Source organism: Poromitra crassiceps (assembly GCF_964638095.1).
Source record: "Poromitra crassiceps genome assembly, chromosome: 11".
NCBI lineage: Eukaryota > Metazoa > Chordata > Actinopteri > Beryciformes > Melamphaidae > Poromitra > Poromitra crassiceps.
Window position 1 is genome coordinate 14,867,881 of NC_139643.1, and position 72,089 is coordinate 14,939,969.

Consider the following 72,089-nt stretch of genomic DNA (forward strand, 5'->3'; position numbering starts at 1 on the left):
AATATGAAGATTACAGTGACACAAAGATAAGATGTAGAATACAGTGACACAAAGATAAGATGTAGAATACAGTGACACAAAGTTAAGATGTAGAATACAGTGACACAAAGATATGAAGATTACAGTGACACAAAGATAAGATGTAGAATACAGTGACACAAAGACATGAAGATTACAGTGACACAAAGATAAGATGTAGAATACAGTGACATAAGATTACAGTGACGCAAAGATAAGATGTAGAATACAGTGACATAAGATTACAGTGACGCAAAGATAAGATGTAGAATACAGTGACACAAAGATATGAAGATTACAGTGACACAAAGATAAGATGTAGAATACAGTGACATAAGATTACAGTGACGCAAAGATAAGATGTAGAATACAGTGACACAAAAATATGAAGATTACAGTGACACAAAGATAAGATGTAGAATACAGTGACACAAAGATAAGATGTAGAATACAGTGACACAAAGATATGAAGATTACAGTGACACAAAGATAAGATGTAGAATACAGTGACACAAAGTTAAGATGTAGAATACAGTGACACAAAGATATGAAGATTACAGTGACACAAAGATAAGATGTAGAATACAGTGACACAAAGACATGAAGATTACAGTGACACAAAGATAAGATGTAGAATACAGTGACATAAGATTACAGTGACGCAAAGATAAGATGTAGAATACAGTGACATAAGATTACAGTGACGCAAAGATAAGATGTAGAATACAGTGACACAAAGATATGAAGATTACAGTGACACAAAGATAAGATGTAGAATACAGTGACACAAAGATATGAAGATTACAGTGACACAAAGATAAGATGTAGAATACAGTGACACAAAGATATGAAGATTACAGTGACACAAAGATATGAAGATTACAGTGACACAAAGATAAGATGTAGAATACAGTGACACAAAAATATGAAGATTACAGTGACACAAAGATAAGATGTAGAATACAGTGACACAAATATAAGAGGAAGGATAGTGACATAAAGATAAGAGGAAGGATACACATTCATAAAGAGAATGAGAGGATGAGCCAAAGCCAAAGATAAAGATAAAAGGTAAACATTTTTAACAGTATATTTTGTTTGTTTTTGTGTCTCCACAATTTACCTCTTATTGTCTTGTGTGTCACTTTAGTAACACAAGATAAAAGACATGACCATGCTCAATTCAACTATCAGATAACCTGGTAAATGATGACAACCAATAATCTTCCACATGAATGGACAATAATGTCCAATCTTACCCTATACAGAGATCATATTGTTTATGAAATTAAGATTTCACAGTGGGTGCATTTGTTGAACTGATATGTTTTGTTGTGTTGTTTTTACAGATGTTATTCCAGATATCTGGACAGGACATCATTGGTGTGGTGAAGACTGTACTGGTGAAGAGAGGAGAAGAAGTAGTTACAGGTAGGTCTTTCTTAGATAAATAAAGATTTAAAAAGGATGGATGCAGAGGGTCATGCCCATTGAATCTGAGGGGACATGTCACTTCAAACAGCCTCTATGGCTAAAATACGTCCAAAAAAGGCACACAAAAAATCGGGGCGCCACCGGGTCTCTACTGATGAGGGCCCCCTCCCTGGGTTTGCCTTAGGATCCCAAATGCCTAGATCCACCACTGGTTTTATGCATCCTAATAGAACCAGACAGCTGCAGCTGTAGCTGGTGCCTGTGTGGTGCTTCACAACATGGCCATGATGTGGAAGGTACCACTGGTGGAAGGAATGGAGATGATGGGGGTGATGACATTCCCTTTGCCAATGAGGACCACATACCAGCTGAGGCTGCCACTGTCCGGGCCTACCTTACTGCCTCCTTCAAAAGCCTCACGAATAGGCACAAAATTGTAATACGTTTATTAAGGCCTACTGTAAATACAACCCAACAGCACAGTGCTTCATGAACAAGCATTGGTAACAACAATATTAGTAAACAGTATAATAACAGTATTTAATAGTATACATAGTAGTAGTAGCTAGTAGTATAAGTATAATAGTATAAGTATTAGTAATAAATACATAGTAATATTATACTATATATAATATAGTAGTTAGTATTAGTAATAAATAAATAAAATATTTAAAAAAAGTGGTATTAGTAAATAACATTGGGGCCTATAGTAACAGTCAGCCGAATAAGATTTAGCTCTTACATTTTTTTTACTGTCTAGAAATACTAGACAGTAAAAAAACGGCTCATGTTCAAGTGTGATGGTGTATCCCTGTGTTTTTAGTTCTTCTTAAATATTTACATGTTCAATTTCATCTTTTCTAGCTAAATTTTTTCTTTTTCTGCTTTAATTTTTTCTGTTTCCTCGATGACTTTCTCTATTTCAGCTCTAAAGAGTTGACATCTTAGTGTGTTCAAATCTAAATCTGTGCTGCTCGCAGCAGAAGGCCTTATGTTGTGTTTAGCACGCTTGGCTGGTGGCTGCTGGACATATCCTGGGGGGGCTGTGTAGGCTGACTATCATCAACATCCAGTCCGTTGGGCTCTGGAGGTTGGAGGGATGTTGGTGCAGGCACACATGTTTCTGCAGGTGGGGGAAGAGGTTGTTCAGGTGTAGTGATGGGTGCAGCTGCTTTTGGTGGCAGGGCTGGTGTTGCTGGTGGGAGACATGATGGTGACACCTCTTCTGCTGCTGCTCCACTCTCAATCCCACATGGAATGCCAATCACTGAGGGGGCCCTCTCCAACTAAACAAGTGAGGAGTATGGCCCCATGTCTGGCTTTGGTCCACCTCCTGTTGGGACACTTCGTGGAAAGTCCTCAACGGCCTGCATTTTCAGGTCATTCCACTTCTTCCTCACATCTTTAATCTCCCTGTGCTGTGCTCCACTCCTTCTGCATTTATGGCTTCTGTGATGTTCTCCCATACTTGTTGTTTCAGTTTATTGGTGATAAAGTTGTTGAATTTAGTTCCTAATGCTTCTTTGTTTTCTATATATTTTGAGAGCAGGATGATAATTAGAGATGCACCGATTGCCATTTTCTTGGCCAGTTCCGATTTCCGATCTTTGAATAGTCTGACTTGCCAATACTGATTTTGGCCGATTCCGATTTTCTTTCTAAGAACAATAATTGACGGGTTATTTTTTGCAGTTATTATTATTATTATTATTATTATTTTACTTTGCTTTAATAGAAAATTAAGATTCATGTCACATTTCTTATCATTTGCATGAGGTAGGACGATCTCACACAAAAACATCTCAAAATAAAAGTGTTCCAGGTTACTGGACAGAGCTTTTCTTTTTTGTGTAAATACAATGAATATAAAACAATTAATTCCAGTATATCCCACAGCTATCATGCATTTACTTTTCCAAAAGAAAAAAGGTGCAACAGAACAGGGGCTCCAGATGGAAAGTAGCCTATGGCTAAATCTGTTACAAAGCATCTCTTCCCCTATGGGGTTTAATGTTTTTTTTGTATATGTCCCTGCCAAATAAACTAATAAAATAAAATAAATAAAGATCAAAATGTTATCCATGGACAAGGAGTTTATAGCCTATAGGTCTGGAGCCCAGACCTTCAAAGCCATGCCCTCTACAGTTGTGGATTTGGCTGTTCTTGAGTAGATGAGGAAATGAGTTTGAGTTGACTCAGTTTTTTTTTATCCGCCATCCGGAAAAAAAATCATCACCCACAGAAAACCTTGCACACTGGCCCAATGCGTTTTATTATTATGTTCGTCGTTCTATTCGCAATACGAAACAAATAGTCCTCTCCTGTATCCACGTTACGTGACTGACAGATAGCAGCAGCAGCTGATCTGCAGCAGGCAGTGGTGATGTGGACTGTAGCTGGTCGGGGAATGTAACCATATACTGGACACAGGCCTCTATAGTAGCCTTACTAGCCTACCTTCACTTCGCCAAGCCGGCTGTGTTGCGCTGTGGCCGGGGAGAGAGAGGGGCTGGTGAGGGGAAATGAGCCGCTCAGACTGGAGTGGACTCCACCCGACCGGGACTCGGCAACGTACCCTGCCCCTCCGCGGCTTATTTTCAACATGACAAACTGTAAAATTACCACAATGAGGAGGACATGCTGGCGTGTTTCATTTTGGCTGCACGCACGTCACGTGAATGCGTGCATCGTGCAGCTGCAGGTAATTGACCAAACAAAAAAAGGGGAAAGCCGACCGGCGCACAGAATCGGCTATGTGGACTGACCGGCGCCGCTCACCGGTCGAGGCCGATCAGCTGAAAATCGGCCATTTCCGGTCACGTGCCGATCGATCGGTGCATCCCTAATATTGATAATTTCATCATGCGTAAAGTTTTTCTTCCTTTGTCTACGGTCAGCCATAGCCAAAACAGTACACAAAGTGACATCAACTTAGCATTACACTATGTGATGTAGGGCTAGCTAAACTGGCAATGACTCAAATTGTGAAATTGTGGTCACTTTCTTGTTAGGCTACTTGACATATTAGACACTGTTATAGTGGCAAGCATACTGTATGCTATAGGGTAGATAACGTTCTAATTAACAACTACCAATTTATAACAGTTTGCCAGTGTAGGTCATCTTATTGAGTTTGTGTGGTTAACATGTGTGTTTGTTAGAACCACTGCAGTGGCTAGCACAGGCTTTGTTTTATTTAGACTAGAATCGATTAAGTAGGCTATACACTCATAATTGTAGTTGACAGTTTCACCGCTCGATGTCACTGGAACGTTATTTTTTTAGACTAGCTGTAATGTAGGATAATAATAATAATGCTTTGTCCTACCTTTTGTTGGCTATTTTAGCAGTTGATTTAAGCCGTAGCAGCCCCTACTGTTGCGTAGTAAAGTGGTCAAAGACGAGCGCGAGACATGTTATTGTTATTGTAGCTCACACGCGTCAACCTACTGTACAATGTAGGCTACAAAATAGTTGCATTAAAAACGACAAGATTGACAGCACACGCAGAAGTAAAGTAAAGTTTATTTGTATAGCACCCTTCACAGATAGTACAGAATCACACAGTGCTTACAAAAATAAAATAAATAAAAACTAATTAATTAACAAGACATGGGGTTACAATACAATGCTGATGAAGTGCTCATGACAGACGTTACAGCTTATGAACCTAACAAATAGCAATAACGTTATTGTTGATGCAATATGAAATCAGTCAGCGAGTTTTCATACTGCTTAATTTGGTATTAAACATCTATTTCACCATGCTTTTCTCTGATTGGTCACAGGTAGTGTACACGTCATATTCTGCGACACTATTTTGGCTAGTGTGGGGTTTAAGGGCTACTAGTTAAGATGTACCTTACGTCTAAGTGGTTCAACTAAACAAACGCAACTTTAGTGTCAAACTAACTAGTTTGAACGTAGCAGTTAGTCTGAACTTTACACCCTAACTTAAGATAGAACTTACGTTCAGCTTGAGTTTTGGTCTAAAGCTGTAGATTTGTAAATATCTCATTCAGTGTGTCCTCCAAACCCCCCCCCCCCCTTATCCCATTCCCCTCTCCCTATTCTCATCCAATTTTGGTAATCTGTTTTTTTACACTCTACAGGTAACCAGGGATGTTTGGGAACCAACATTATATTGTCTTATTAGTGGCCGGGCCAGCGAAGCGGCAGGGCCACTTATTTTTTATGTATTTTTCTATTAAACTGTATTTCTATATGATTGATTTTCTATTTGACAATTTGTGGTTGTTTGATGCTTATACTTGATTGTGTACACACCCACCTGGTTAACTCCACCTGTGTCGATCATTCAACTACAACTCTGATTGGCTGTAGTAGACACCAGCCACAGTATTTTTGTGAATGAGATTCACTTTGTTCTTGATGCCCTGATGAAGACTACGTGTCAAAATGCGTAGGCGTGAAGCCACTTAATTTAAGGCTTTTTAAAAATTCTGCAAATAGAGAGCCGCAGGAATGAGTCCGGAAATCATCGATGCTAACACTCCTGGTTCTTCACTGTTTTCGCCTATGGGAGTTTTGAATGGGTTTTTGGCGCGATGCTTCTAATAATCTCTCTGGGCAATGCTGGCTTAATCAAACGCGAACCAGTGTTTAGTAATATCATCTTCACACACGAGGACCACTTTTATGAGTTTTGAAGCTTTTACGTGCCGTTAAAAGGACAACTAGCTAGCAAACTGCTAAATGAGACTACACTGTTGAGTCGATGGGGATATATACGTCAATAACGTCATCACTTCAAAGGACGAACACGGAAATTCTCTTTCCCTCACCTGGTTCAGCCCGTTCAGCCCGGGGTAATCAGTGCACACATACAACAACAGTCCAGGTTGAGCGCTGACGTGACGGGGAAGCCTGTGTGTAGTTCTGGATTAGCTTAGTTTTACTTCTAGGGCTTGCATTTACGCTACAAAACTCATGGAAGTGGTCCCCTCATGTGTGAAGATTATCCGACTGAACTCTGGTTCGCGTTTGATCAAGCCAGCGTTGCCCAGAGAGATTATTAGAAGCATCGCGGCAAAAACCCATTCAAAAATCCCATAGACAGAAACAGTGAAGAACCAGGAAGTCCGGGACTTCCGCGTTCTGACTACAAAAATACGCCATCCCTGCAGCTCTCTATAGTGTGCCTTGGTAGTTTTTTGGTTCTGACTCTTCACCAACTTGAATTTACTATTAAGTCAACCATCTTTGTTTCTACAATGTTAATTTGACCTTAAATTGTTGGAAACATGAGAGATGTTTAGTTTGGTGTGACATTAATAAAATTCAAACAAAACAAAGAACCTGTCAATCATATGTCAGCAGCTGTCTTTGGTCATCAGTGTGAGTGTTTCTCTCTCCCTCCTCTATCTGACAAGAGACACTGAGTCACCAAACCCACCCCAGAACCTGAACCCAGGGTAGAGTGTTTCAGTGAATGTGGAGTGGAAGGTGTAGATGTGGATCAGTGTGTCAGAGGAAACTCTGTAGAAGGACAGAGAGCCAGCAGGCCAGTCCAGATACACTGCTACTCTGTCAGAGTCAGAGGAGGAGATTCCTGTGGATACTGATGTGTTATTGTGATGGGCAGAGTAACGACCATGAGAGCACCTCAGACTCCAGGACTTTTCATTCCCTCCAAGCGTGCAGTCAACACCCAGTCCTCTCCTACTGATTCCTCTGTAAGTCAGTCCTATATCAACCCCTCCTTCTTCACTCGTCTCAACCTCCCAGTAACAGCGACCAGTCAGACCATTTCTACACAGCAGCTGAGGCTGGAGATCAAATCTCTCTGTGTGATCAGGATATGGCTGCTTCTCTCTCACATATGTCACCTTTCTGTTGTCTTTAGACAGGAGGAGGACTCTGTGTGCTGTGTTTGGGTCCAGTGAGAGTTCACAGGCATCTGATGGAGAGAACAAGACACAATACAGAACTCTTTTTATTCTAATAGAGCTGTTTATTATTTGTTGATTTATTAACACTTTGACCTTTATTTTCTTAACAGTTTCATGTTGACACGTCACCATGTAAATTAAGCACTATATAACTTATATAAGATGCACATCCTAGAATCAAATTGCCGAGGTGGACGTGCGGGGATTTGTGTCACGTTTTGTGTCACCAAAGTGACATCGGGCCGCACTTTCGTGACGGCGATACCACGACAACCCCCCCTCCACACACACACACACACACAGATACTCGGTATAGCGCCACCTACTGGCAAACACATGAAGTGGTTTATCTCAAGAACCATTCCTCAGATCGACTTCAAACTTGGGAATGCACTTACAGGGACCTGATGGAGTGCAGTGCCGAATTCTGCGCAATTCGGCTTAGCGCCACCTACTGGCAAACACATGAAGTGGTTTATCTCAAGAACCATTTGTCGGATCGACTTCAAACTTGGAGAATGCGCTCAGGGGGACCTGTGTCTATTTCTCTGTGAAACCAACCAATGGACACTCGGGAAATTGCTAAAGGACCTTCCCACCAGCTCTGCTCAGAGCAATCTAGTAACAGAGTGGGAGGAAGGGGGCTCGCACTGCGTTTGAATGCATAAAATGTGTGTGTGTGTGTGTGTGTGTGTGTGTGTGTGTGTGTGTGTGTGTGTGAAGGAGAGGGATTTTAATCTCAATATAAAACAGAGCATTGTTTTTACTGCAGTGTAGAGCAGTGAGACACAAATCCAATCTCATTCAAGTGTTTTGTGTGTGTGTGTGTGTGTGTGTGTGTGTGTGTGTTCGTCGGCGTTACAAATTCAGCTATTTCTTCAGCCCGTGGGACCCGGCGGGTTCTTGGTGACCCGCGCATCACTACTGTCTACTGTATACTACCTAATCTCTGCCTACGGTATACTACCTCATCTCTGTCTACTGTATACTACCTCATCTCTGTCTACTGTATACTACCTCATCTCTGTCTACTGTATACTACCTCGGCACAACATCCAGCCCCCAGTCACCACCAGGGCCAGTGAAAGGACACAATTTCATGGAAGTGCATCTGCCTCCAGCTGGACAGAAACAGTTTTGCAGCTTGGCATGACAATAGGCTCTTTCACACTGGCCTTGAAAGCCGAAAAATGCACGGAAAATAGGATCCGCTCCTCCGATGTGAAAGTCATGAACACGCGTTGGTGGTAAATTGTTATACGCCTTTTGTCCCGGGAGCAAAGCTTGTCACAGCGCCGGTTTAGCAGACAACCCGCCTCCACTTGAAAGCGTCGGAGCAGCAAGGCGGAACAGTGCGAATGCTTCATAAAAAAATTACAGGGGAAATCACCTCATGCAGCAAGAAGGACAGTGAAAGTAAAAAAAGTAGCCTATACAATCATGAGCCAGGAGGAATGCTCCGTGCCTGCTATATAACCTACTACAGGTTATATAGCTGTCTGTGGCGAGTTGGTCTGACGATATTCCCTCTGGAAAACAGCTCCAGAACTGCAATCTGTCTAGCCAAGCCACTTGTGCATTCCCTACAAAAACTACTAACGTTAAGTAGTCATGTGCATTTATAGCATACTATTCCCCCGACGAACGTTATGCAGACTGCAGCTGTTATATTGCGGGTGTCGTCTTTCAGAACGGAGTAGGCTACGGATGCTAATTAGGCTACTTAATGGGAATAATTTGCTTTACACAAAATGGAACCAAAAGATAATAATTAGCCTTGTACCTAATAGGCTACATGATGGTGCATGATGCATCCATAAAGTCGATCAGATTAATATTGAAAGCCTGGTTACCATGCTGCATGTGGACAACACTTTCGTGTTATCTGCACCTGCACAGCTGCACCTTGTTGGCTGGCATACATCAGCGATGTTTGGTTGTTGAATGAATTACACAAGGTGACACCATATCGATCTGCTTAGTAGGTGAATTTACTTCTATGACATGTGTTGTGTAAATAAAGTTGGCTTTCCTTGAATGCAATTCATGCAACACTTCGCTGCCAGAAAGTCGGCAGATGCACTCCGCGGCGGAGCCCGTTTTGGCGAGTCCGCCCACCATGCGAGTGCACCTATCCTCCCTGCTCAGCGGACTAGGAGAAGGAGGGAAGTCTTGTTGTTGAATGTATTTGTTCATCATACAGTAGCCTAGGCTACACTAACCTATGAAAATATTCATTTGGGCTAGGAGGAGCTGGAAATCCCTCCGCTCGCCTTTCAATCCGGGAGCAGGGGATTTCACCTGAAAGTACACCGCAGCACGGGAATGTGGCCGTGCTGCTTGGCTCTGTGTGAAAGCAATTTCTGTGGCGAGGCTGCGGGCTTTGCGGGACTCCCGAATTGCAATTTTGCGTGATCTGTGTGTGAAAGAGCCTAATAACTGGCATGACATGACAGAACGTGAAAACATTATGCAAAGATTGTAAATAGTGTGTTCTGCATGTGTTTATTTTTAAATAAACAATAAATAATTGGTTAGGATTTTTGTGTCTAAAGCCAGTTTTAATTTGCACACATCCCATGAAGCTCGATGTAGTCATTATTCAGTCCCATTCATCTCAATCTCACATTTCTTGAAAGTATAGTGACAGAAAACAACCAAAACAATATGATCAAATTTAATTTTATATACGGGCATTTATCTACTATTTTATTCTTTTATTACACTAATGTTTGTGACCCTAAGACGTTGGTAAACCCATTTCAAGCACCAAAACAAGCATTTCGAAAGGCGGATTTCAACTTTTCAGCATTAGTGCCACATTATCTCTTTGCACAGTGCTCTAGTCAGTGGTTCTCAAATGGGGGTCCGCGGACCCCCAGAGGTCCGTGGCACTTTGCCAGGGGGTCCGCGAAAAGTTTTCAAGTAATTTTTTTTTTTTTTTTTTTTTTTTTTTTTATAATTAAAAAGAAAATGCTACATGTTACTTATTCCTTCTCAAACTACTTCCTACATGGTGCTAGTCTATCAAAATATCTTGGCTGTCATTTATTGTGTTGCATAGTGGTTTTCTGGACTGTTGACAAATTGTGATATTGTAAGTCGCTTTGGACAAAACAAAAGCGTCTGCTAAATGACGTAATGTAAATAATGTAATAAAAAAAAAAATTTTTTTTTTTTTTGCAAAATCTTCATAGTTCAACGAAAATAGTTTATGCTTTAAATCTAAAATGGTTCATGGATTACATTCTAATAACAAACCTATCAAATTAAAAGTCAAGCACGTTACCGTGGAAACAATTAAGCTTAGCCCAAAATCACAAATCAGAATGAGGGGGTCCGCGGTATATTTTCTATCTTGTAAGGGGTCCTTGGCTGAAAAACATTTGAGAACCTCTGCTCTAGGTATTGTCAATGGCTAATGTTTTTGCAAGTGTTGATGTAAAACACATGTGTAGAAAATGCTCCATAATGGCCCACCATCAGGCCTGTTCTTGGGGCAATTGAGGCCCACCAACCAAGGAGCCCACAAGGCAATGATGATGTCACCGCCGTGACATCATCGATGATGATGTCAGAGTTCACCTCGTGAGGTCATCGGTGATGTCAGAGTTTCCCCTGTGAGGTCATCAGCGATGTCAGACGGTCTAGGCTGACTGTGATGGCAGACGTGACTTTGTGAGGTCATCGATGATGTCATACCTCCCCGGACGTTGTGACATCACCAACGATGTCATACCTCGAATGTGGGGGGTTATAAAGGTGTTGTTCTGTATTGATATGTATGTTCCCCTTTCTGCAACCTGTATGCCACTCTGTATACTGCTTCTGCCTGATATTCCAAATAAATTAGCCTGAAAGACATCTCTGTGGTTCTAATCGATCACTGCCCGTGAGCCCTTACCTAAGATCCAGCAACTTCACACAAGGCAAGCACACAAACTTCCTTACAAACTGATCCTTCGAGCCGGATCCGAGGACTTACAACGCTCCGAGATGGAACAGGAGTCAGGTGAGCTCGCTCTGGATCCGGCACCCCACCAACCAGAGGAGCAATCTCTTCCCCAGCAGTCCGAAACGTCTGGATACAAGAGTCAGGGGCCGGGTCCCCAAGACTCCCGGGCGCTCCGACCAGGGGAGAAGGAGTTCACCCGCAGCCACCAGGAAAACCGACTCCCTGCTCAGGTAGCCCAGGCAAGGGCCGATTTAGCCCAGACAAGGGCTGAGTTCGACCATAAGATCGCGCGCCAAAGGGACACCAACCGGGACATTATTGAGTACTGCGAGGAATCCCAACGCACTGGTAGGTCCCATCAAGCTTGCCACCAGTCAAGTCTGGACAGCGACGCCTATGTATCCTGCAGCCCCAGCGAGCGCAGGAGTCATCATCACTCTCAGCACCATAGCGCTAGCCACCGGAGTCACCATAGCGCATCGCGACACTCTAGCGACAGGTCACAGTCAACCGTACGTTTAAACGCCTCCGCCCACTCTCCCTCCTCAGCCCGAGTGGCAGAGTAGGAGGAGGTGGCGCTATGGGCGACCGAGAGCCTTCACCACCAAATCGCGGAGGAGGAGGAAGCTGAACAACCGGCTGAACGAGCAAACCAGAGTGGCACAACGGGCCCAAGCTGAGGCTCAGCGGGCCCAAGAACGTGCCCGCGCTGAGACCCAGCGGGCCCAAGAACAGGCCCACGCTGAGGCCCAGCGGGCCCAAGAACAGGCCCAAGAGGAAGCCCAGCAGATCCAGGCGGAGGCCCTCCAAGCTAGAGAGCGGATCACCCGCCGCCTGGATAGAAGCCGACGCCTGCGGCAAGCTGGATGTTGTACACGCTGTTCTCCGTGTCCTCCACTTGTTGCTGACGGTGGTAATAGAGGAGCATTATATTTTGCTGCAAGATCCCCAACAGGCTCAGTAGCTGCTGTAGCACGAACGCTACTGCCATGATTGTTATTGTTGCTGGTGGAGAGAGGTGGGGCTATGCTATGGCGTCATCGGTTCAGGAAAGATGCGTATGGGTTGTAAACACGGAAATGCAAGGGTGGCGTCTTCAGATTTAATCACTCTGGGACCCGGTTTGAAAAATTACCGTATACTCCCAGAACGTCTCGTCCCAGAACGCGGTTCCATCTGGACGAAACGTCTATATGACAAAAAACTTTAGCGGATACACCTAAACTCGTCTCCGTGTGGACATGGCCTCAGTCTCTCTCGTGTGTGTGTGTCACTGATGACATCACCAGTGATGTCACAATGCCTATGTATGACATCACTGATGACATCATCACTGATTACATCATCAGTCAGTGATGTCATCAGTGACATCATCACTGAACTATAGCCTTGTGTGTGAGTGAATTTATGACATCACTGATGATGTCACCAGTGGAATTTATTACATCACTGATGGTGTCATCAGTGACATCATCACTGAACTATAGCCTTGTGTGTGAGTGAATTTATGACTGGCCGTGCAGCTCGCATTTGCAGCTCGGCCGCTGTGCGGCTTTCCTCTGTCTCTGGATCTTGCCTCTGTCACTGGTGCATCCCAGTGGGGCGGTGCTTATAGTCAAAATGTAGTCTAAAAGTATTAATATTGTCACACTCACATGTCCAATTTGCACTATTCATCACTGCTTTCTCAGGGTCCCAGAAACACACTCGCCAAGTTTGAAGTCGATCAGATAAATGGGTCTTGAGATATGTGATAAACATAGTATACTGTAGCCTACAAACAGACGGTCCTCCATGTATTATGGAGATACACACTTACACTTCCTCAGACCTGGTTTCAACCACTGGACTCCACCATGGTCCACACTGTGGGGGAAACAAAGTCAGAACAGAATATTCTGAATATTCTATTTGATGACAGAAACAAAACGAACAAAACGTTATCCATGAAGAGTTTTCCATACATCACTCATCTCCACCATTAAACATGTTTCGATACTGCTCAGCTTCTCAGTTTGACAGAGAAAATATTTGTGACACTCAGCATTCTAGCAGACGTTGTCACTCCATACCTGAGAGAGTCCAGTCTCCAGTGTGGATCCTCCAGTCCAGCAGAGAGCAGGTTCACTCCTGAGGCTCCTGGATGATTGTAGCTCAGGTCCAGCTCTCTCAGATGGGAGGGGTTCGAGCTCAGAGCTGAGGCCAGAGAAGCACAGCCTTCCTCTGTGAGCAGACAGCCTGACAGTCTGCACGCACACACAGACACACACAAACCAAGCCACGTCCGATTGTATTAGAAACCTACTGTGAAATTAGTCAAGTTGTAGCAGAACAGGTAAGTGCCTCATACAGTTGGCTGGTCAGCTTTGTGGTTTCATGTGCTCTAGTTTGAGAGTTCTCCACTCACTTTGTGACAGAATATTATAAGTCCTTTCTGGTATTTTGAACAACTGAGGCAGCACAGAGAGGAAAGAATGAAAGAAATGTCCTCATGGAAAGTAATTCACAGAGGTTACGAAGTGCTACATGTTGGTATCACAACTGGTTTTAAAAGTACATACACAGAGAAAATCATCCACAGGTGTGAAATGGTTGTCTGTTGAACAGGCTGGGGGATACTGACCTGAGAGTCTCCAGTCTACAATGTGGACTCTCCAGTCCAGCAGAGAGCAGCTTCACTCCCGAATCGTGCAGTTCGTTGTTACTCAGGTCCAGCTCTCTCAGACTAGAGGACTGGGAGCTGAGAATTGAGGCCAGAGCTTCACAGCTTCTCTTTGACAGCTTACAGCTACTCAGCCTAAGGAAGAATTAGTGATGAATAAGAAGTTTGAGAATTCCTGTATAAATATTACATTTCATATTGAAAACATCTAAGAATGATGTCTTAACTTATTATGGGAAAACTGATGACCTCTTGAGCGATGTATGTTTACCTTTAGGTGCTATTATGTGTGCTGATATCAATTGTAATGATGTCACACTGTAAAGACATCTGTGCCATGTATGATTACCTACTCTAAGACACTAAGGGGCGGTTTCGCAGACAAGGCTTAAGGCTAGTCCCAGACTAAAATGCTGTTTGAGCTGTCTTAACTCTAAGTCACTTGCACAGCCTTATCTTAAAATAGTCGTAGATTTAGCCTGTTCTGGATTAAACAAAGCCGATTGCAAGAGGGTGGATCAAAGCTACTCTGGGACTAAATTGAAGCTCAAATTAATCCTCCAAAGCGGCAGGTTTAACTTCTGCTTAGTACTGTTTGTGAAAGGGACCATGGACTGTTTGGGAGCATGGATTATTTGGAATATCTAAATGAAGACCAATATGCACTGCAGGGGCCAGCCAGACGAGTACTTGTGGATAGGAGTAATACATTGAATCAGTTTGATGAAATAACTTTCCGAGACCGCTTTCATATGTACAAAGAAAATGCATTGGAGATCATTACTTTGCTTGAGCCTAGACTTTCCTCTCTGTCTCAAAGAGGAAGGCCTGTACCCAGTTCTCTCTAAGTTGTGATCACTTTGAGGCATTGAATTCACTGCAAATTGCAGCCCAAGCTCTCTTTTTCTTTTGCTCAGTAGCAGCAGTATGGTTCTTACTTTCTATAGGACGAATCAGCGTGACGTCACTTGCCACCCAGAAATGCAGAACCCAGTGGCAGTTAATAGTATGAGTTGTGCCAAACAAACGTTAATATCTCAAAAACTATACATCACATCACTTATATTTTGACATTCTCAGTGAGAGCAGAATTAGCTCAAGAGTTTGGTGTATAATATATATGCACGTCATGTTAAAGTTGTGTGAACTGTCGCAGTTTTTAAAATGTAAACAGAGTTAGTCGCTTAGAGTCAGACACTCAAGCCTCATGCCTCTTGGGCTCCATAGGGTTCCATTGCCGTTGCCACCCAGTGACGCGGTTTGTTTACCAAAATGCTGCTCGGCTGATCCCTCGTATAACTGGATGGTTTGCCACAATTTGTTTTAGTATTTTTTTCATACTCACTATAGTTTTTTGAGCTAAGTTATTTTTGCTTCTGCCATTGTTTGGACTCAAGATTCACTCCAGTAATGGTGTTTTCAATTATATTCCGGGTTTTGTTGAGCACCAGTAGACTAACAGCCTTTGCTCCTACTTAACCTAATGAGGGTTGACCCAGGTGTTCTCATTTAGGCTTACTCCAGGACTCCATAGTCTCTGCATAACTAATCAGATTTAAGCCACGTTCATGCAAGCCACTTAAATCCTAGTTTAACTAGTCCAAATTAGGCCTACGCTAAACCTGGTCTGCGAAACCGCCCCTAAGACTACTCTACAAAGCAGGTAACGTAGGGAGCCTGGATAACTATAGGCCGATTGCTCTGGCCAGTGTGTTATCCAAAGTACTGGAAAGGATTAAATAGATTGCTTAATTTGTTTTATTTCTACCACAGACAGTTTGGTTTCAAGGCAAAGCACAGTACCAATTTGTGTATCTATGCCTTGAAAGAGGTGGTTGAAACATATAGAAGGCAGAACTCTTCTGTTTAAATTGGTTTTATTGATGCCTCCAAGGCTTTTGATTGTGTTAACCATCAGAAACTGTTTTTAAAATTGAGTCAAAGAGGTGTGCCTGGCAGCATAAGTATCCTGTCATACTGGTAACAAGAACATGCAGGTGAAATGGGGCAATAGAGTCTCCACCCCCTTTGGTGTTGGTAATGGGGTGAAGCAGGGGGGTTACTCTCCCCAGCTCTTTTTAATCTGTACATGGATGATCTATCTGACCAGCTAAGACACTGTAGGACTAATTGTATGATTGGTAACACCTTGGTAAACCATCTTATGTATGCTGACGATTTTGCAATTTTCCCCCTAGCAGTGCTGGGTTTCAACAATTTGTTCCATCTACGGTGTCACATTTGATGTTAAATACAATGCTAAAAAGAGTGTTGTTATGATTTGTAGAACTAAAGGGGACAGGGACCTCATTGTTCCTGTTTTCTATTTGTCAGAAAATGTTCTATCTGTCTGTGATAAAACAAAATATCTGGGTCACTTTATTACAGATCAAATGTCTGATGATGATGACATGTACAGACTAACTAGGCTAACATGTTGGTAAGGAAATTCCACTTTTGTTCTGATGTTGTAAAGATTAATCTCTTTAGGACCTACTGTACCCCTAGTTACACTGCCCCCACGGCTCCCCCTCCCCCCCCCCTCTTGATGGCCCTCTTGATGGCTCACAGGATGTCTCCCCCCTCCCCCCCATCCCCCAGGCAACACCCCGTCACCCAGAGACGAGGCTACACCCCCCTCCCCCCCCAAGGGGCTTCAAGATTGACGATGCCCCCCCCCCCCCACGATGACCATCACAGCGGCCCAGGTGAGGAATCAGCTACTGAGGATACACACAAGGAAAGCAGCTGGCCCTGATGGCGTCAGCCCCATGGTGCTCAAAGCTTGCGGCCCCCAGCTGTGTGATGTGCTCCAGCTGATCTTCAATAAGAGCCTGAGTCTCCAAAAGGTCCCTGTGATGTGGAAAACGTCCTGTATCGTCCCTGTGCCTAAAAAGCCACGACCCAGTGGCTCCAACGACTACAGGCCGGTAGCTTTGACGTCCCACATCATGAAGACCCTGGAGAAACTCGTCCTGGAGAAGCTCCGGCCTATCGTCAAACCATCCCTTGACCCCCTCCAGTTCGCCTACCAGCCCCGACTGGGTGTGGAGGACGCTGTCATCTACCTGACCAACCACGCCTACCTTGACAGCCCGGCTAGCACTGTGAGTCATGTTCTTCGACTTCTCCAGTGCTTTCAACACCATCAGGCCGGCTCTACTGGGTGAGAAGCTGACACCGATGCGGGTGGATGCCCCCCTGGTGTCCTGGATTGTGGACTACCTGTCTGGCAGACCACAGTATGTGCGCTTGCAAGACTGTGTGTCAGACAGAGTGGTCAGCAATACGGGAGCACCACAGGGGACGGTCTTCTCTCCCTTCTTCTTCACCATCTACACCACAGACTTCACCTACCACGCAGAGTCTTGCCACCTTCAGAAATTCTCTGACGACTGCGATAGTTGGATGTATCAAAGATGGCGATGAAGAAGAGTATCGGGCTGTGGTGGCTAACTTTGTCACATGGTGTGAGCAAAACCACCTGCAGCTCAACGTGTCAAAGACAAAGGAGCTGGTGGTGGACCTGAGGAGGGTCAAGGCACCGGTGACCCCTGTTTCAATCCACGGGGTCAGTGTGGACATAGTGGAGGATTACAAGTACCTTGGAGTGTACATTGACAATAAACTGGACTGGGCTAAGAACTCTGATGCACTCTACAAGAAGGGGCAAAGCCATCTCTACTTCCTGAGATGGCTGAGGTCTTTCAACGTCTGCCGGACCATGCTGAGGATGTTCTATGAGTCGGTGGTGGCCAGTGCCTTCCTGTATGCTATAGTGTGCTGGGGCAGCAGGCTGAAGGCAGCGGATGCCAACAGACTCAACAAACTGATCCATAAGGCCAGGGACATTGTGGGGCTGGAGCTGGGCTCTCTGCCAGCGGTGTCGGAGAAGAGAACGCTGACCAGGTTACACTCCATCATGAACAATGACTCTCACCCACTCCACGGCATGCTGGTCAAACACAGGAGCACGTTCAGTGAGAGGCTGATCCCACCCAGATGCAACACAGAGAGGCACAGGAAATCATTCCTGCCTGTGGCCATTGGACTCTTTAACGCCTCACTAAGAAGAGCACCTTGGAGACACTCAGTCTCACTGAGACTGAGTCAGCCGATAGGTTAACTGTGCCTTAGCTAAGCCACATGTAATGTGCAAGTCGACTTAATATAATTCCAGTGTGCAATAACTGCAATTTGACACGTATACTGTACATTCTACTTCATGCTACTTTACTTTACTCTACTTTATTTTAGTTTACTCTATTGCATTTTACTTATTGTATTGACTATGTACGTTTAGGGAGATACTGTGTGATACTGTGTTATGCTATGTGTGTTATGTGGATATTCATGCCTGAGTGCGAGCAGCTGTAACTTGTCCCAATTTCCCCCCGGGGATCATTAAAGTCTTTCTGATTCTGATTCTGATTGTGGGTTAAGTATAAAAAAGCTAGCCTCATCAAACTTCAGGTCACTTACAATGACTGTATGAGGATATATTGCTGAAAAAAACCCAGGTGGAGTAGTGTTCTTAAAAGATTTTATGTATAAATGTATTTGTCGTCTGAATGGTTCTCAGAATTCCATTCTCATGCTGCTGACCAATCCTGGTATCAGTGCTGTGAGATACCAATCACAGAGGTGGAATTTTTGGTATAAGTGCCTTTTATAGTTGTACTGAGTATTTGTGTGTTCTTTTAGATGTTTGTCTTTTTTCTATGGACCTTGGGTCTGATAATACAGGTGATTGATTGATTTGATTACATCCAGTTATGCATGCACCTACAGAGATGTATTGGAGGCTTTGACCAGTGGCAGCAACCTCAGAAGAGCCTCCTCTGAAGCAGAGTATTTCTTCAGGTCAAACACGTCCAGCACTTCTTCTGATGACAGTAAGATGAAGCCCAGAGCCGACCACTGAGAAGGGGATATTTTGGCGGCGGAGATCCTTCCTGATCTCAGATACTGTTGGATCTCCTCGACTAGAGAACGGTCATTCAGCTCATTCAGACAGTGGAACAGATTGATGCTTCTCTCTGGAGATGGATTCTTCTTGACCTGCTTCTTGATGTACTGGACTGTTGGCTGATTGGTCTGTGAGCCACTTCCTGTCTCTGTCAGCAGGCCTCGAAGGAGACTCTGATTGGTCTGCCGTGAAAGGCCCAGGAGGAAGCGGAGGAACAAGTCCAGGTGTCCATTTGGACTCTGTAAGGCCTTGTGTACAGCAGTCCGGTAGAGGGGTGTTAGTTTAGATCTGTCTCTTGATAGTGTTGACCACCAGGATGTTGATTGACTTTCTGACAGTAGATTGACCCCAGTGTTGATGAAGGACAGAAAGACATAAACTGCAGCCAGAAACTCCTGAATGCTCAGATGGACAAAGCAGAAGACTGTGTCCTGGTTCAGGCCATGCTCCTCTTTAAAGATCTGTGTGAACACTCCTGAGTACACTGCAGCTGATCTGATATCAATCCCACACTCTATCAGGTCAGCTTCATAGAAGATCAGGTTGCCTTTCTGAAGCTGCTCAAAAGCAAGTTTTCCAAGAGAGAGAATCATCTTCCTGCTCTCTGTATTCCATGGTGGATCTGTCTCAGCTCTCCCATGATACTTGATGTTCCCCTGTTTGGACTGAACCACCAGGAAGTTGATGTACATCTCAGTCAGGGTCTTGGGCAGTTCTCCTCTCTCTCTGGTTTTTAACACATGCTCCAGAACTGTAGCAGAGATCCAGCAGAAGACTGGGATGTGACACATGATGTGGAGGCTTCTTGAAGTCTTGATGTGGGACATTATTCTGCTGGCCTGCTCCTCATCATCTCTGAATCTCTTCCTGAAGTACTCCTCCTTCTGCGGGTCTGTGAAGCCTCTCACCTCTGTCACCACATCAATGCACTCAGGAGGGATCTGATTGGCTGCTGCCGGTCGTGTGGTTATCCAGATGCGAGCAGCAGGAAGTAGTTTCCCCTTGATGAGGTTTGTCAGCAGCACATCCACTGAGGTCAACTCTGTAACATCAGTCAGAATCTCGTTGTTCTGGAAGTCCAGAGGAAGTCGACACTCATCCAGACCATCAAAGATTAGCACAACCTGGAACGTGTCAAACCTGCAGATTCCTGCTTCTTTAGTCTCAGGAAAAAAGTGATGAAGAAGTTCCACCAAGCTGAACTTTTTCTCTTTCAGCAGATTCAGCTCTCGGAAAGTGAATGGAAACGTGAACTGTATATCCTGGTTGGCTTTGTCTTCAGCCCAGTCCAGAGTGAACTTCTGTGTTAAGACTGTTTTCCCAATGCCAGCCACTCCCGTTGTCATCAATGTTCTGGTTGGTTCATCTCTTCCAGGTAAGGGTTTAAAGATGTCTTCACTTTTGATTGTTGTTTCTGGTCTGGCTGGTTTCCTGGATGCTGCTTCAATCTGTCTGACCTCATGTTCATCATTGACCTCTCCACTCCCTCCCTCTGTCAGGTAATGCTCTGTGTAGGTCTGATTCAGAAGTGTTGGGTTTCCTGCTTTAGCAATCCCCTCAAACAGACACCAAAACTTCTCCTTCAGATTGGATTTGTGATTACGTTGGCACACTGCAGCAAGAGTTTCTGAAAGAACAAATTACATAAATCAGTGGATGCTGCTCTAAATATGAGGAGTGTAAACATTTTCTCTGTGAATGCATACTTTTCCTAGCGCCATGGCATCTATTCTGCTCATCACTGGTGAACAAACAGGTCCTGACTTTATGCGCTGATCAATGTGAAATGCAACTTATTTGTTTTTAAATAATATTGTATTCAGCATTATACACACATGTGAATAAATCAATGATTTTAGCTAATGATTGATGAGGAATGTGCATATTACTTTGTAATCTGGAATTGAATCGATCTTTCTTGAGAAATGTCTATATTTACCTTTATGATTTGATTTGATTTGATTTCTTTATTAATGTGTCACACACCAATAGTGCCCAGCCCGTATGGGCTTATGAGACACGACAAAAACAGATACAAAGCTGAGGTTTACAATACTTCAGCTTCCATATTCCAGAATGCAAGATAACAAAAGGACACAAAGTGTCATAGAAAAATAGAACATATTCATTACAAACCTATACAAACAGCATATTTTTTCTTCTTTCCCAGGCATTACTAATAAATTGAGCTATATCAAAGACTATCTTATTAAAGAAAAATTCAAGTCTAGGCACATCCTATCCATATATCTCCCATTTCCCCACCACTTCCCCTCTCCATCATGTTAAAGCTGTTAAAGCCTCTTACTGCTCTGCAGAGAGTCAGCCAGCTCCTCCTGCTTCATTCTCCTCAGGAAGAGCAGTGTGATGTTTAGAAAAGCCTCTGTGCTGCTCCTCTTCTGCTCTTCCTCCTCACCGTCCACCTCCTCCTCATCCTCCCTCTGACTCTCTAAGGATTCTGGGTAATCTGGACTCAGAACCCTCTGGAATCTCTTCAGCTCCTTCTTCACAAAAGTGACGATGTTCTCCTCAAGCAGCTGCAACAGAATCATATTTGAATTAAACTTTCTGACAAAAATAATAACATCAGATCCATGGCATAGACTGAAAGCCCACTGGTCTAAAGACTACAGCTTGGAGACTGTTGAGACCAGACTGGTTGTTTTGTCTTTCATTTGTAGCTGCAGTAAAATGTAAAGTCAAATGTGTTTACATTTACACACCATGAATATCGACTCCAGGTCTGTTTGAAGCTCCTGGACAGACTGACCACTGGGAACCTCTGACCTCTCCTGGTGGACTCTGGAGAAAACATGATGTTTTACAGTATGTCATATATAATGTCATGTGAGAATTGTGAATTCAGAGACAGAAAATTGTAATCCTCATTATTTCCAGAATCGTGCAGCCCTAACTCACTCTGACACACACACACACACACACACACACACACACACACACACACACACACACACACACACACACACACACACACACACACACACACACACACACACACACACAGCTGTGATCATATGATGTGATGTTTTGAGAGAAGAAACTAAAGGTCCATTTATGTTCCATTTTCATACAAAAATAAATGTGTGCGTTTCAAACGGTGTAACCGTCACTGTCCGCATACTTTCATGTGTCTTTCACGTTGGTATTATGTTAAGAATGAATCCACTAGTGGGCAGTAGAGAATCAAAGGTGTGTGGTGCTTCAGAGGATTCCGGGGATCCTTGAGGGGGTCCTTGAGGGGGTCCAGACATCCTTGAAAGGGCTGGTACCGGTACCCCAGCCCGGAGGTTTGGGTTCAGCTTTGAAGCATGATGTTCGATTATAACAAACTAGTTGTGTGGCTTAGCCTTCCCAAATGTTGAGGGTCGTTTTTTAGAATTTAATACATAGAATTGGGAACGTTACATTCAATTTCATTTAGACTGCCTGCACTAATCGCCGCCATTTCCCCCTGGAGCTTCCACAGGAGGAGGGGGGTGGGAGGAGCAAGCTGCGCACTGAGTATGTTCTGTTTTGGCCCGCGCAGACTGCGCGCGCCCTCCTCGGAGCCCCGCCTCCAGGGCGTGCGTGAACATCCTTGAAAGGCCTTAAGGAAATCACCAACTACAAGCCCTCTGCCCCATCAGCAACAGACGACCCCCACCTAGCAAACAGACTCAACAACTTCTATTGTCGCTTCGACAATCACCCCAGCCTGCTGCCCCCTCCGCCCCACCGCCACCTCTACACATAAAGGAATCTGAGGTAATTAGCGTCTTCAGAAGGTTAAAGACCAGAAAACCAGCTGGTCCTGACGCCGTATCACCCTCTGCCCTGAAGCACTGTGCTGACCAGCTGGCTCCAGTATTCACAGACATTTTTAACTCCTCACTGGAGACCTGCCACATACCAGCATGCTTCAAAACCTCAACCATAATCCCCCTCCCAAAAAAGGCACTTACAGACCCATCGCCCTGACCTCTGTGGTCATGAAGTCCTTTGAGCGCCTTGTCCTGTCCTACCTCAAATCCATCACAGACCCACTCCTGGACCCCCTACAGTTTGCCTACAGAGCCAACAGGTCTGTAGACGATGCAATAAACATGGCCCTCCACCACATCCTCACACACCTGGACAATGCAGGAACCTATGCCAGGATCCTATTCGTTGACTTCAGCTCGACGTTTGACACGATCCTCCCAGCCCTGCTACAGGAGAAACTCTCCCAGCTGGGCGTGCCCGACCCCATCTGCAGATGGACCACAGACTTCCTGACTGACAGGAAGCAGCACGTGAGGCTGGGTAAGCACATCACTGACTTTCGGTCCATCAGCACCGGCGCTGCCCAGGGCGGTGTCCTCTCTCCCTACTTCTTCGGTCTGTACACCAACAGCTGCACCTCCAGTCACCAGTCTGTCAAGCTCCTGAAGTTCGCAGACGATACCACCCTCATAGGGCTCATCACAGACCGAGATGAGGCGGAATACAGACAGGAAGTTGACCATCTGGTGACTTGGTGAGGTCAAAACAACCTGGTGTTAAATGCTCAAAAAACAATGGAGATGATTGTGGATTACAGGAAGCACAAAGCCCCACCTTCCCCCATCACCCTCGGTGACTCCCCAGTCAACACTGTGGAGTCCTTCCGCTTCCTGGGGACCATCATCAGCCAGGACCTAAAATGGGAGCTGAACATCAGAGCTCTCACCAAGAAGGCACAGCAGAGGATGTACTTTGTGCGGCATGAAGAAATTCAAAGTGCCAAAGGCCACGATGGTGCACTTCTACTCCTCCATCATTGAGTCCATCCTCACCTCCTCCATCACCGTCTGGTATGCTGCTGCCACTCAAAAAGACATCAACAGACTTCAGCGCATCATCCGCTGCGCTGAAAAGATAATCGGATGCAACCTGCCATCCCTCCAAGACCTGCACGCAGCCAGGACACTGAAGCGGTCTCGCAAAATCATGGCTGACCCCTCCCACCCTGGCCACAAACTCTTTAAGACACTCCCCCACTGCAAGAGACTGAGGTCTGCCAAGACCAGAACCACCCGCCACAAGACCAGCTTCTTCCCACCCGCCTTCAGCCTCACCAACAAGGCCCGAAAACCCCTTCCGCCAAGGGCCTCACAAACAACCCCCCCACCCCACACACACACACACAAAACTCTGTGTGTGGGGGTAACTGACTGGTAAATTGATGTACATTGATTCCCTGCACATTAATGCCTATTTAACTTAGCCTGTAAATTTCATGTACATTCAATGTAAACTCTTATCTAACTCTGACTCTGATTCATGTAAATACATTGCCTATTTAACATATATTTAACTCAGTCTGTAAATCTCATGTAAATCCAACGTAAATTCATATTTATCATCGACAGAACACTTCACCACTCATGTACATATTGTATATATTGACTCAATTTGATTCGATTTGATTGCACTTGCAACCTTGCGATTGCCGTTAGTTATCTTCCTACTTCTTATCCCTGTATATTGATGTAACCGCTACGCTGCATACAGACACTAAGACAAATTCCTCGTATGTAACTTGCATACTGTGGCAATAAAAGTGATTCTGATTCTGATTCTGATTATTGCAACGTGACCGGTAGGTTTCAGAATTGTCAGATAACATACATTCTTTAGTGGACTTCTGTCTCCCTCTGCTCAGAGGCACTGCGGCAGGCCACTCGACTCGTCTCAAATTCAGTCAGTCCCTCGTCACAGACACACCCACTTTTCAACGGTCAAATCAAACTCCTCCAAACAGTATGTCCCACCTCTTTATCCTGTTTCACTCGGAAATACGCAAGCATGTCAGATACTCTATACTCTATATCTAGTTTCAGCTCAACTTTAACATTATAACATTATGTTCACTTGGGGGTGGGCAATTATCTTTTCCTGGGGGCCCATGAGAAACCCAGATTGTTGCTGTGCAGGGCTTTTCTTCATGGCGTAATCTCTCATTTCATCACTAGATTAAATGATAGAAAACATACTGTGCACTTATTCTTCAGCATTTATTATATTGAAAATGACTTCAAACAGCCAATTTAGGTCATTTCATTTGATTTTGTTATCATTATTATTGTTATTATCATCATCATCATCATCATCATTATTATTATTGTTTTCTATTTGAGTATACGTGAAAACATTATATGGTAATATTTGACATCCTACAGGTGAAAGTGTAACACTGAACATGCAAAGGCATAATTCTACTGATAAAGCATTCATATAGTGTTTTCCATAGTGTTTTCTATTCTGCACACCAGTGTTCAATGGGTGCTTAGAAATGTCTACTCATATGATGTACATGTATGTGTTTGTCATTTGAAAAGAAAATACCATTTAGTGAAGAGTTAACACTGTTTTGAGGGCAAAGTGTGCGTTTGCAAGAGAAGTGTATGATTTTGCATTTTGTGTGTGAGTTTTGAGATTTGTGTTTAGGGTTTTTAGAAAGTGAGGTAGTCTATCAGGAAATGTGTTTGAAAAACTAATTAGGCTACTGTCCAATCAAAACTAGCAAATAGTCAAACATTAACAATGTTTTCTATTATTATGTCATCATTTATTTTTCATGTATCTTTTCCCCCACTCTTCTCAACTGAGCATGCAGACAATTAAAATAAGGGTGCAATGCATGCTTATGCACCCCTGTAAAACCGGGCCTGCATCAAACTCATCAGTTTTAAACTCTTAAAGTTTTAAACTGCTGGATCCTGATAGATATAGGATTGACAAAAGAAGAGCAGTTTGAACTTCAAGAAAATCTGCATTTGGACCAGAAGGTCACCAGCTCAAATTCCATAACCCAGATCTGTGATCTGTGAGGAGAGTGAATGAGTAACGTTCTCTGCTGTTGCTACAAAACTTTCTCTACACGAAAAAGGATACAAAACAAGAGAAGTGTTATGTATTATTGTTAAAATCTTGATCATCTTCAGAGGGAATTTGTTCATTAAAATGCTTTGTTAGTTTAACATTATATAGTAACATTTTCTTGACTTTGTTTCAGAAGAAGGTTGTCTTTTAAAATAAAAAAGTGCATTCATAGACTGGATTTCTTACTGGTCTTCTTACTTATTTTCAGAACAGCTAGATAACAAAGAGTGGTCACTCTTCATAGACACACAGCTGGGTACAGGGGAGTCTGCCCTCTGCTGCTGGATCCTGATAGAAACATTAGAGGAGAGAGAGAGAGAGAGAGAGAGAGAGGAAGCAAGCAAGCGGGCGAGTGTGTGTGTGTGTGTGTGTGTGTGTGTGTGTGTGTGTGTGTGTGTGTGTGTAGTGGCTTTTAAACATGAAGTCTGGATCATGTCTGGCAATCCAGAGCAGGATATTTTCCAGTTGTGCGGGGGGGGGGGGGGGGGGAGGGTGCGGTGCGGTAGCATGTATCGATAACAAGAAATGTGATAGGAAACAGCTTTAGCGAATCTGTAACCAAACATGCCGTTTTAACAGAAGGTCCATTCCAACCATTCAGGCAATACCGAAGGGTGGCATTGTGCCAAAAATGAGCGCAGTCAAAATAGTGGTCGCACCGTCGTCAATCACTGTGGGTGATTTATTTTACAAGTGGCATTCAAGTCATATCTGACTAGTTTTAAATTTATTTCTCCCCACAAAAGTTAGGCTAGGCCTATGTCTCGATATAGGCTGTCAGTCAGTCAGCTCCTCTCCTCTCCGCAGTGTGGACGCAGTCACACAACACTGCCTGCCTCACACAATAGACTTGGCTGCATCCAACTCGAGAAAACTTCTCAGAAGAGACTAACGTTAGCGACAGATCTGGAGACTTTTTCTAACATGGGAATGATGGGATTATTACCAGCAAGCAGCAGTAAAAGCAGGCAATGACGATAGCTGGGTAAGTCCCGCTAGCATCGATGCTAAGTTAGCAAGGTAGCCTACAGCAAGAGCGCAGCTGAAGCTAATTAATATGGACGTTAACATCCATATAATATATAGCCATGTGCTTGCGCGATGACATAATGTATTGGCGATGTCAAAGGGTGGCGATTGGCGATCTGACTGAGGTTAAGATCACGCAACTCTAGTAGGCTATCATCTCTCTTGTTGCATTTTTAAACTGGCAGATGGGGGATTCCATTTTTAGTTGTTTACTCACCTAAATTGGCTCTCTTCCAAATAATCCAGCCACATAACTAACGCTACGTCCATTCATGAAAATAATGATGGGACATTAATGGTTTGTAATGTGCCACCACGCGCCCATTCACAGCTGATCTGGATCATGAGCTGCCAGAGTTAAACAGCAGTCGCTTTTGCGCGAATGCGGATCCTACACCGGGGACTGAGATGAATAAGATACGGACTCGCGGGAGTGCCCGTAGGCCGGCTAATTGTTGTTTAACATGCAGGCCAACCGGCTAGGAGCGGGTTATAATACGGATTCCACTGCATGTTAAGAAGTGGCTCGTGTGTGTGTGTGTGTGTGTGTGTGTGTGTGTGTGTGTGTGTGTGTGTGTGTGTGTGTGCACACGTGTCGCGGCGAGAGAGAGAGAGAGAGCCTCGCACGAGTTGCACCTGCAGCAATTCAGTAGGATAATTGCTTGATTCTTCACCAGCTGTTAATTTCAAGCCCCGAATACATGCACCTGCACTGGAGCTGCTGGGAGCTACACTGGTCATACTCGAGTAGCCTAGTCTGCGTGTCCCTGTTTCCATCCATGCCCTTTGTTTACAAAGTCATGCTGATCGGCTGATCTCTCATAGCCTATTTGATTTAATTAGGCTACTGTCGAATCAAAACTGGCAAATAGTCTAGAATATGGTTCATTAACAATGTTTACTATTATTATGTCATCATTTATTTTTCATGTATCTTTTCCCCCACTCTTCTCAACTGAGCATGCAGACAATTAAAATAAGGGTGCATGCAATGCATGCTTATGCACCCCTGTAAAACCGGGCCTGCATCGAACTCATCAGTTTTAAACTCTTACCTTGGCTCAGCAGAGGGCGGTCCATCTTTGAAGGCAAGAGGTACATCTATAGACCAGTCACTCTTCATGGACACACAGCTGGGTACAGGGGAGTCTGCTCTCTCCTGCTGGATCCTGATAGATATAGGATTGACAAAAGAAGAGCAGTTTGAACTTCAAGAAAATCTGCATTTGGACCAGAAGGTCACCAGCTCAAATTCCATAAGCAGATCTGTGATCTGTGAGGAGAGTGAATGAGTAACATTCTCTGCTGTTGCTACAAAACTTTCTCTACACAAAAAAGGATACAAAACAAGAGAAGTGTTATGTATTATTGTTAAAATCTTGATCATCTTCAGAGGGAAATTGTTCATTAAAGCGGATACGAGCAAGATTTTCGATTGTTATTAAACAGTATAATTACAATATTGATGCATCACATCTTACCTATAATAGTAGCTGAGACCAAAGCTGTGTGAATCGGACATTGCTCTCTTGATGATTATTAAGTCTGTGTCTGTCTAAACTCGCGTCACCAGGGGGCTCTCTCTGTCCGGCGGACCGGATAAACCCGGAAGTGAAACGCAGCTGTCTGCCTTCCCCCCGTTCGCGCTGCCTAGCAACATACCATAAACAAGGAGAACGCCATGCATACTCTCGCGAACATCTCTCGTTATATTCTAATAGGTTTTTTGGAAGTTATTTTGTGGTTATGGCCGAAGTGGCTGCTGCAAACCGTTTCATTTCACTTCCTGATCTGCCCTGGCCACAGACAGACTAACACTGGTCGATTCACTCGGGGTTCAAGCGAGACTACTCTGCGTTGGTATCGTCTACTATTAGAGGTAAGATGTGATGCATCGATATTAAATTTAGACTGTTTAATAACAATTGAAAATCTTGCTCGTAGCTGCTTTAAAATGCTTTGTTAGTTTTAACATTATATAGTAACATTTTCTGGACTTTGTTTCAGAAGAAGGTTGTCTTTTAAAATAAACAAGTGCATTCATAGACTGGATTTCTTACTGGTCTTCTTACTTATTTTCAGAACAGCTAGATAACAAAGAGTGGTCACTCTTCATGGACATAGAGCTGGGTACAGGGGAGCATCGGCGGCGTCAGCCCTGGGCTTCCGGGGCTGTAACCCGGATGTTTTTTTCCTAGCCCCGGAGGTTACGAAATATCCCAATTCATTTTTGTTTGACTGCCTCCCTGCAACAGCCTCTCAGTCAGTGATAGCAGTGAAACCCCCCTCTTTTCCCTGTCGAGTTGGTTTTTCCCATGATGATCCATCATGGAAGAAACCAACTCAGTCAGAGTGCTAGCAACGAATGTGAAAGTGAAAGTAGAAAGTGCGCTGCTGGTCAGAGAGGTGTCTTAATGTTACAGAGTGGAATTCAAGTGATATTCTGTTGATCCAGTTGCTGGGGTTTTTGTTTCTAAGCTGCTGTGCGTCCAAGAAACAAGTGAGTGTTTAATATTTGTTGATGTTTGTGTGGAATTACGTTTATATTGTGTTCTACATGCGGTGGATTTGTCCGCCATGTGCCTCCTTGTTAATACTGAATTGCAGTGCCCTTTCGCTGTTCACTGGTAGTGTCTTGATTTAACAGTTATTGATGTTTCTTTATATTATGCGAGTGCCAATTGTTTTAGCTGTATGTAATTTACTGTGCTGGGAAAATGGGTTTATTGGGTTTATTGGGGAGAAGGATTATGTAATTTCTATGTGCTGGGAAATATTCTCAGCTGATGGCATGATGCCTTGTTTATTTATTATTTACACATTGATGTTTTATTTGTAGAACTAAATAACATAAGATAATTTCATAGTTGCAGCTACTGTGATGCTGTGCATGTTGGTGCATGTCATTTGTTTGAATAATTTCATAGTGAGATGAGGAAAAGGTGAGGAGAGGAGGTGGTGAGGAACATCGATAAATTAATGTAATGTGTGTGTTATATTGTATTATTTGACATACTTAGTTTTGTGCAGAAATCAATTTCTACCTGTAACAGTGAAACTATATAAATATAATAATTCTTCTACATTCTCTAATTGTGTTAACTTCTTGTAAGTGAAATAGGCTAATGCTGACATTTATCAATTCATGAATTTGCTAAGTGGACTCCCACCAGAACCCTATCAAGGACCTCTGGTGGTCCCTGGACCTCACTTTGAGACCCACTAATCTTGTTCTTCTTCATCTCAAATGACTCACAACATGGGCATTTACGGATTAAAAAATAATAAAAAAAATTGACCCCCCCCCCCCCTCCCCGTCAGCTTATCGGGCTAAGCCCCCAATGTCTTCAGGACCTAGAAATGCCCCTGCTGGGGAGTCTGCTCTCTGCTGCTGGATCCTGGTAGAAACATTAGAGGAGAGAGAGAGAGAGAGAGAGAGAGAGAGAGAGAAAGCAAGCGAACGAGTGAGTGAGTGAGTGAGTGAGTGAGTGAGTGAGTGAGTGAGTGAGTGAGTGAGTGAGTGTGTGTGTGTGTGTGTGTGTGTGTGTGTGTGTGTGTGTGTGTCGCAGCGAGAGAGAGAGAGCCTTGCACGAGTCGCACCTGCAGCAATTCAGTAGGATGATTGCTTGATTCTTCACCAGCTGTTACTTTCAAGCACCGAATACATGCACCTGCACTGGAGCTGCTGGGAGCTACACTGGTCATACTCGAGTAGCCTAGTCTGCGCGTCCCTGTTTCCACCCATGCCGTTTGTTTACAAAGTCATGCTGATCAGCTGATCCCTCATAGCCTATTTGATTTAATTAGGCTACTCTCGAATCAAAACTGGCCAATAGTCTAGAATATGGTTCATTAACTCATTGAGTGCCAGCCACTTTTGGAGAACGGACGCTCCCAGTGCCAGAGTTTTCAGAGCGTTTTCAGTGATTTCTCGAGGCCCACAGAATATTGTGTGATATTACTATGTAAACACCGAACACGCAAAAAGAACAAGGAGACTCTATTGTATCATCAGCAAAAAAAAGTTTATTGATACCATTTTCCGTTCTTTAGTTATGAGCCGGAGAAGATAGGTTGTTTTCAGCGTTTTCAGGCATTTCAAATTATAAGCTGAGATATTCAGCCTTTTGTGAAATGCAGCATTTCAAGCACATTCACTGACTCTAGATACGGTAATATTTTCTGATGTAGTGATGTGGTGTAGTTGTGTCCTGCCCTGCGTGCCCCACCCCCCCTCCCCCCCCTCAGCTGAAAACTCCTCCCCACACTAGTAACACACAGCCTCGCACCAAGCGTCTAGGAAGCCTGGGAAGCGCCGCCTCCCAGGCAGCGCAACATGGAGAAGCCACACGCGGACTGCAGTGAAAGGTTTGGCTTTTCAGTGTCGCGCTGCTGCTTTTCTAGCGGCTAATCATGTGGAGAAACTATGCTGACAGACAGACAGAGGCAGAAGGACTCAGTTGTGTGCGCGGATTGACTGTGTTCGCACGCACCGTCAGTTGCAGCCAGAACAATCTACATGGCTTTGGACTGCAGCATGAGCGGGTTCTCTTTCATCAAGGCTATTTCAGGCTGTGTATTCCTGACATGTCTGTAATCTGGAGAGCACTGTCGCCACCTAAGGGTTCTGTAAAATAGGTTATAGACCTCCAATAGCTACTATAGTTGTACAGGAGCTGCGGAAGGCTTTGATCGACGTCCCACCGTCAAAAAACGCATTGGACGTCGAAGGACGTCCGTCGCACTCTACGTCACTATTTAATTGGACGTCGAAGGACGTCCATGGCATTCAATGAGTTAACAATGTTTTCTATTGTTATGTCATCATTTATTTTTCATGTACCTTTTCCCCCACTCTTCTCAACTGAGCATGCAGACAATTAAAATAAGGGTGCATGCAATGCATGCTTATGCACCCCTGTAAAACCGGGCCTGCATCGAACTCATCAGTTTTAAACTCTTACCTTGGCTCAGCAGAGGGCGGTCCATCTTTGAAGGCAAGAGGTACATCTATAGACCAGTCACTCTTCATAGACACACAGCTGGGCTCAGGAGAGTCTGCTCTCTCCTGCTGGATCCTGATAGATATAGGATTGACAAAAGAAGAGCAGTTTGAACTTCAAGAAAATCTGCATTTTGACGAGAAAGTCACCAGCTCAAATTCCATAAGCAGATCTGTGAGGAGAGTGAATGAGTAACATTCTCTGCTGTTGCTACAAAACTTTCTCTACATGAAAAAGGATACAAAACAAGAGAAGTGTTATGTATTATTGTTAAAATCTTGGTCATCTTCAAAGGGAATTTGTTCATTAAAAGGATTTGTTACTTTTAACATTAAATAGTAACATTTTGTTGACTTTGTTTCAGAAGAAGGTTGTCTTTTAAAATAAATAAGTGCATTCATAGACTGGATTTCTTACTGGGCTTCTTACTTATTTTCAGGAGAGCTAGATAACAAACTAACAAACTAATAGTTTTAAACGCTTACCTTGGCTCAGCAGAGGGCTGTCCATCTTTGAAGTTAAGAGGTGAACCCATAGACTGGTCACTCTTCATACAGCTGGGCTCAGGGGAGTCTGCTCTCTCCTGCTGGATCCTGATAGAAACATTAGAACACAGTCGATATATCTCTGTCTTTATGAACACAATAATGCTAACATACTGAAATAACAATAACTTACATATTTTCAGAAGGATGTTTATCTTTAAAGTATGGAGGATAATCCATAGACTGGTCACTCTTCATAGACACACAGCTGGGTACAGGGGAGTCTGCTCTCTCCTGCTGGATCCTGATAGAAACATTAGAACACAGTGAAGATAACTGCTGAGCTGTAATGATGTCACTGCTGAGGTGTAATGATGTCACTGCTGAGCTGTAATGATGTCACTGCTGAGCTGTAATGATGTCACTACTGTTACGAACGTGTGAGATTGCTAGATGGTATGATAGTTAGAAATATTACACAATTGGCTCGCAATCTCTTAGCGGACGTGTATTTTAGTGTGATCAGAAATTATATCAGCTATGTAGTCATACAGCTAATTCCCTCACCAGCAATACACAAGCAAGGAAGAAGAAAGAAGCAAGAAATAGGCATTTGGTTTCCTTATATTATGAATGAAAGATTGGCGGCCTACCAGATGGTCCGAAACAACGGTATGGCGTGTGGATGCCTCCTGTCGGACCTCTGGGCCAGCACCGGCGTTGTGTCACTCCGAACACGGCCAGCCCGCTCGGCCTGGAACTGTTCAGTGTGAGGAGGCTGGTTGAATGGAGAAGGTCCTCCTTCGGGTCTCCGTCGGTCTTCTGCACAACGTCCCCTGAAGTCCTCAGAACTCTCCAATGACTACGGCAGTTGGTCTCCGAGTAACTGGCTGGGCGTAGTGAAGCGCCCACTCCCATCTATCGGAGCTCTCCTGCTCAATGTCAGGTTGGTACCTGGAAGTAACCAGTGTAGCCTGGCTCTCCCCTTTCACCTCACCTCACAGGTGTTCTGCAGCTTCTGCTGGTCTCACAGGTATATGCCACCTGTAGCATCTGCTTGTCCTTGGCTAGACGCCATCTTTATTGTCTCTGTAATGCACAGCACCTGTGCCACTCTCCAGGGCATGACATCATCTTCTTGAAGTCCCAAGGAGAGTTAAAGGGACAAATACATAATCCCCAATACATTCCATACAGCCGCCACTCATAATATATATGAAACCAAATGCCCTCACCAATAGGAAAGTAAAGAAAGTGAAGAGGAAGTAAAAGAAAGGGGACGTACGTAACACTACTGAGCTGTGAGATGGAGAACATGGACAGTTAGAGATCGTCATCTTACCTCTTAGCTTTGGTCCGGCTGTCATGTTCTCCAGACAGAGGGAGCTCCTCCTCTCTCTCCTCACACTGACTCATAGTGGAGCCAACACCTTGACACAAACACACCAACATGCTGTTAGCTGGACTCAGTCATGACTACAAGCTTTTCTTACAGGATAAATCACTTCTGCTGTGGGGAGGGATCACTCCTGACTGTGAAATGACAAATATACAAAGAACTTTCTGCTCTGGCTTTAAAATGTCTTAAAGGAACAAACCAACATTTTGGGAGATTTGTCTATTTCTCTTCTTCCCCATAGTAAGACGAGAAGATAGATGCCTTTCCCAAAATGTTGTGTGTTCCTTTAAAACATTTTAATCTTTATAAAAATGTTTTACCTTGGAAGATGTTCACCTGGTGAATTCAAAGCATCCTGATGAAGTCACAGAGACCTTCTGCCTTCAGCTGTAGAGAGAGAGACACAGAGAAGATGCTGTTTATTCTCCTTTGTCAGTTCTCAGATTAACAGTTCATACGTCAATATTCCTAATTCAAGATAGAGGAAAAGTGTTTTACAGAAGCACCATAACTTCCAAAAATCTTTAAAAAAATCTCTCTTAACTTTAAGTTACCCGGACAGTCACACTGTCTGTTGACAAAATGTACTATTTGAAGTTGCTTTGGATAAAAGTGTCTGCTAAATGACGTAATGTAATATGTAAATGAAAGTATTCAGAATAGGTTACTTTACTTCACTTGAGTATTCTAATGGAATACGTTACAAAATACATTTTAGGGCATGTATTCAGTATTCTGTAGTGGAATACATTTTAAAAGTAACCCTCCCAACATCGGCCACGGCTCTCTCTCTTTCTTTCTTTTTTTGTCTTGGGAGCGGAGAGTACCATGAGTTCTACTGTTTGTCCACTAGATGGAGACATTAATCACATCATCTACAGTGAACTAAACAGCAGACCCTCTCTGCAACATTACAGATGTAATGCATGGATGAGCCATATATAGAGTATGGCTTTTATTTACAATTCAATGACAGAGTGAGAATGAGAGTGTGGATCTAAAATCTGTCTGACGTCACAGTCTGCAATATCAAAAAGGTTTCTGACTGAGGTGCAACATGTGACACGAAGTTAACTCTTCCATTTTACTAACAAGAGATGTTACTGTCCTGTGATTACATTATTTTACTTTGCACTTTATTTTGTCATTTATTGTATTTGAACATATTGCTTCATGGTGTTGGTTGTAATAATAACATCCTTGCTTTCTCATTTCTTAGGCCTAAGCTAGTTGAAAACAGGAAGTAAAACCTGGTTAAGAAAGTAAATATATTGCATTAAAATATAGTTTCCACAATATTGTTGATGAAGCATATTTAATGTTGAACTTGTGTTTTTGAGAAATAGTAAAGACATCATCTCAACCTAAATAGGGCAGGTGCAGAGCTAGGAGGTAAAAACTGTAAAGAAATTTGAGTGTTTTATTCCCACCGGTGGTAACGTTTCAGGGCAACACCCTGCCCTTCCTTAGACAAAATGACATTACACAGACGCCATCTTAAGTACCCACATGATGCAGTCAGATGATGCAGTCAAGTGGGTCAGCTCGCTCATGTGACAGGAAAGGATTAGAATTTAAAAGTTTCATACAAAGACAAATACATATAGTGAAACCAAAATAACCATCACAAGTGAAGTTAACACTGTTAGTGGTAACAAAGCCGTACTTACAAAATCATGTGGACAGAGCTAAGTCTGTAACCACAAAAACACACATCCCCACATAAAGTGGGCCTGTATGCATAGACATATACTAATATTGCCCAGAATGACAGTAGTGCAGTAATAGAATATACAGAGCAATAAACATAGCAGATCAACAGAGCCACTCACAAATGCATTGAGCTGCTGATTTAAGTGAGTTCCAAAGTGGTACAATGTCCTGAGGAATATATCTGTATAATGTCATAAAGTATGGGGACGCTAGAGAAGCGCCTCTATCACCACAGAGAACAGGATCACATGTGCCTTTCAGTACTCACCACTGGCTAAAGACATGTCTGCTGTGATGAACAAATACTGGCATTATCTCCACAGACCTCCACAGCTCTCAGGGGACACTTGGACCACCCACCTCGGATCATCTATAAACGACACCCCACCCTCAGGAACATGCTGGTGAGGGCTGACTGCCCACCCAACCCCCCACCCACTCCTCTCACTTTCCTCCCACCTGTTGAACCAGGGAACTACAAGTGTGGTAACTGCCAACAGTGCAACTTCACTAGAAAGACCAATACATTCTATAACCCACACACAGGCAAAGCCCACACCATCAAGTGCATCATTTCATGTAAAACCATGCAGTAATGTGATCTACATGCTCAAATGCCCCTGCGGTCTTGTGTACATGTACATAGGTAAAACCTCTAGGCCTCTGAAGAACAGAATTTCAGAACATAGAAGCAATATCAGAAGCCATGATCCCAAGAGCCCTGTGGCCAACCACTTCAATCATATGCACCATACCGTTGCCTCTCTCAGCTGCTGGGGATGAGCCGTACCGTAGTGTAATTCCCATTTACGCCATTGGTCAACAAAATGCAGCCTGCAGGGAAGGTGGAGATGCAATTCCACCTTGCCCATATCCAGAGATGGGCAAAAATACATCAAAAAGTATTTTGATACAAATTACAAATACTTGCTCAAAAATATATCAAAATGCAAATACAAAATACTGGTCTGAAAAATGTATTTGAAATATAAATACATATTTTGTATTTTGAAAATACATAAAAATAAATTTTTATAAAAACTGATAAAGAGCTGCAACGATTAGTAAATTCATCGATTCATTGCCAAACATTAAATTGCCTATTTTGATAACCTATTAATCATGTGGAGTCATTTCTTTGAGGAGAAATGTCCTAATTCTCTGATTCCAGCTTCTCAAATGTGAAATGTTCTGTTTCTTTAGATGGTAAATCGTCTCTTTAGTCCTCTGTGACAGTATTGTCCTTTATGTACTCTCTAACACAGTTCATCCATTTCAGTTTTTGGCCGCGCCATGGCGGCCTGTCATCTCCACTCGTCCACACAATTTGTGTGCCCATCCTGTTTGGTCGTCCCACTGGTCACCGCTGTACGGCGCTGTACTCCGCTTTCAAAAAGACATAGGGTGGAGGAGTGACTATTCTGTGAAAACCGTCTATGAGCGTTTTACAGCAGAGCCATTCTGCTCTGCAGCCGTTAAGGGTTAATATGTCACTTTTATAAGTTTAGAAAAAAAATTAGATGGTCAAAGTAACCATTTAGATTACCCTTGTGTGCTCAGTTTAGCAAAAATAACCGCTATTTATTTTTGCTGGGATAACGTAATGCATTATGGGTAGTCGGCTACTGTGGCTAATGGTAGCGGCTAACGTTAGTTACTTTATGGCAGTAAAATGCCACTGAATGACCAAATTGATTGGTAACACTTTATAATAAAGTTCAGTAGTAAGTCATTTATAAGCTATTAGTTAGTGATGAACTAATCATTTCCAAAACATGAATATACATTTGTAGATGATTAATACACGTTATGTAAACATATCACAAATGTGTTGTAAGTCATCTATAAACTTTTAGTAAATCATGAAATTATCATACATAAATCATTAGTAAATGATTAATAAGTGATTCGTCAATATATTATGGATCAAGTCATTCAAAGTTTTTTTTGTTATTCCAACAATGTCTCTTTGTTAATAATGAACAAATGATGAGCAAATCATTAGTAAATTATGTATAGTCGATACATAATGAATTACTTGTAAGTCATTCAGTTTTTATATTTCAACTATCTGTTCTATCAGTATCTATTTCGTCACTATACACATTTTGTTAATCATGAACAATTGATGAACAAATCATTACTCTATAATCTGTATATAATGTGTATCATTACTTGCAAGGTATAGCCTGTTAAAAGCCTCAAAACAATTATGATCAGTGTTACTATACCATAACCACCAGCTATGACCTGTTAGTGAAGCTCCTCCCCAGGCCGACAGAAGCAGTCAGCACTTAGAAGCACTGCAGCACAAACTATACAAAGTCTTCCCCAACTGTAATAAATGATGTGTAAATCATTTACAAGTCACTTATAAAGCTTTCTGTATCCCCTGATCTAAAGTGTAAACAATTCATCACACATTAAATGTGTTGTGTAGTGAAAATCATCTAGTAACGTGCATTAAATATTGAATATTTAATGTACAGATCTCTCCTCTCCAGAGGTCACAGGAATGACCTCTGGCTGCACCCTGCATCTGGGGGGAGCCAAAAAGGGCCCAAGGTGCCAGCCTGTCTGGAAATACCAAAGGAGTGATTTCTAACTGCTGACAGTGTGTTTCGTCAATGTCCGTTCTGTCCGGTTGGCGGAGATTTAGTTCACAGGTCACACGGACGGGACCCCGGACAGGACTCTTGAAGCAAAACAGTCATGCCCAGGCACTGAGTCTGGAAGCAAACAGTTTAGGAACTTGTGTACCGTACGTGCAACTCATGGAGTGTTTGGTATCAATATTCTCCGAATCGCAACCCACATTGATCTATATAAATCATGGGTATGTTTAATAATGCTTTGTAAATGTACAACACGGTCCCATCTTCCTCCTTAAACCAAAGGTCATCGAATGGAAGTGGGGGGTCAAAGGCTATAAACCACTTCACATTCCTTTTTTAAGAAGAGCCAGTAGACATTCACTGTCGTGGTCTTTTTGTGTGTGGCCAAAATGGAATTAACAAACCTCATGATTCTATACTTTGTCAAGTTAATTAGTATTACATACTTCTTGAGTAGGAATGTATAGTGTGTTAATATGTGTGTGACAATCATTTAATTAGTTACCGTAGATCTAACAGTGTTGACATGTTATCGAATCTAGGGTAACTCTTTTTAATTCACCCAAGATAAGTGATTTGATTAACCCGTGGTTTCATTAGATATGTTTGTGTTACGTACACGTATACAAGATTTGGTAAAGATATGTGTTCCAGAAATAGTTTTGGTTTATTCCTTAACTCATTCAGGGCCAAAGACGTCTTTGACGTGTTATCAGGAATAGCCCAGAGGGCCAATGACGTGTTTGACGTGTTTTTGTTTTTATTCGTGCAGCGCATAGTTAAAACACTTCCCCAGCCTGTCACATGGTATCAGGTCCCTAGCATCTAAGACAACACGTGAACAAACACATACCGCAGCTGTTGTTTTGAAATTGAGCAAGAGGAAAAGCAGAAAACGGGTAACGCTTCCTTGTGCAGACAGGAGAAACGCCATTGAAACCCCCCTCGGCGCGCTGCACGAGCTGGAGTCGCCTTCCTCTGTGCCAGCCGGGAGAAAACGGGAGAAAGTAATCAAGAGATGTGTTTGATCATCGGAGGAATGAGGAAATGATCGATCAGTTTGCGAGGGCGGTGAGGAAGTGTTGAATAGCCGAGGGGAAAACGGGATATGACAGGGAGACATGGACGAGGACAAAACAAAATAAACACACAAACAGCTAACAAGGCAGAAGCGCAGTCACAGCAGCCCGCTGTCCGTTCTCAAGAGCTATTCAGTTTGTTTCATGAAATCGCTGGGCTGCGTGCCCTCCAGTGTTGCTCCTGGCCAATCAGCGCCACGGGGCGTGGTTATTGCTTATCCTATGTGGGGTTAGAAATCTAAAAGGGGGATTGTGTGTGTGTGTGTGTGTGTGTGTGTGTGTGTCTGTCTGTCTGTCTGTCTGTCTGTCTGTCGGTGTGTCTGTCTGTCTGTCTGTCTGTCTGTCTGTCTGTCTGTCTGTCTGTCTGTCTGTGTGTCTGTCTGCACACTCACTCACACCGAGTAAACTGTATTGTTGAATGTAAAAAATAAGCACTTCATGTGTATATATATATATATATATATTTTTTTTGTCATTTGTGTCCTAACGAATAATATTTACATGTCTGATGTCAATACAGTTCAAAATAAAAGAATTGAGAGTGAGTTCTGCCTGAGATTGTGCCCTTTTACAAAAATTGCCTTTTCTCCTGTTTATTTTCTCAGGGAGACCTTTTGGGTGAAAAGAGGGTGTATATAAATGGCTATAAGTAGAGTACAGAACATGCTAAAAGCTCACTTTTTTTTTCCTGGTGAACCCAGAGACGTACATCTTCATTTTGAGGTATTGCAAATCACTCTGGTGCTAATAGATAATTTACTGTGGGTCTTGAAAGATGACCAACAATTATGAAAATCTTTGGCCTGTGCTAAATATTGGCAGTCCTAAACTGGCCCTGAATGAGTTAAATATAAAGATACACCACACATGTTTGATTTCAAAATAATCAGAATAATGTGTGTGATGTAATTCTGAAAGTGTCATGGCCATGAAGTCATTTGATGAGATGTTTTAAGCATGTGATAAGTTTTAAGGGAAAGAGGTAGATGTTTTTCTCGCTGCTGGTCCCTGGATAAACAGTCATAAATCTGTCTTGGGCCATCCAGTGTAACAAGATGTCTATATCTGCTATCTATCTAGTCTATTTACCTTTTCCATCTATATTTTGTTTTTCTCACACCAAGAGTGATGTCAAGAAATATAAATAAGCTTGTGAAAGAAGTACATAGTTTAGTTGAGTTCTAGAACTATACTAAACCCTTATCTGAATGCAATAAAAGGCAAGGCCATGTTGCAAGGGGCGTTCCCTTGCAAAAACTGTGGCTGGCTGCTCTCTAACAGATTTGGGCAGACGAAAGAAGAACTTTGAAACAACAAGGACTTTTTAGAACTCAAGAATTCAAGATGTAGTCCTTACTTTTAGGCCTCAAAAGATGCCATGCTTTTGAAGGCGATGATATGACTACCACCCAGTCAAGAGGCGTGATAGTCTGGCCAATTTTGTATGCAGTCAGTCACTTGACAGCAGAGCAACAGAACACTGATGGACATTAAGCGTCTGATTTGAGGAGCTTTTGGGCTTGATAACCAACCAACTGATATGATTTTTGGATCCCTTGGCCCTGACGGAGGAAAGCCGTGTCAGGTCCCATGACCATGAGACCGCTTCCCGAGAACAGGCATGTGGAAAACCAAGCTCCATTCAAACAGTATTGATTCGACAAACGGAAGCAAGCGATAGTCTGGAGCTCACCGAACTAAATATAGTGAGATTAGATACCTTTTGTTGCTTTATTTTTTGATAGGTGAAGCTTAAATCAATTTTGATTATCCTTTTATTTAATCGCCACTACCAGAGGCGATCCCCCTTTCTCAACGGGATGAGATAAAGACAATTGAAGCAACAACCAGCCGGCCTCTGGGACCCCTCGCCTGCCCGTCCAAGAGCAGACACGCTGCCCGTCGTCGCCATGACAACCCAGGCCGCACCAGGCCAGAGAGAGGAGTCAGCCGGCTTGTTCAGCCTCCCCACATCAGGCAAAGTGACCACACGTCTTTCTGCTTATTTTGAGAGTGCTGTGAAGATATGGGCCCCTATTCTCCCACAGGCCTTCGGCACTAAAACGTGCCTTAAACGCAAAAAAACGTGCCTTGCGCCTGTTTTGGGACGATATCAATATGGCTTTACGCTGCCAAATGCGCTTTAGGCCGAATGGGCGTGGCGCAGTCCCAGAATGGGCCAAAGTGGGCGTGTCGGCGCTAAATACCGGCCTACTGATATCTTCCGACCTGGCGTAAATAGCGCCTTGCGCTTTTGAAAAGCAGGCCTATTCAGTGCAGCCAGTTGCGCGGAGCGCTCCCCTCTGGCTCTCTCCCTCCCCTCTGGCTCTCTCCTCTGTCACCCTTCTCTGTGTCACTCTCTCCCTCTCTCCTCAGTCTGACAGGCACAATACGACTGTCTCTCTCTGACTCCCTCGCTCAGACAGACACAACACACGTCCTATAGGAAATAGCAGTGGTAAGTTCACTGCCTGTGAATGTCCCAGCATGCAATTGGGTACTCCATTTCGCTACTAAATAGCAACCAAATGAGGCGAAATAGATATAAAAGGTCGATCTAAAATAATGTGTAATGGTAACACAGCCTGCAATTGTAGAACATTTCAATATTGGACCAAATAAAACATCGAAATTAAAACACCACCCTAAGTGAAACATATATGTCCTCCTGGGCCTATATATATCCCTTGTCGATTTAACGTGATTTAGATAAGTGTTAGCGGAACGCGCTTCGGAACGCCGCTCCAATAACTTCTCCCTACTTCACATTTAGTTTTACAATAAAAACACATTTATGCAATGACTTTACATAATGTAGGGTATATTTATGTGCATCATTCTACCTGCAGCAGGGGAGAGAAAACGATATCGTTCTGGACAAACTTTCACCAATATAAAATTAATCTCATCATATAGGGATAGGCTATATTTTTCTAGCTGATGCCTTTAGAACATTCTTTTCACTTTGATCTTGCTATAGTGTAGCGTATTTACATGCTTGCAGTATTTAAACTGCAGTTAGATTGGTTTGAGAAGCATAATAATATGGAATAATAGCCTATAATGGAGACAGACAGACTGGATGAAGGGAGGGGGAGGGGGGGCAGAGCGCTTGGCTTTCGTCAGGTTTTGCGGGACCACTGGAATTGGAGCTAAAAAGGCAAGCGTGCGATTCGTTTATTGCACTTATCCAATGAGCATGATGGTGCATAATTTTACGCTTAAAAGGCGTGGTTGTAATGCTTTAGGCTGCGTGTAGCGCCAGCACGACGATATCAAGTGCGCTGGTCCACGCCCACTGATTTGCGCTGCGCCAGGCGCTCGGCCTAGAAACAGCGCCGATGCAACGATAGGGGCCATAGGGCCCTATTCTCCCACAGGCCTTCGGCGCTAAAACAGGCCTTAAACGCAAAAAACCGTGCCTTGCGCCTGCTTCGGGAAGATATCAACATGGCTTTACGCTGCCAAATGCGCTTTAGGCCGAATGGGCGTGGCGCAGTCCCAGAATGGGCCAGAGTGGGCGTGTCGGCCTTAAATGCGGGCGTACTGATATCTTCCCACCTGGCGTAAATTTAGCGCTTTGCACTTTTGAAAAGCAGGCCTATTCAGTGCGCCAGTTGCGGGGAGCGCTCCCCTCTGGCTCTTTCCCTCCCCTCTGGCTCTCTTCTCTGTCACCCTTCTCTGTGTCACTCTCTCCCTCTCTCCTCAGTCTGACAGGCACAATACACTGTCTCTCTCTGACTCCCTCGCTCAGACAGACACAACACACGTCCTATAGGAAATAGCAGTTGTAAGTTCACTGCCTGTGAATGTCCCAGCATGCAATTGGGTACTCCATTTCGCTACTAAATAGCAACCAAATGAGGCGAAATAGATATAAAAGGTTGATCTAAAATAATGTGTAATGGTAACACAGCCTGCAATTGTAGAACATTTCAATATTGGACCAAATAAAACATCGAAATTAAAACACCACCCTAAGTGAAACATATATGTCCTCCTGGGCCTATATATATCTCTTGTCGATTTAATGTGATTTAGATAAGTGTCAGCAGAACGCGCTTCGGAACGCGCTTCTACTGTCATGTGCTATACTGTGATGTCCGGTCCAATAACTTGGCCCTACTTCACATTTAGTTTTACAATAAAAACACATTTATGCAATGACTTTACATAATGTAGGGTATATTTATGTGCATCATCTCTCCTGCAGCAGGCGAGAGAAAATTATATCTTTCTGGACAAACTTTCACCAATCTAATAGGCTATATTTTTCTAGCTGATGCATAGGGATGCACCGATATGAAAATTTTGGCCGATGCCGATAACCGATATTAACATTGCTGTTATGGCCGATAACTGATATTTACTGATGTCGATATGATCTGTATAAAACCACATTTTTATGATCATCACATTTTGTACATACTGAAAAACACATGTTAACACTGAATTTGAAAAGGTTATGCATTTCTTTATTTGCAAAGCCTTTGGAAAAGCCCATAAATCATAGATTTACTGCATTATTTCATATCAATGTGAAGAATTTGGCTGATAATGATAACCGATATTAACATTGCAACATCTGACCGATACCGATATGACCGATATGTTAAAAAATGACTAACATCGGCCGATACCGATATGATTGCCGATATATCGTGCATCCCTACTGATGCATTTAGAACATTCTTTTCACTTTGATCTTGCTATAGTGTAGGGTATTTACATGCTTGCAGTATTTAAACTGCAGTTAGATTGGTTTGAGAAGCATAATAATATGGAATAATAGCCTATAATGGAGACAGACAGACTGGATGAAGGGAGGGGGGGGGGGGGGGGGGGCGCTTGGGTTTTGTCTGGTTTTGCTGGACCACTGGAATTGGAGCTAAAAAGGCAAGCGTGCGATTCGTTTATTGCACTTATCCAATGAACTGACGGTGCATAATTTTACGCTTAAAAGGCGTGGTTGTAATGCATTAGGCTGAGTGGAGCGCCAGCACCAAGATATCAAGTGCGCTGGTCCACGCCCACTGATCAGCGCTGCGCCAGGCGCTCGGCCTAGAAACTACGCCGATGCAACGATAGGGGCCATAGAGTAACTTAGAATACTCACCTATTGAATTAGAATATGTATTTAATTAGGTTAGGTTTAAACTAAGCTTTCTAGAGAATCCTTTTGACCTGCTGGTACCTTTTATCAGCAGCTATATTATTCACTTCCTTTCACTTTTCTCCTCTTTTCCTACCTCTCAATCGAACCAGGTGTTATGCATAATACTGTGATTTTACTATTTTGTGGATTAAATAAACGCATTATGTTTTGAAGTTAAACACGTGTTCAGTGCTTGTTATAATAATATCAGTCGATTAAAGATCTCCTTCCTTAGAACTGATTCTGATTTCACTGTGACCTACGGCAGTGGTAATATAAAATTTACTTATCAACGTGGTGGTGCCCTGAGGTTTTTGATATCAACTTATTGAATCAATAGGGATATCAAAATCCATATTTCTATCTAAATTCCTTACAGTTGCATCATTTGTAGATAACTGTGAGCCTGTTATAATTCAAAATCCTTTCTACCAACATAACTACCCTGTTATCTCTACTGTACTGTATAGCTATAGTGACATCATCTAGCAGTGACCTAGTTGGCGAAAAGGTGTAATGTGATCATATGAGTACATAAGTCATGATCAAATGTTTCATGTCCTCATGTCCTCACACAAGTCATCTTTGCTTACTTTTATTGCAGAATGTGAATCTATCTAATCACTCCTAGTCTACCACTGAGATCTCTAACCAATCATGGTCAACTGTTCTGGGGGATTTCTTCAGCTGAATCAGCGTCTGGGTATGCTTCCTGTTTTTACAAACTTTTGCTGAGGCTGTTGCCTTCAGTTCTCCCTGGGGTTGCTATAGGGGAAGTCTCACTTTTGAAATGATAGTCGAAAGTCGCAGAGAATGTTTGTTGTGATCATAGTTTCACTTTTATCTCTCTAGCTACAATACAGTGATGGAACTCTGATTTTGGTTTGAGAGACAAAATATCATCGAAGGGGCCCTGAGGTGGAGTAAATTAGGGGCCCTTGATATGAAAAAGGTTGAGAATCACTGGCATAGGGGACCTAAATATATATATCTCTCTCTCTCTAAATAATGACATATAGGCCTAAATTAAGTAGGATGTTATGAAAGAATAGATTACAAAACACTAATGGCTCATTTCCACCACATTTTACTGCCCTGCACAGCTCGTCACCAGTCGGCTCTACTCGTTTCGGCCCGATGGACGTTCTGCTTCGACCGCAGATCATCTGCCCCGCCGACTCCCGCCCACAGCTGGTCGTCATAGCGACCGCATATCTGTCCTTCGCTTATAGCCGAAGTAGGCGATAACATAACGTTACAATTAAATCCATCCACAGAACTTTTAAACTGTTTATGAAATACTGGTGCCTCTAAATGACCTACAGTGTACATGGGCAAATGTGACAATCGGCCAGGAGATGCATGCGCTGCGCTGCGCGGGGACGGCGTCTGGGTATGCTTCCTGTTTTTACAAACTTTTGCTGAGGCTGTTGCCTTCAGTTCTCCCTGGGGTTGCTATAGGGGAAGTCTCACTTTTGAAATGATAGTCGAAAGTCGCAGAGAATGTTTGTTGTGATCATAGTTTCACTTTTATCTCTCTAGCTACAATACAGTGATGGAACTCTGATTTTGGTTTGAGAGACAAAATATCATCGAAGGGGCCCTGAGGTGGAGTAAATTAGGGGCCCTTGATATGAAAAAGGTTGAGAATCACTGGCATAGGGGACCTAAATATATATATCTCTCTCTCTCTAAATAATGACATATAGGCCTAAATTAAGTAGCCTATGAATAAACAAACCTAAACATGTGTCCCTGTGTATTTCTGTGGTAATTTAATAGCAGACACAATTAGATTTTGATTTGATGCAAGTGGTATTTCAAAACCAGAGGAGATGCCTTCCCTTGTTATCTACCCGGTATTTGTGAAACAAAATCATTGAAGTGAAAGTTTTGTCACGAAACTATATTGTTGCATTTTTTATTGGGCATTTTTAAGTGGGTATACTCAAATCCTGGAGCTTTACTAGTGGGTATACTGCGTATACCTGCGTATCACGTAGACTACACCACTGACAATTGTTTTGAGGCTTTTATTATTATTATTGTTATTCTTTTATTTTCTTGTGTCAACCATTTTATGTGAAGCACTTTGAATTGCCTTTGTGTATGAAATGTGCTATACAAATAAACTTGACTTGACGACATCAACAAATTACTGTATATACATATACAGATCATTTACTAATGATTTGTTCATCATTTGTTCATGATTAACAAATGTGTAAAGTGACGAGATACTGGTAGACAGAACAGATGTTTAAAGACTGAATGACTTAGAAGTTATTTATAATGTATATGAACTAATTACTTATAAATCATTTACTAATGATTTGCTCATCATTTGTTCATGATTAACAATGTGTATAGAGATAATGGTTGGAATATAAAAACGTGAAACGTAAAAAAGTGATTCGTAATATATTGACTAATTACGATTTATGATCATTTCATGATTTACTAAAAGTGTATTGATGACTTACAACACATTTTTTAGATGTTTACATAACACTTATTAATCATCTACAAATGTTTTGTAAATTACTAGTTCATCATTACTTCATCATTAACTAATAGCTTATAAATGATTTACTACTAAACGTTATAAAGTGTTACCAATTGATTTAACTTTGAACCATTTCGAGTAACACTGTTTCCCCCAGTGTTGGTTAGTTGTTTATAACGTGACTATATTTATAACGTACTCCGGTTTCCGGTTTATAATTCGAGTATAACAAATGGAAGTGCTGAGGGGTTGTAGCTATTGCGCAACACACAGGTGAAACCCGAGAAAGTTGTGAGTGTTAGAGAAAGTTGTGCACTTGTACACCAAGGCAGCGCTGGCGTCCCACAGCTGCTGAGCTAATGTTGTTTTCAATCTGCTTAACTCATTGAGTGCCAGCCACTTTTGGAAAACGGATGCTCCCAGTGCCAGCCCTTTCAGAGCGTTTTCAGTGATTTCTCAAGACCCACAGAATATTGTGTGATATTACTATGTAAACACCGAACACGCCCAAAGAACGATGAGACTATCTTGTATCATCAGCAAAAAAAGTTTATTGATATCATTTTCCGTTCTTTAGTTATCAGCAGGAGAAGATAGGTTGGTTTCAGCAAAAACAGACGTTTCAAACTAGAAGCTGAGATAATGAGCCTTTTGTGAAATGAAGCATTTCAAGCACATCACTGACTCTGAAGCTAATATTTTCTGATGTAGTGACACCTCAAAAATAATTTCCTTCAATAAAACAGATGGCAAAATAATATTTTTTAGCTGCAACCAGCAGCGCTGGCCCCTGCGTGCGCAGACCCTACACCTTCTTGCTGGTCTTGATTTACTGCTGGTGGGCATCAGATATTCTAGCTTGTGTTTGCCAATCTGTCCATCGAGCCTGCTGTCTGGGTCGGTGTTGTATGGTGCCGTGCGTGCCCCACCCCCCTCAACTGCAAACCCCTCCTCCGTGGGAGTGTCTCTGGTGGCTCTCTGCTCTGAATTTTCCGCTGCACGTTTCAAAGTGCGCTGGCTGCACCCAGCCTATTTTCACAGCGTTCCGCCGTTTTTGTCGCCGGCTCCCAGCGCTTCCAGCTGAGAATAATTTATCTTTTCAGAAAGACGCTGGTGTCGGCTGTCGGGTGCTCCTTTTCTGGCAACTAATCATGTGGAGGGGCTATCGCAACAGACAGAAAGGCTCAATTGTGGGAGCAGATTGGCTGCTGTTCACAGGCACAGCTAACGTTACAGCATGCATCGGTTTCCGTGTGCCCACGGCTTCTTCTCTGTTTTTTCCTCACCTTTCTCTAATCTGGAGAGCACTGTCGCCACCTAATGGGTCCGTAAAATAGCTTATACACCTTCAACATCCCCCATATTTTTACAGGAGATGCATCAGGCTTTGATCCACGTCCCACCGTCAAAAAACGCAATTGACGACTTTAGTCGTCATTGGCACTCTACGTTACTATTTGAATTGACGACTTTAGTCGTCATTGGCACTCAATGAGTTAATTGCATATTGCAGCCGGACCAGCATGTTAACTTGTTAGCTGGTAGCTATCAAGCTAGCTCCAGCTGCCGAGCTAATGTTGTTTTCAATCTGCTTAATTGCATATTGCGGGCGGACCGGCGTGCTTCCAGCATTTGCTCTCTGTCTGCTCCTTGTGTTTGAAGCGTAGCCACAACGATGATTATGATGCTGATAAGAATAAAATTAGATTAGGGATATATGATTCAGTTTCAGTTGTTCTAGCCTCATAGTCTCATAGCCTATATGGGCAACTGAAGTTTATTTATCCACCTTTTCTTTATATAACAGCACGATGTGAGAAAACTGCCTCAGAAATTAGTTTATCCACTCTTTTGACCAGTGACCACTACAGCACTGCTCCACAGAAAATAAAGAGCCGCATGCCGTTTAGAATTGACGAACGGGAGGTTCATTTAACACAAAAACTTCCTTTTTTTAGGCTACATTTTGCCCTCCAGATAACATCCAATTCCGCAATCATCCTATGAGAAACGTGCACGCTTTACCACACCGGCCATATGCTAGGTTTTGACCTAGCCTTGTTTCAACACTATTTCTCCCTCAGTCCAGCTGTTAATCGCCTTCTGTGAGGGCTTTTTGACTTACAGGCAGCATTTATACATGTTAACCTCACGTTTTGGAACGTTGACCCATGTTTAGCAGATATCACATCATAACAGTATATAAATAACTGAAATCCAGAAAAATAATAGTATAGGTACCCTTTAAACAACTTCACATCCATCACGTCAGTAAATTGTCACATATAGGCGCCTATCGTTGCATCGGCGCTGTTTCTAGGCCGAGCGCCTAGCGCAGCGCAAATCAGTGGGCGTGGACCAGCGCACTTGATATCGTCGTGCTGGCGCTACACGCAGCCTAAAGCATTACAACCACGCCTTTTAAGTGTAAAATTATGCACCGTCATGCTCATTGGATAAGTGCAATAAACGAATCGCACGCTTGCCTTTTTAGCTCCAATTCCAGTGGTCCCGCAAAACCTGACGAAAGCCAAGCGCTCTTCCCCCCCCCCCTCCCTTCATCCAGTCTGTCTGTCTCCATTATAGGCTATTATTCCATATTATTATGCTTCTCAAACCAATCTAACTGCAGTTTAAATACTGCAAGCATGTAAATATGCTACACTATAGCAAGATCAAAGTGAAAAGAATGTTCTAAAGGCATCAGCTAGAAAAATATAGCCTATCCCTATGATGAGATTAATTTTATATTGGTGAAAGTTTGTCCAGAACGATATCGTTTTCTCTCCCCTGCTGCAGGTAGAATGATGCACATAAATATACCCTACATTATGTAAAGTCATTGCATAAATGTGTTTTTATTGTAAAACTAAATGTGAAGTAGGGCCAAGTTATTGGAGCGGACATCACAGTATAGCACATGACAGTAGAAGCGCGTTCCGAAGCGCGTTCCGCTAACACTTATCTAAATCACATTAAATCGATAAGAGATATATATAGGCCCAGGAGGACATATATGTTTCACTTAGGGTGGTGTTTTAATTTCAATGTTTTATTTGGTCCAATATTGAAATGTTCTACAATTGCAGGCTGTGTTACCATTACACATTATTTTAGATCGACCTTTTATATCTATTTCGCCTCATTTGGTTGCTATTTAGTAGCAAAATGGAGTACCCAATTGCATGCTGGGACATTCACAGGCAGTGAACTTACAACTGCTATTTCGTATAGGATGTATGTTGTGTCTGTCTGAGCGAGGGAGTCAGAGAGAGACAGTCGTATTGTGCCTGTCAGACTGAGGAGAGAGGGAGAGAGTGACACAGAGAAGGGTGACAGAGGAGAGAGCCAGAGGGGAGGGAGAGAGCCAGAGGGGAGCGCTCCGCGCAACTGGCTGCACTGAATAGGCCTGCTTTTCAAAAGCGCAAGGCGCTAAATTTACGCCAGGTCGGAAGATATCAGTAGGCCGGTATTTAGCGCCGACACGCCCACTTTGGCCCATTCTGGGACTGCACCACGCCCATTCGGCCTAAAGCGCATTTGGCAGCGTAAAGCCATATTGATATCGTCCCAAAACAGGCGCAAGGCATGTTTTTTTGCGTTTAAGGCCCGTTTTAGCGCCGAAGGCCTGTGGGAGAATAGGGGCCATAGTCTTTATTTAACACACTGCGCACAGAAGCAATATACAGCAACAATTATTCCACCACAAAAGCTTACTTTTCAGGAATGTAACCATGAAGTGATGGCACTGAGGGGAACTTGCTATGGAAACGGGAAGGTTGTCAGCTTTGTAGCAGTGTTTATTTATTCACGCATTTTGTAGAGCTGAGCTGTGCAATTTCTTTTTTTATGTATATATAGCCAACACAGTCTCACAGAAAATTGTATAATACCAACGTTTTGGACCAACGTTGCTATTTTACAATTTCGGCTCGAAAATTGTAAAATAGTAACGTTCTGAGATTTTAGGGTTAGGATTAGAGTAGGGGGAGGGGTTAGAAACAGAAAATCTCCGTAAACCACGCCCAAACCACGCCCACCGCTGTAGACACATATGTTACCATTTTACAATTTCTGAGCCGAAATTGTAAAATTTTACAATTTCTTTGGAGATCGGGTTGGTAACGGCACAGGCAAGGCCGGTATCGAACCCGGGTCTGTCATTTAGAAGCGCAACGCGTTAACCATCAGACCAAAGGGAAAATCCTCTTGGCCAAGGACCAACGTGCTCGCTTTATACATCGAGACACCGGATTGCTACAGTATATTAGTTGTGTTGCTCTGATAGGATACACTGGTTTGCAGTAAGCAGTTTCACTTGCAGATAGGCCAGTGCTTGATTGAACCATCTTCACATGGTGACTATGACTATGACTAAAAAGAGAGAATCCCACCGCGCTTCAGCTGTAGAGACAGGCAGGTCCAGTGTATCACAGGAGGGACGCAAATGAAGACACACTGACGTCGAAACGTTGTCTTTTTACTCTGCACCTTAAATAAAAGGCATTCTATGGCCCGAGTTGCTCCAGACTTCTTCCTTTTATGACTATGACTATTTTGCCTAGTATTAGGCAAAATAGTCATAGTCAATAGTCATCAAATAATCACCTTCGTCTTTTGATTCTTTTGTAAAGACGAACTGATAAAAAAATATGATTTAAATCCAGACAGTGTATCATTTTGATCTCACAATTCACCAGCCTTTTTCACTTAACACTGCTCTTTTGACAGCTCTTTTGTTGAACCAAAATATTCACTTCGCTAACTAAATTTGTTTTGGAAACAATTTTTCCCACTAATATAATTTCCACCTTCTCAAGTCTCACCTATTGTGCACTGGAGAGACAAACCAGTCAGATTGAGCTGCTGAGTGATGTTGAGGGTGAAAAGCCCGTGCCAGCTGAGGTTTCACTTCAGTTCTAGTTGTTTTTCAGTATCAACATGTTGTGGTCATTTCCCCTGGTTCACTTCCATGTTTCCATCCAAGTTTCCACCTGACGTGCAAGCCACAAGCCGCCCGCAACCTCCCCCCCACAGAAATACGTATTTTAAATACATGTATTTAAAATACTGCCCATCTGCCCATATCCAGTGCTGCCTTTACAACACACGCAAAGTGGAGGATTAAAAATTAGGGATGGGGCCGATCCGATCCAATATCGGTATCGGGTGCCGATATTGACGTAATTCATGGATCGGATTTTGCCGTTCCACGTGCAATGTGCTGCCGATCCAGTTTTTACATGGCTCGCGCTCATGAGCCCAAACATGAGGCATGCCTCCTTTCCAGTCTCCAGAAATTCCATTCCACAGTTTGCACATCGCTAGCCTGGAGCAGCAGCCAGGCTGGTGTCATGCCGAGTTTTGCATCCCCACCTTCCGGGAGCATATTGTAATGATTTATACGGAAACTTAACTGTTTAAAAATGATATAATTGTCTGGGTAGACGTGATCTCCAAGCCAGGGGGTCTGTCCTGGCTCATGGAGACCGACTTTGATGCATTAGATCCGCATGGAGGTGACTTCCATGCTTGGGGCTCTCTTCTGGCTCATGGAAGCCGACTTTGGTGCTTAAAATCCAGGTACAGAGGACCTCGAGACCTGGGGATCTCTCCTGGCTTTATGGAGGGGGGTGCAAATCTCGGCAGTTTGTACCTGCCGAGATTTGCATCGCTGTTTTTAAGTTAAAACAGTCCCAAAATATGGTGGCGGTGCAATTCTCGGCGGGGGTGCAAAACTTGGCATGACACCGGCCGCAGCACCCACTGTGGCTGGCTGTACCAGGGCTGTACACAGAGCTCAGCTGAGCCGACTCGGCTAACGTAATATGCCCGTGGCGTGGAGATATTAAATAGTAAATACACGGACAACTCACTACATACAGCCCTCGTGTTGACCGCCGGAAGCCCACTCCGCATCTCGGAGTCACTCCTTGAGTGTCTCCTTTCGGCTTGTGTTGTCTGTGTCTCTTTGGCTGCTGCTTTCGGACAACGCAACGGAGCGTCCACCCCTCGGAACGACAGCTTTGCAAACATTATACGTTGCTGTCTTGCTTTTTGGTGTTTCGAGATACATTCCAGAAGCAGAACAAACTTCCACCAGACAACACCAAGGCCAAAGGGATTACCGTGAAGCTGTCCGTGTTGCCCTGGCTGTTTTGCGTTTGCTCTCTCTCTCTCTCGCCCTCTCTGATGTCAGCATCAAATCATAGCAGTATTGTAACGTTAAAGCCGGTAGCCTCACATACATAGCGACACACTCATGGTTGTACTCATTTGCACAAAACATTTCAGTAAAAATAAAGACACACAAGACATATCTTGGCAAGTAAATGTAGGCTATATTTATTACTTTTCACAAATCAATTCAAATTGTTTTGGAAATATCTAATGACCCAATTGTTATTGTGGGATATTATGAACCAGGTACCTAACAACTGATGTTATGAAAGAATAGATTACAAAGCACTAATGGCTCATTTCCACCACATTTTACTGCCCTGCACAGCTCGTCACCAGTCGGCTCTACTCGTTTCGGCCCGATGGACGTTCTGCTTCGACCGCAGATCATCTGCCCCCGCCCACTCCCGCCCACAGCTGGTCGTCATAGCGACCGCATATCTGTCCTTCGCTTATAGCCGAAGTAGGCGATAACATAACGTTACAATTAAATCCATCCACAGAACTTTTAAACTGTTTATGAAATACTGGTGCCTCTAAATGACCTACAGTGTACATGGGCAAATGTGACAATCGGCCAGGAGATGCATGCGCTGCGCTGCGCGGGGACGGGAGAGGCGCTACAGACAGAGTGTGAAGCATGTACCCCGGCGGCCTCTCACCAGGCAAGACCGCGGCTTCACTTACCCCAGCCTGCGGCCTAGGGGAGCGCTGCACAGGAGCTTCCTGAGCAGCTGACTTTTTTCACACTCAAAACAATTGAAACCACTGCCAAAATTTTATTTCACCAGAGGCGAAGGCAGCAACACAAAAGACTGATGGAAATATACATAACAGAAGAGAAGGTAAGCCCACTAAACTGGTATGCAGCATTGCATTGACAGTCAGTAGATAGACAGAGTAAACACGATTCTGCCTGACCAATCAGTCGTCAACAATGTTTTCACGTGACCGTATGGTACCGGGTTGACAGAATAGAACCCTGACGAGGCAGGTACGAAAAGTAGCACGACTCGACCCCAATACAACCCGGGCTGGGACGGTTTTAACCGGTGGAATGAGACAATTTATCGAGTCGAGTGGAGCGGGATCGCGCTACTACCTGCGGTGGAAATGGGCCATAAGTAATAATGTATCTTAGTAGGAGCCAGCTACAGACTTTTTGCAAGTTGTATTTTTCTTTCATTTTTTCTTCAATTGGCCAAAGTTTTTGTCTGTAGCCTACTGTATAGTCAAGAAAAAATAGTGATGATATCGGAATAATATCGGTATCGGCAGATATCCAAATTCAGGTATCGGATGAATCGGATCGGAAGTGAAAAAAGTGGATCGTGCATCCCTACTAAAAATGCTGTCCATCATTTGGAGGGGCGATCAGTGCAGTAAGAATAATGACATGAACTACAGCATTTGTATACACTTGAGATGGTGTGTTGTAGGAGCATTCTGCATTGGCTTCAAGAGGAATCACAAGTAGCCCATTTAAATCCAAAATGCCCAATATCGCACATATAGAATACATACAGGTGATGTCAACAACCGTTTCTGCAGCATTTCTGCTCGCAGTGGCTGGGAACATATATGCGTTTTTTTTACATGATTTTTAGAAAATGCTTCAAAAGGCATAACAGTGATTCATGTTTGTGAAGACTATCCTGCTGAACCAAAATTTGCACTCCCATAAACTTTTGTTAACCACAGACCTTATTTGATGCATTTAAGTGAAATCCCCATTCTAAAACCCCATAGACTTTTCCACTGACAAACCAAAATGGCGGCGATTTCTGGTTAAGCCTACAAAACATATATCATCCCTGTGGTACTCTATTCTCCTCGTGCGGTTAGTGTCAAGTGTAAACTGAGGGAAAGCCTCTTTATTATTTTTTACTGTGGTCAGTTGTAAGTTTTAAAAGTACAAGTCCACAGATTTATCTTGATAATGTGCCCAAGTCACAGGTACGCCTGCCCACGCAGTTGATACAGGCCGCACGTCGTCATGGGCCGAATTTGCCCTTGTTAGTCTAGAAATAAAATAATGATAGGCGAAGTGCTAACAGTCTCACTAAAGAGTCAGTAGAGTAAAATTGTCGGTAGACTGCTGTTACAATACCTTTAGCTGGAGAGGATAATCTGCACCACACTGAACAAGAGAGAGAGAGAGAGAGATGGGAGAGAGAAAATAATCTGCGCCACACTGAAAAAGGAAATGATGAACCTTGAGGGTAGAGACACAGAGTGAGAGAGAAACAGAGAGAGAGAGAGAGAGAGCGAGAGAGAGAGAGAGAGAGAGAGAGAGAGAGAGAGGGAGGGAGGGAGAGAGAGAGAGAGAGAGAGAGAGAGAGAGAGAGAGCCAGACTGTTGGGAATCAGGAAGTATCTGTTCTGTCAGCTGGTCTGCTGTCAGTTTGAAATGTGACTGAGAGGGATTGCTAACATTTCATTGCTTTGACTAAACATGACATGGGTGAATTCAGGTATTATGGGACACTTTTTGACTTTAGGTATTATGGGACACTTTTTGACTTCAGGTTTTATTGATTGATTGATTGAAAAGTTTATTTCTATAGGGACAGATATATAAACATAGAGCATTCACATGAAACAGTCTTTGTTATATATCCTGACATTTATAGCCTAAGCTAGTTTGCAATGTTTGTCCCTAGATGTTATAAGGCAAGTATAAAAACAGGGTACAGAATACAGACTATAGAATACAGCTGTTAGGTTACACAAAATATAAAACATAAAACAAATATACATCTGTACAGTATTCAGGATATGTAGTAAATATGGGACACTTGAGGGTATATTTTCATGCATGATGATTGAAAATAAAAACTGTTTTTTCTGAGCCTTATACTTGTGAAACTACAGGTATAAGGCTCAGCAAAAAACGTTTTTCTTTATTATTATTATTATTATTATTATTATTATTATTAGCAACAACAAAAAAGACGCCGCTACAACAATTGGTTGGCAGTTGTTGGAGAATGTTTGATTGGTGCCATGGGCTAAAGGATTGAACATATCATGACACACCAAACAAACAACAGTGTTTGTGGTAGAATGTTTGATTGGTGTGCCATGGGCTTTACAGACATTGATAGAAACACCACTTATACAACAATGTGCAACAATGTGTTCTCTCCTCGCATGTCATCACATTTACATACAAGAAGACGATGATGGGAGTGAAAAATATAGGTTAAAATTGGTAATATTTTCTAATGCAACTTTGACCTCCTTTAGTTAAAGGAGCTAAATGTTAGCCTGCTAAACCGTACAGTCACGTGAACTCACATTCTTCTGTTTCGTTCTGTGTTTCCGTCTGCCTCCAACACTGGGTGGGCGTTTTCAGAAATTACAAAGTGCTCTAGCCAATCAGGGACCTGCCTCGTAGTTGATCTTAGGCTCGTTTGAGATGAGCAAGTTCTGCGCAGATTCGACCAGCACCTTGCTTGCCCCGTTGCATGATGGTTAGAAAAGTTATCCGACTTGCTCCACCTGCCCGACTGCGTGAGCTACGGGACTCTAGTAGTCTAGCAGCAAGTCCTCAAAAAAAGCTTTAGTTTTTGAGATACCCCTACCCGAGGTAGAACAAATGACAACAATGATTTTTCTTATCTTTAGGGTCTCCCATTAATGAAATTGATTCTTGTCAAATCTTATTTTGGGGAAAAAATGTTTTTTTGGCTGTTCTTTAGAACTACCCCAGTCCCTGAAAAAGAGCCAAATTATGTAATTCCGAATAGGGGAAAGGTGACAAAAAAGCCCATAACTTGAGAGAATGCTCACTCTTTTCCTCATCAGATTTGCTGAGGTATGAACCAGGTGGCTGCCCTACATCACCAAATAGTCAGAAAATTATTTACCTAAAAAGATCATGAATTATAGTCCTGTAAATATAGCTTTAGTTTAGGCGGAAATTGTACTTTCTGGTGATGGGAACATATGACTCCATCACTTTTCTCTCATTTATCAGAAAAAACAGAAATCCCTGAAAAATATACCATTACTGAATTGTCTAGGGCAGAGGTTCTCAAATGTTTTTCAGCCAAGGACCCCTTACAAGATAGAAAATATACCGGGGACCCCCTCATTCTGATTTGTGATTTTGGGCTAAGCTTAATTGTTTCCACGGTAACGTGCTTGACTTTTAATTTGATCGGTTTGTTATTAGAATGTAATCCATGAACCATTTTAGATTTAAAGCATAAACTATTTTCGTTGAACTATGAAGATTTTGCATTTTTTTTATTTTTTTTTTTATTATATACATTTACATTACGTCATTTAGCAGACGCTTTTGTTTTGTCCAAAGCGACTTACAATATCACAATTTGTCAACAGTACAGAAAACCACTATGCAACACAATCAATGACAGCTAGGATATTTTGATAGACTAGCACCATGTAGGAAGTAGTTTGAGAAGGAATAAGTAACATGTAGCATTTTATTTTTTAATATTTTTTTTTTTTTTTTTTTTTTTTTTACCTGAAAACTTTTCGCGGACCCCCTGGCAAAGTGCCACGGACCCCTGGGGGTCCGCGGACCCCCATTTGAGAACCACTGGTCTAGGGTGCTATTGAACACTAACCAGTAGTTCTATGGAGATATCTGGTACCGTTCTATTGCAAATGAGATTTCTTTAGACATAGGCCCAGGGCCGGATCTACCATATGGGCAACCTGGGCAGTCTAGTAGGAACGGGGGGTCCCCGCGCACCCGAAAGATATATTTTTCTAACATAGATTTTTGTACTCCTCAAGGTGTCTAATAAACAAATTTTGTTGTTACCCCGTTGAAATAGTGTCCCATTGACACTATTAGGTAGGTTATCTTTGCGGCGGCCATCTTTGCGGGCATATTGCGATGTCTGATGAAAATGGATAAGGGTCATAACTTTTGAACTAGACGTCATACAGAGACAAATGACACCACTTTTCTGTATGATTTTTGCATGAGGAATTGATTGAGAGGGTTGTTTTAATGATTTTAACAGATTTGGTATAGTAAAACTCAAAAACATTTGAAAAAAGTGTCTAATTTACTCTCAAAATCTTGCAAAAAAAATCTATCTACATATTAGTCCATGGGCCAGAAGGGTTGGGAATAATGCTCATATTGATTTTTGGCAAGGTATACATCTCTAGAGTTAGAAAATATGTGAGAGCATTGCACCAATGGTAGCTAAATCTGTGTTATCACTCGATTTATAACACCATGCAAAACATAATAGTTGCGGGACTTTTAGGGACATTTGAGGCTAAGTTCATGCAAATCAAGTCTAAAAGCACCAGATTTTGCCCAGAATTAGCCCAGGGCATGCTCTAACAATTGAGCCAGAGTGCCCGAGCCGGTGACCCCCGGGGTCACCATGGCGGCCAAATCCAATATGACCACTGTCCGAAAAAGATTTTGGCTATAACTTTTGAAAGAGATGAGCTAGAAATACAGACTTGGTGTCTATCTTATATTTTTTGACCATTAGAAAGGTGTTGGAATGCTTATCTTTACTAATGAAGATGTGTGTGGACCCCTAATCTGCATATTTCCAAGATGGCGGCTACCTGAACCATAACTGTTGATGCTTTTAGTAAACTCGGTGTCCATTTTATGGTTTTTGAGTTTTAGAAACACATTGTAATACTCAGATTTATGATTGAATCTATCTATAGCACTCTACTTTGCATAGTAAGTAGGCTACCAATATGGCCGCTAACCGATTTTCTTTTTACATACACTTTCACCCAGATTGAGTGTAGAGTTGTAAGAATAGGTTACCATCAAACTGGTGGAAACAAACAATCTACAGTATATATCTTACAGATTTTATTGAAACAATTAGACAAATAGAGGATAACCCATTCACATTGATACAGGTAATAGCCAGTCTGTGCATCAATGCTCTCCATAAATGTGAAATGCTATCAATACTGATCAAAGGTGTTTATAATTTGAACAAAATATTACAATATCAGAAACAAAAACAACAGAACAAAACATATATTGGTGCCTATATGTACAAGTGAGTAGTAGCCTACTTATGTCCATAGGTTGAATTGAGTTAGAAGTGCTCAGTCCTTTTGATTTACCAGGGGGACTGATTTTGCATAAAAGACTTCAGATGACAAGTGGTTTTTGTTTATATCCTTATATCCACAGCCAGATTACTAAAATATTGTAGTCTCGACCCTCATTGCTGGTACAGGCACTCTTGCATCCACATTGAGGTGCCACAGGCTCCAGCTTGACAACATTCACAATCACAGCACCCACTACATGGCTTTTTGCAGACGCAGCAGAGAATGATTGCTCAGGCTTTACTGGCATCTGGAAGATGGGTCCAGTAAGGTTCCAAAGTCTTGGTCATGGAGTCCCAGTACCAGCCCCACGTACTGAACTCTGCATATTTTGCTGGACAGAGGTTGCCTGATTCCAGTAGAAGCTGGCCTGCAGCAGTCCCCATTTGACATGCTGAATCAGTGCATCTTGGGTGGGAGGCAGGTTCTCTTGATGCATTTGAAAAAAGCCAATGTCTAGCATCATCTACTTGGCTGGAGCCACAGCTTTTGCTGTACATGACAACCCCAAGGTGAGGGCGACCAGGGTTTTGGGATGAACTCCTCCTTTCTACCAAGAAGGATGTTGTACTTTCCAACATATCTGAATATGACATATCTGCACTTCAGCCTTGTAACCATCCTGAAGCAGACACTACAGTAGCATGATTTATAGCACCTGGCACATGCTGGGCCAGTAGCCATAGAAACTCAGGATCCATACGTCCGACAGTGATGTTGTAATACTTGCAATACGCTTCTTCTACACATTAGGCCTCACAGAGCACTGGATCGGCTTCACATGTGGAAAGTACATTTATGTTCACAAAATCTGCAATGTTCTTGGTCCCCAGAGATCACTGGCTTTACATCTCTTCCATGTGCTAAAATGATGTGATACTACATCAGCCTTCCAGGGCTATGGGAAAAGGAGTGGATGGGCAGCTTGGGAAGCAACATCGGATCTCATTGAGACCGTGGACGCCTTCACCTTGGAGCCTGAACCGATCAACTCAGATGTCCATGTCCAAAGACTGGAAGCATTATGGTTGTTGTCATGTCCAGCAAGAGCTGTGTCTCCAGCCAAGTAGATGAAGCCAGACATCAGCTTTTCTCAAATGGTACCAAGTCCCTTGAGAACTTGCCTCCCACCCAAGATAGGGCTGGGCGATATATCGAATATACTCGATGTATCGCGGCTTGTGCCACGTGAGATGTAGAAATGACTATATCGCGAACATTCGAGTATAATTGTCACGCATTGTTTATAACTTAAGCCGCCGGCATGACTCGCTTCACGTTTCCTCTTGCCAGCTCTCCCTCTCAAGCGAGAGCTCTGTCACACTCAAAAGGGAGGGGGAATCACATGGATACGTCAAACGCGTCAAACCGCGTCAGACACACCCGTCCTTAACCTATGTCTTAACCTATGTGCGATTCGAAATCACCCGTCCGCACCAACCAACCCAAGCAGGCGCAGTTAGCGAAACATGGCCGCCTCCAGTGTAGCTGTTGACAGTTTCAAATGATAACAAAACAACCACTATTGCGATTTGCAATACATGTCCCGCAAGGTTTCTGAGATTAGGGGAAAGTCTGAGCTGGCGTTACGCTAAACCAAACGTGGGGATGAGGCAGCGGATTTGTTTAGCGTTAACGTTAGCTGTTGTGGTCGGGGCTAACGTTAGCTAGCTGGTTAGGCTACCTAGTTGCAGGGCAGCGCTCCACAAGCTTGTTGTGACCAAAATCCCCGCATTTAAAGCACTTCATACTCCCAGAGCTGGTGTAAACCATAGAGAACCTCATGCATTACTCAAAATGAAACGTCCAGGGTTTGTCTCCAAAAGCAACTAACGCTAACGTTACATGCAAGCTAACATAGCTAGCTGCAGGGCAGTCATGATCTATAAGGAAAACGAATGCGCACATAGCCTACATACTGTAAAAGTCAACATCACATACGTGTATTTTCTTTAATCTAGACTAGAGGCATCATTTTTCAGTCAAAAGTGAAACGACACAGATATGATGGCGTATACAGTGAGGCTTTCCCCACTATAGAACTGGCCCCAATGCAAAATTCAGACTGCTTATATGTTGCCGTCATGCCAATAAAGCCACAGAGTCTGAATGTAATTTTTTATGTTTTATCTGCAGACTAAGCAGCTAGGCTTTCGGTTCTATAAAAGCCATTATTTTTTGTATTGACTATTGAGTGATACACTTTACTAAAACAATCATATTATATCAGAAGTGTTGTTTGTGTTCACAGTGATGTCAGATTTGCTTAGGTCAGAGCTATGGAATATTAAATCATCCATCTTTGCTCACTATCTGCCCTTTCTTCTTCTTTTTTACCCCAGGTGTGCATAAAATACAGGTTAAGAACTTATGGAAAAGTCATGGAAATCCATTGGTCAAAATGTGTATGAACCCTGAAGGGTTAAATTGAGCATTTATGAGAGATTTCAAAAATATCGAGATATATATCGTGTATCGCGATATAGCCGAAAAACATCGCAATATTCTTTAGAGGCCATATCGCCCAGCCCTAACCCAAGATGCACTGATTCAGCATGTCAAATGGGGACTGCTGCAGACCAGCTTCTACTGGAATCAGGCAACCTCTGTCCAGCAAAATATCCAGAGTTCAGTACGTGGGGCTGGTACTGGGACTCCATGACCAAGACTTGGGAACCTTACTGGACCCATCTTTCAGATGCCAGTAAAGCCTGAGTCATCATTCTCTGCTGCAGCTGCAAAAAGTCATGTAGTGGGTGCTCTGAATGCTGTAAAGCTGGAGCCCGTGGCACTTCAACGGGGATGCAAGAGTGCCTGTACCAACAATGAGGTCAAGACAACAATATTTGATTAATCTGGCTGTGGATATAAGGATATAAACAAAAACCACTTTACACTCAATCTAACTTAACCCCCCCAACCCATGGACATACCTAAGTGTTACTCACTAATTGTTTCAATAAAATATGTAAGATAAATACTGTAGATTGCTTGTTTCCACCAGTTTGATGGTAACTCATTCTTACAACTACAAAAGTGTATGTAAAAAAGAAATGGGATAGGAGCCATATTGGTAGCCTATTTACTATGCAAAGTAGAGTGCTATAGATAGATTAAATCATAAATCTGAGTATTACAATGTGTTTCTAAAAGTCAAAAACCATAAAATGGACACAGAGTTTATTAAAAGCATCAACAGTTATGGTAAAACTCATATTCAGGTAGGCGCCATCTTGGAAATATGCAGATTAGGGGTCCACACACATCTTCATTAGTAAAGATAAGCATTCCAACACCTTTCTAATGGTCAAAAAACATAAGATAGACACCAAGTCTGTATTTCTAGCTCATCTCTTTCAAAAGTTATAGCCAAAATCTTTTTCGGACAGTGGTCATATTGGATTTGGCCGCCATGGTGACCCCGGGGGTCACCGGCTCGGGCACTCTGGCTCAATTGTTAGAGCATGCCCTGGGCTAATTCTGGGCAAAATCTGGTGCTTTTAGACTTGATTTGCATGAACTTAGCCTCAAATGTCCCTAAGTCCCGCAACTATTATGTTTTGCATGGTGTTATAAATCGAGTGATAACACACATTTAGCTACCATTGGTGTAATGCTCTCACATATTTTCTAACTCTAGAGATGTATACCTTGCCAAAAATCAATATGAGCATTATTCCCAACCCTTCTGGCCCATGGACTAATATGTAGATAGATTTCTTTTGCAAGATTTTGAGAGTAAATTAGACACTTTTTTCAAATGTTTTTGAGTTTTACTATACCAAACCTGTTAAAATCATTAAAACAACCCTCTCAATCAATTCCTCATGCAGAAATCATACAGAAAAGTGGTGTCATTTGTCTCTGTATGACGTCTAGTTCAAAAGTTATGACACTTATCCATTTTCATCAGACATCGCAATATGCCCGCAAAGATGGCCGCCAAACGGACCCATGGGACACTATTTCAACGGGGTAACAACAAAATTTGTTTATTAGACACCTTGAGGAGTACAAAAATCTATGTTAGAAAAATATATCTTTCGGGTGCGCGGGGACCCCCCGTTCCGACTAGACTGGGTCCTCAGTATGAAGGGGCCCTCCAATTTTTTTTATTTTTTTTTCGGGCTCATGTCGGGCTCCACAGAACTATGACACAAATCTAAGAGCAATCAGAATAAAATAAAAATAGTTTCCAAGAAGATTAAGGGCCCTTTCACACCAAACCAAACTCATGTTGTTGTTACATTGTATACATTTGGTCCAGTAAGGTTTGCTTTCACACTGCAATGATCCCAGCGGACCAGCAGATTTTAACATGACAGACCTACGTCCTGTCGTCATCACCTGCGTGGGCTGCGTCTCCACTGATTGGCTTGTGGATGAGCGTGTGTCTGACGTCAGCGTCCCGGAACTGCTCCAAGGAATTTGCTCCTTGTTTACTCCTTGTTTATTATGGCATTGCTACCAGCAACACCAACTTCACTCGCAATACTCGAGATTAGTTCGTGTAGATGATTTGATAATCGGATGTCACAATGTTTGTCTACTGTGTGCCACCGTAGTGTTTACAAGCTAAGCCTATCAGCGTGCTTCTCTAGCCCCAGCTGGTGTCCGAGTACCGGTAGCGTATAGCCAGTTCATGATTACATGCCAATGTATCTGGTCCGCAACTCACGTTACTAAAATTAGCAATCTGTTCACAAGTGTGTGATCCTTGACTCACACACCACATGTGAAAGTAGATTTTACAGTTCGAATTCGCCAAATGAACACCCTTGTTGTGCGCAAATTGTACCAACGCAGACAGGCAAGGGGGCGAAGACTGCAAGCCATCCTGCGAGCCTTTCTGGCAACGTGACGAGTAACGAGTCAGCTGTAGCTTCCTGTAATTGGTCCGATAGTGCGAACCTTCCAATTAAATGCTTTCACACTGCACAGGAAGCGAACCTTGGTCGGATCAAAGACTCGGTCTTTGGTCCGCACCATGGTCCGTGTGAGGTTTCACACCTGTCATTTTTGACTTTTCAAACTGGAAAGTCCGAAGGTCTGGACCAAACGAGATAGGTGTGAAAGCACCCTAAGTCTCATGATTGAGTGTCATTGGATGGCTGTGGGCAAGTGATGATCAGGGGCATTGGAAGTGGAGGTGCTTATGGTGCTGCAGCATCCTCTGCTGTTTTGAATTGGAATTGCAATGTCAATTAAAACTAGAACGACCGCAACACAGACTTATGCCTCCGCCATTAGTTCATTCTTGAGTCCAAATCGCCATTTGAGGCAAATTGGAAGAAATTCCCTCAAGGCGCTCCTGAGATGTTGTGTTACAGAGCTTTGAAATTGGGTGTGTGAGGTCACAGTGACCTTGAACTTTGACCACCAAAATTTAATCAGTTCATCCTTGAGTCCAAGTGGACGTTTGAGGCAAATTTGATGAAATTCCGTCAAGGCATTCCTGAGATATGGCGTTAACAAGCTTGAAAATGGCGTTGGAGCGGTCACAGTGACCTTGACCTTTGACCACGAAAATCTAATCAGTTCATCCTTGAGTCCAAGTCGATGGTTGAGGCAAATTTGATGAAATTCTGTCAAGGCATTCGTGAGATATCGCGTTAACAAGCTCGAAAATACCGTTTGAGAGGTCACAGTGACCTTGACCTTTGACCTTTGACCACCAAAATCTAATCAGTTCATCCTTGAGTCCATGTCGATGTTTGAGACAAGTTTTATTAAATTCCGTCAAGGCATTCCTGAGATATTGCGTTAACATGCAAGCTTGAAAATGGCGTTTGAGACGTCACTGTGACCTCGAGCCTTGAGCTTTGACCTTTGACCACCAAAATCTAATCAGATCATCCTTGCGTCTAATTCGGTGTTTGAGGCAAATTTGATGAAATTCTGTCAAGGCGTTCCTCAGATATCGCGTTAACGAACATTGTACGGACGGACGGACAGACGGATGGACGGACAACCCGGATCGATAATGCCTCCGGCCTGGCTATCGCCGGCGGAGGCATAAAAAAAATATATATACCGTATTTCCTCTATTAGTGGCCTCTACTCAATTACTGGCCTCTGCTCTAATATAGGACGGGGGCACGGCCCGCACGGACAAATACAGGCCGGGTCCAAAAAAAAAAAAAACGAAGGAGCAAAAACTACAGTGAATACGGTACTGTAAAACACAACGCATCTACCGTGTGACGTAACCGGACGTAACGCAGAGACCAAACGAACCAGACGAAAGTTTGACGTTAAGTTTAAAGCAGCTACGAGCAACTTTTTCGATTGTTATTAAACAGTATCAATTTTATATCAATGCATCACACCTTACCTCTAATAGCAGACGAGACCAACGCAGAGTAGTCTCGCTTGAACCCCGAGTGAATCGGCCAGTGTTAGTCTGTCTGTAGTCAGGGAAGATCAAGAAGTGAAATGAAACGGTTTGCAGCAGCCACTTAGGCCATAACCACAAAATAACTTCCAAAAAACCTGTTAGAATATAACGAGAGATGTTCGCGAGAGTATGTGTGGCGTTCACATTGTTTATGCTGCGTTGCTAGGCAGCGCGAACGGGGTAGGCAGGCAGCTGCGTTTCACTTCCGGGTTTCACTTCCGCGTTTCACTTCCGGGTTTAGCCGGTCCGGCGGTAAGAGAGAGAGAGAGAGAGAGCCCCCTGTTGACGCAAGTTTAGACAGACACAGACTTAATAATCATCTAAGGGATCAATCTCGGATTCACACGGCTTTGGTCTCAGCTACTATTATAGGTAAGATGTGATGCATCAATATTGTAATTATACTGTTTAATAACAATCGAAAAAGTTGCTCGTAGCTGCTTTAAAGAGAGCGCTGTGCAATATGCAGCGGGACATTTGGTACAGTGTGATGTGGAATCAGCCCTTCAAGCAGAGCCTGCACGATGCCTACGACGAGTGGATAGCTGGGGACGCACTCCGACGCAGATAAGCAGTACACAGCTGGAGGTGGAAACCTAAAAGCGCCTGCTCGACGCCTGCTTGTGGACTGGGTGATCGCCGCCTGGGACAAGCTGGACAAGGATCTGATCAAGTTTGTGGACAGTCTGTGAAAACTGACGGGAGTCAAGACAATCTCATCCACTGATCCCCCCGCTGCCCCCCGCCTCCTCTTATACACACAGAGCCTGCTGATCTCTCCGTGTGCCTGTCTGTGCCCCGCCTGCCTCCTCCTATACACATAGGAGGAGGACGGGAGGCTCTCGCCCAGCTGCGTTAAAGCGGGACCAGGAGAACAGACAGGCAGCCGATGACGAAGATGAAGAGGAACTGGTCAACAATGAACTTGTTCTGGATGATGTTGATGATGATGATGCGGAGGATACCGACATACTAGATGAGGAGGAGGAGGATACTGAGTGAGTGAGTGACCACCAATATTTATTTGCGTTGTTTGGTTTTATGCAATATTTTGCAATAAAAGTCATGAAAATAAAGGAGTATGTCCATGAGAGTTTAATATTAAGAAATAAAGGCCTCACTCGATTACTGGCCTCTGCTCTAATATAGGACGGGGGCTCTCTGCGGCTCAGTAAATACAGGCCCCGGTTACTATTAGCGGAAATACGGTATATGATTAAAATGTGTTTATGTTTTATACTGCAATATTTCGGGTTTAGTTGAAGACTATGAGCAAAGCAAAGAGGGTGGAGATGTTATTTTTGATGTTTGGTTTATAATAATAAGCTAATAAAATATAATAATAAATAAAGTTCAGTGTTTCTGCCTGTGTTGCGGTCTGTTGTAGTGTAAAACGACCTAAAGGGAGAGCAGGTGGTGACATTAAAGTGAGTGAGAAAAGGAGAAAATACTGAATGACATCACAACAGTATCCTAATGTTAATTTAAAATTAGATATTCCTCTTAATATGGCAAAAAAAACATCCAAACGCACTTTCCCTAGTTCACTATATTATGATAAACTCCAAATGGGGAATAGTGAGTGAGTGAATGAGACGAGTGAACCATTCCGAACACAGCTTAGGACTCAACCTGCTCTAACTAAAGGCGCTGACAGGGTTCTGCCCAGCCTCGACTTGGAGCCTTGCCGCCGAATAGCGGCGACAGCGAGACTGTTCATACTCGAACGTAAGTTGGTTGCGGTGCACGTCCAAAACACTAGGTGGCTTGTACACTTATGTCCATTACATATGACGTTATCGTGTGTCGTTTACCAGTCATGTCGGTGGGGGGACATTTTATTGTCCCTCCATTTCAAAACTCATTCCGGTGAGCCTGCAGAAGGCTTTGCTAGATGAGAGACAAGCACTGTTAAATGATTGAACAACTACGTCAGCGGATATGTGCACGGCCTAAGGCAACGGCCAATCACAGATCTCGTGCTGGTCACGTCACGTCCGCGTTGACGCCGCCTAGTCACATTTTCGTGGAGCTGCACGCCCCCTCCGCCGAGCTGCGCCGATAGGACGGCCAGCTGCGGCACAGTCGGGCGGCGGCGCTGGTGATTTCACGTAAGCATAAAACCAGTTTAGGGTTGACTAACCTAATCTCTGTCTACCATGACATTAAAACGTTGTGGTAGGCTACCAGAAAATGTTCATGGGACCAATTAGTGCAGACTCTATTTTTCTATTTTTTTTACTTGTACCTCGTCCAGCACAGATAATTTATCATTTTTTATGTGCGTAGCTACTTTTGTCTACTTTCTTGTAGGCTATTACCTGGACTGGTGAACATTCACACCTCACACAACATGACTAAACACGAGCAATGCCAAGCCAGCATCTAAAAGCTGGTTTTGAATTTTGGAACTGAAATACCGGTAGCCTATCTCAGCTTTCAAAAGGTCCCTCAATGAATTTCCCTAAACATACTTTCAAACAAGGAAATATAATTCTAACTATAATCCTCTTCCTTTGACGGCATATTGCCCATCCCAAATCCCAGGGCCTTTCTGTCCAGATGATTTTTGAATTCACTGAAAACTTCCACATATTGAAAATCCCCCAGGCTATTTAAGTTCAAGTGTTTGTTGATGAGCCAAACTTACCAGACACGTGTCTGTTTCCATAGCATCACCACCGCAACCCTACTTTTATCAGAGTAATTTGACTGTTGCCAGGTATTGCTGTCTGATCTTCACACTATACTATCATCACACGATCATCACAGGAAAGCACCATTCAGTTTCCCCCACTCTGCATTCGATCTTATCGTTTTTCTATTTAATCTTGTAGTTAGTGTGTGGGGGGGGGGGGACATATTTTCCATTTTCTTGATGACTGGGCTGAGGTATAATTTGGACAGAGAAAATATGCAGCATATCAGTTGATGTTGATGACACGCTCTGCACCCCCTACTTAAGAGCAGTTCCAGGTGGTGACTGGTCAGCCATTCATTTTTCCATAGATCATTCCATTTATTTTTTTTAATCTGGTTTTCCCCCTTCTTGTGTCCGAGTGTAAATTTCAGGAGGAAGGGGAGGGCCCTAGGTGCTTCAGTGCCCAGGGGCACCTGGGGGTATTAATCTGGCCTTGCATAGGCCTACTACCTCTTCTCTGAAACAGTCAAATTAGGTCATTCTGAATGGGGGATAAGTGGCATAATAGCCTATAAGTTAAGAATGCTTACTCTGTTGGTCATCATATTTGGAGAGGGAAATACCAGGTGGCTGAACTACATCACCAAATAGTCAGAATGTGGGTAAACCAATAAAATAAAGTTGATCTAAATTACAAACCGCCTGGAGCGGCTGTAGCTCAGGAGCTAGAGCAGGTCGTCCACTAATCGCTTTGGATAAAAGAGGTCGGTGGTTCGATTCCCACCTGATTGTAAAGCGCTTTGGATAAAAGCGCTATATCGTCAAGGGATGGATTGTCAGAGATGGAGCCATTTGACCAGCTCTATTTAGGAAACCCCCAGCACCTACAGAAGTGAGAGACATTACTTACTTGTATTGCAAATATGCAAACTGTGGAGAGAGTGGAAAGTGCCAGTGCCTCTCTGTTGGCCTTCCAACATCTTATGTACGCGCAGCAACAATGAAAGATCCAAATACTTTGGAAAAAGGTTACAATATGATACACAGAAGAGGGAAGAATGTAACATTGTGATAGCTTAATCTGACAAATGGACAATGATACCAAGGATACAGTATATTAAACATGATTGTCTCCAGATAGACAGGCTGCCTACAGACTGAACAATATTTACACAGTTTTGTTTGCATCAGTCTTTTGCAAGCCTTACAATTGCAGTCCATGGAGTATAAGGTTGTGAATGTGCCCCAGACTCCCACACACTGGCACAATAATCTGGTAGGGTCATAATACGTTCAACAAAGGGCTGATACTGTATTTAATATTTGGATATTTGGACGTTGGCTGTGAAACAAGTGTCCATATACCAGATCAAATGAGCAGTCACTTTTTATTCCTCTGTTCTGTTTTATTTTTGCCTTGGTTTTGTTGTCTAGTCTGTTCTCCTGTTTTTGTTTATGTATATTGTTTACAAATGTATTATTATTACTATTATACTTGTATTATTTCATCATGTCAAGCCAGGAGATACTACTGATTTATAGATTGGATTAATGTTGCAGTTTCAATCAAACTTCCAATATTTACACATTGTATTTCTATGTTTTAGAGGCTTGTAATTTAGATACACTTTATTTCATTGGGTTACCCACATTCTGACTGTGATGTAGTTCAGCCACCTGGTATTTCCCTCTCCAAATATGATGACGATCAGAGTAAGCATTCTTAACCTATGGGCCACAGTACCCATCTGACCTGAACCACTACCGTCCCATCTCCAACCTCCCCTCCATCTCCAAAACTCTTGAGAGGGTGGTTGCCGCCCAACTCCAGTCCCACCTCGACTCAAACAACCTCCACGAACCATTTCAATATGGTTTCTGCCCTAATCACAGCACTGAAACAGCCCTGGTAAAAATCACTAACGACTTCCTCCATGCAGTTGACTCTGGACTCCCCACCATCCTCATCCTCCTTGACCTCTCCGCTGCTTTCGATACCATCTCCCACCCACTACTTCTGGAGCACCTGGTGAACATTGAAATCACTGGTGTTGCACTTCCCTGGTTTGTATCCTACCTCACCGACAGACAACAGTTTGTCCAACTAGGGAACCACTCGTCCGGGTGTTCTGCCATTTGACCCAGGGGTCAGTATTGGGTCCACTCCTATTCATCACCTACCTCCTCCCCCTGGGTAAAATCCTCCGACACCATGGTGTCCAGTTTCACTGCTACGCCGATGATACCCAGGTCTCAGTAGCGGAGCATACACCGGGGCAGAGGATGCGCCCGCCCCGGGCCCACTCCGATCAAATCTTTTTTCTTTTTTTTTTTTGCATGCCAGGCCACGCTTGAGTGTGAGAGCAATTCAATCAATAGACAATAACATTGGTGTGTTTAAAATGAGATATTCCACTAAATATGGCTAAAACAGATTCAAACATGCAAAAAAGGCAATTTTTTCTTCGCCGCCGGCCTTAATTGAAAGAAAGAAAAAAAATCCAGCCCCCTGGGCTGATAGGGTCGCTCCGCCCCTGCCAGGTCTATATCTTCACCAAACCCACCACCGCTCTTCCTTCCACTTCCCTCACCCCTTGCCTCCAGGACATCAGGAGCTGGATGAGCAGGAACTTCCTGAAGTTAAACGCCAGTAAAACCGAGGCCTTGCTTATCGGCTCCAAAAATATCCTCTCCAAAGCTCAAAACACCACTGCCCCAAGCATCATCATTGACAGCTTCCCTGTTCCCTTCTCCACCAAAGTCAAGAGCCTCTGCATCATTCTGGACAAAAAAAAAACATCACCCGGTCTGCTTTCTTCCCCATCCGCAACATCTCCAGACTCCGCCCATTCCTGTCCCAACACAGCACTGAAGTCCTCATCCACACATACAGTATGTTACATCCCAGATTGATTACTGAAACTCTCTTCTCTCTGGCCTACCCACCAAATTGCTCAACAGACTCCGAATGCCTGGATCATCACCCGCACTAAATCATCTGACCACCTCACCCCTGTCCTCATTCAACTCCACTGGCTTCCCATTCACTACGGGATTGACTTCAAAAACCTTCTGCTCACTTACAAAGCCCTACACAACCTAGCACCCACCCATCTCTCTGACCTCCTCCAGGAATACACCTCTTCCTGCTCCCTACGCTCTTCCTCAGCTGGCCTCCTGACCATCCCCACCTCTCGCCTCAGTACCATGGGTGCTAGGGCCTTCAGCTGCTCTGCACCCAGACTCTGGCACTCCTTGCCCCTACACATCCAACAGTCTGATTCCATCACCACATTCAAATCCCACCTCAAAACCCACCTGTTCAAATTGGCCTACTCACTTATAATCATATACAGCACTTAATCTGTTATTCGCCTGCCGTGTGTATCTCATCGTATTTTAATGATGCTGGTGTTTGCCATGCCTGTTGTTTTTATGTATGATCTTTTAGAGTGTTATGTCTCTTATGCACTGTACAATGACGTTGGGTGTTTTGAAAGGTGTCACCAAATAAAATTATTATTATTAGTATTATGCCACTTATCCACCATTCGGAATTTTGACTGTTTCAGAGAAAAGGTAGGCCTATGTCTACAGTAATCTCATTTGCAATAGAACGGTGCCAGATATCTCCATACAACTACAGTGGTTAGTGTTCAATAGCACCCTAGACAATTCAGTAATGGTATATTTTTCAGGGATTTCTGTTTTTCTGATAAATGAGAGAAAGGTGATGGAGTCATATGTTCCTATCACCACAAAGTACAATTTCCATCTAAACTAAAGCTATATTTACAGGACTATAATTCATGATCTTTTTAGGTAAATCATTTTCATTATCACTATTTGGTGATGTAGGGCAGCCACCTGGTTCATACCTCAGCAAATCTGGTGAGGAAAAGAGTGAGCATTCTCAAGTTATGGGCTTTTTTGTCACCTTTGCCCTATTCG

At 43.1% G+C, this 72,089-nt stretch overlaps 2 protein-coding genes across 2 annotated transcripts; both read right to left on the minus strand.

The window, feature by feature from the left end:
- Nucleotides 1-4,995: 4,995 nt before the first annotated feature.
- Nucleotides 4,996-28,029, minus strand: LOC310785516 (NLR family CARD domain-containing protein 3-like). The gene is made up of 8 exons (XM_083646610.1): nt 27,938-28,029; nt 21,674-21,752; nt 21,259-21,487; nt 18,771-20,577; nt 13,943-14,116; nt 13,392-13,565; nt 13,139-13,185; nt 4,996-7,372 (listed from the first exon to the last, which is right to left on the minus strand). The coding sequence occupies exons 1-8, from the start codon at nt 28,003-28,005 to the stop codon at nt 6,834-6,836; spliced, it is 3,117 nt and encodes a 1,038-aa protein (XP_083502736.1). The 5' UTR covers nt 28,006-28,029; the 3' UTR covers nt 4,996-6,833.
- A 63-nt stretch (nt 28,030-28,092) lies between these two features.
- Nucleotides 28,093-55,206, minus strand: LOC310784850 (uncharacterized protein; the record flags this gene model as incomplete). Its single annotated transcript, XM_083645887.1, has 7 exons — nt 55,128-55,206; nt 34,090-34,156; nt 33,713-33,800; nt 32,564-32,674; nt 32,371-32,478; nt 31,847-31,960; nt 28,093-28,207 (listed from the first exon to the last, which is right to left on the minus strand). The coding sequence occupies exons 3-7, from the start codon at nt 33,784-33,786 to the stop codon at nt 28,093-28,095; spliced, it is 522 nt and encodes a 173-aa protein (XP_083502013.1). The 5' UTR covers nt 33,787-33,800; nt 34,090-34,156; nt 55,128-55,206.
- Between the last annotated feature and the right edge of the window lie 16,883 nt (nt 55,207-72,089).

Excerpts from the sequence above, each read along its gene's own strand:
- LOC310785516 (XM_083646610.1), bottom strand. The coding sequence starts at position 28,005 with ATGAAGAGTGACTGGTCTATAGATGTACCTCTTGCCTTCAAAGATGGA. Across the intron at positions 21,753-27,937 it reads CCGCCCTCTGCTGAGCCAAG|AGTCCACCAGGAGAGGTCAG; the intron begins GTAAGAGTTTAA and ends TGTTTTCTCCAG. Across the intron at positions 21,488-21,673 it reads ACCTGGAGTCGATATTCATG|CTGCTTGAGGAGAACATCGT; the intron begins GTGTGTAAATGT and ends ATTCTGTTGCAG.